Raw genomic sequence first — 72089 nt, 5'->3', positions numbered from 1 at the left:
ATATTAATAGAGTCATAAAATTTCCTTAGAAGACAGGCATTTATTATAAATGGATTAATTTGAGGCACATAATTAAGTTCCTTTCCAAATGGCAATTAGCCAATCAGAGGTAGAGTATTTCTGACCTTCTTTTCTCCTTTGTCTTTGACTTTCCAACTGGTTATGAGTCTCACAATTTCCTATTTTATTAGCACTATGTCTGGGAACAACTAAATCACAGAGATTATAGATTCCAGTTACAGTTTTCCTGTATTTTAAACCCAATTTATTTAATTAAAAAAAGATAATGATGTTTGCATGTTGAAATCCTGTCTTTAAAAACATAGTGTTCATTAGTAAGAATCAAAAGATTTCAGTTTGCATCAGTTGGGTAAAAGTAAATTTTTAAGTTTCCATAATTTTCATGACTTGAAAAATACTTATTCTGCTAATTGTGCAATAATTTGTCTTGATCTACATAATCTCAGTACTTATGTTTCTCACATTACTTGCCCTAATCTTTACTTTTGTTGCAAAGATTCTGAGTCCTAAAGAATCAAATGTTTGCATATTCAAAGATCATTGACTGTCTGAAGACAAAGGCATCCTCACTCACCTCATTTTTGTGACTCACCTTTACCACACTTAGAAATATGGACCACTTAAAAAAAAAGCCTTTAGTAAATCTGGAAAATTCCAAATTTATAGGTGAAACTGAACTCTTTATATACATAACTTATTTTGCTCATAAGTGCAGAGTATAAAATCCAAAAGGTAATTATGATATCATCAGTCATAAGTATATATGCTGTTTCCCAAGGACCATTTGTGGCCTAAAATTAAACAAGATGCTGATTTCATAACATGTAGGAATACTTTTTAATGATACTTGTCTATTTTTAAACTTTTGTTAGAAAATATATAAATGCATTATTAATAACTCAAATGTGTATGTTAAAATAATTGTCTAACTGTGGACTAGACCTGAATAGGAGAAATCTTGAAAAGGTTTTAGACTTTGGAGCTCTAACTAGTGAGGCCTTATATAAGCCTAATGAAACTCCTGCACATGGCAATACATAGCAGGCAAACTGCCTTTCTCTAGGGAATGTTACAAAGGACATTCATTATCTATTAATGGTGTCAGATTCATGGTGAGGACTGTAGATATTTCCCTGAAACAAGGAAACTGTTTCAAAATTACATAATTTGGATTTAGAATAAAATGTCCTATTCTGTTCCCTGAGTACCTATTTTAAATATCTCTTTCAAAAACAAAACATTTATGAAATAACTGAAGATAATTTTAAAATAGATATGACTGCATGTCAAAACAATTTGGTAACTTTGTTTAAACCAGAATAAGTTTTCCCCTTATTTCCAAACAACGGCCAAAAGTTTGAATAGCACTTTTATTGCTACCAAATTATTTCAAGGATGAATGCAGGTGTTTCTCAGTTGGTATTCCAGGGAACATTGGTTCTGGTGAATGCTGCTAGTTTATTGGTTTGTTTGTATCGTGTATCCTGTAATAAGTATCCTGTAATAAGTTTGAAGAATGTCAAACGGAAAAGGGTTTGGATTCAGAATGTACCAGTATTGTGATTATGTATCCTCTTCAGAAAGTCATTAATAGTTTTTTGTGTTTTTTTGTTTGTTTGTTTTTTTGAACTAGATAGAGAGGAGAGAGTGTTGTAGGGGAAACAGAGCGAGGTGAGAAGTAAAAGCAAAGAGAATCTGTGTCCTAGCTCCTTGAAAGTTCAGCAGAAAAATGCTTCTCACGTGACTACAACCAGCACAGACCCAGCAGTGAGAGCCATTAACAGGACATAATGAACCAGTGATGGGGGCGGGGGGGGGGGGGGGGCGGGGGGTCCTGCATGGCCTCATCATTGAACATCAGAAACAAAAAAGAACACCTCAGAAGATGCCACCTTTGGTAGACAGTGACAACTTAGACAGGATTCCTCCTGTCCCCTAGGGGCCTTGAGTAATTGAAATTGTATTTTTACAATCAGATGGAATGGAGACTCAAATTAGAAATTATGCTTAGTAAAAGAAAAGTATAGAAAATTGTATTCCTTGCACATCTAAGTCTGTGGCTTGAAATTTATTTTCACTGTAGGAACATTTTTTTTTTTTGGACTAAGATTCCTAGGAATATACTTTAGAAAACAGTAATCAAGCTAATTAATTCCTGGCAGTACATATATTTCATACTTACTGAGTTGAACAAATTTATCTTCAAAACACAAATTATTTAATAGGTCTGATCTACTTAAGTATCATACTAGATGTATGAGGTATGGAATATTGATAATTATCTTAATCAATGAGGAAAAAGAAACAAGGCATGTCTAAATGATATGTGACATTTTCAGTCTTGACCTTGGCTTATCTTAGCCCTCGTTCATACTGTTTCAGCCTGTGGATCTTTGGTGTGGCTATAATTTATGAAGAATAATTATTTTTCATCTAAGAATGTATTTTTTCAATCTAAGTTGTCCTTTAAAAACAATTCTTTTTGGGGGCACCTGGGTGGCTCAGTCGGTTAAGCATCCGACTTTGGCTCAGGTCATGATCTTATGGTTCGTGGGTTCGAGCCCTGCATCGGGGGCTCGGTGCTGACAGCTCAGAGCCTGGAGCCTGCTTGTGTCTCCCTCTCTCCCTGTCTCTGCCCCTCCCCCACTCACACTCTGTCTCTGTCTCTGTCTCTCTCTCTCAAAAATAAATAAAACGTTAGAAGGCACACATTGAAAGAAAAAAGAAAAAGCAATTCTCTTTTTCTTCTAAAAATTACTGCAACCAACAAAGACAAAATAGCACCTTAAAAAATTTCTTTAGATTTCTTTTATAAGCTACAATCAAAACTCTGTTGTATTACTTTAAATTTACATGTACTTTTAGATCAAACATAGTATTACCTAAACTCATCACTATGTAGAATTTAGTGATTTTGGAAAGTTTAACGAACCATATCTAGTCTTAAAAGTTGAAAATTTGTTACTATTAAAAACATCTCTTGTTCATAGTAGGTGTGAACTTGTTGAATAAATGTACTTGGTGAATAAGTGAAAAAATTATCCTGAAGAATATACTCCAGGTTCTTTATGCCTTTTCAAAGCCTAGTGTATCCAGTTTAATTGTTGCCTACTTATAAGGCATTGCTCATCAACTTTCTTCTTTGCTTTCTTCTATTATCTTATATTAAAGCTAGCTACAAATTAAAATCAATATAGAACATTTATTTATACTTTTATTTATTTTATTCTAGTTATTATTGAGGTTAAGTTATATAGGTAAGGTTAAGATATTATTATTAAATTTTAATCCTACACAGTATTTAGTTAGGTGTGTCAATAATAGTTAATGTATTTGGCAAAACTTTTTATCATTACCATTGTACTTGAATTGTCTTTTTTGATTTTCCCTCAAACTTAATCAAGAGAGAGATTTCCAGTTACACAAAAAAAGCGTGGGCTAAAAGATAATTACATTGAAAGATACTATAGAGGATCATGTCAGTTATATGCCAAATGGCTGAAAATATCAATAGGTTTTTGTATGATTATTTGCCAAGTAAGTAATAAAAGAATTCCCAGCAGGAAATGTGTTCTACGTATAGCAGTGCTATATATCTATTTATATTGTTTCCTAAGGCAATTATTGGTCTTATTTGATGTCCGCAAAATTGTAGAGCATTTATATTTTTATTCATTTGTGTAGCCATGGATCTTAAGTGGGGATTGCAAGGTTATGTTAAAGGTTCTGCGAATGCTGCCGAAGTATATGCTCATTAAGGGTGTAAATGTATCTGTGCAGTTAGTTGCGTAGAAAGCTGGCTTTTACATATGTTTATTGATTACTAACAAAGTTAGATCGAGATTATTGTCAATTTCTGTATCATCTAAAGTCTCCATAATTACAATTCAGGTTTTATATATCCTGTGATTAATATTTTGGCTTAAAAACAACCATCTTGATTCCAACTTTTACATTCATATCAATCAACAAACATCTTGGGTGATTATAATGGGTTGTTCACTAGGTAGTGCCATGCTTTAAGAAATCAGTTTAAAGAAGGAGGATAAGAAGATAAACATTGAGCCAATAAATAATAAAACAATAGAAAATCACCACAATCAAGTGCTAACTTGTGTGGCAAATGTTACAGATATTATGAGAGTTCAGAAAAAATGATTTCTCCATAAATGTGCATAAGCTGAGAAGGGCTTCAGTTTCTCAAAATAAGGAAACTGAAATAAGGAGAGAAGATTAGAATGAATTATATGTTTCCCAGCCTTGGAAAGCTACCTTTTATTTAAAGATTTTCGTTTCAGATTTTAAAGCCCAGCATTGAATTTCATATTGGAATATACAATATTTTTAGGAATCTCAGTCAATATACGATGAGTTGAAAATGCCAAGAAAATAAGTATTCTATTATTATTTAAACTGTTCATACAATGTTTTTTTGGAGGGTTTTTATTGCCTTGCTTTCCTATAAGCATCAGAACAATTGGGTCATCTCTGTTAAAGTATTAAGTACTGTTTGGCACAATGGCCAAGAATGTTTACCAGGGCCTAAACCTTTGACTTCATTTGTAAGAAGATGTCTTAATGTTTTACTAACTGTTTTTCTTATTTTTTTATGAAATTTATTGTCAATTTGCTTTCCATAAAACACCCAGTGCTCATCCCAACAGGTACCCTCCTCAATGCCCATCACCCACTTTCCCCTCCCTCCCACCCCCCATCAACCCTCAGTTTATTCTTAGTTTTTAAGAGTCTTTTATGGTTTGGCTCACTCCCTAACTTTTTTTTCCTTCCCCTCCCCCATGGTCTTCTGTTAAGTTTCTCAGGATCCACATAAGAGTGAAAATATATGGTATCTGTCTTTCTCTGTATGACTTATTTCTCTTAGCATAACACTCTCCAGTACCATCCAAGTTGCTACAAAAGGCCATATTTCATTCTTTCTCATTGCCAAGTAGTATTCCATGGTGTATATAAACCACAATTTCTTTATCCATTCATCAGTTGATGGACATTTAGGCTCCTTCCATAATTTGGCTATTGTTGAAAGTGCTGCTATAAACATTGGGATACAAGTGCCCCTATGCATCAAAATCTTTAAACATTGGTGTACAAGTGCCCCTATGTATCCCTTGGGTAAATTCCTAGCAGCGCTATTGCTGGGTCATAGGGTAGATCTATTTTTAACTTTCTGAGGAATCTCCACACTGTTTTCCAGAAAGGCTGTACCAGTTTGCATTCCCACCAACAGTGCAAGAGGATTCCCATTTCTCCACATCCTTTCCAGCATCTATAGTCTCCTGTTTTGTTTATTTTAGCCACTCTGACTGGCATGAGGTGATGTCTCAGTGTGGTTTTGATTTGTACTTCCCTGATGAGGAGTGACGTTGAGCATTTTTCATGTGCCTCTTGGCCATCCAATGTCTTCTTTAGAGAAATGCCTATTCATGTTTTCTGCCCATTTCTTCACTGGATTATTTGTTTTTCGGATGTGGAGTTTGGTGACTTCTTTATAGATTTTGGATACTAGCCCTTTGTCTGATATGTCATTTGCAAATATCTTTTCCCATTCCGTTGGTTGCTTTTTAGTTTTGTTGATTGTTTCCTTTGCTGTGCAGAAGCTTTTTATCTTCATGAGGTCCCAATAGTTCATTTTTGCTTTTAATTCCCTTGCCTTTGGGGATGTGTCAAGTAAGAAATTGCTGTGGCTGAGGTCAGAGAGGTCTTTTCCTGCTTTCTCCTCTAGGGTTTTGATGGCTTCCTGTTTCACATTTAAGTCCTTTATCCATTTTGAGTTAATTTTTGTGAATGGGGTAAGAAAGTGGTCTAGTTTCAATCTTCTGCATGTTGCTGTCCAGTTCTCCCAGCACCATTTGTTAAAGAGACTGTCTTTTTTCCATTGGGTATTCTTTCCTTCTTGGTCAAAGATTAGTTGGCCATACTTTTGTGGGTCCAATTCTGGAGTCTCTATTCTATTCCATTGGTCTATGTGTCTGTTTTTGTGCCAATAGCATGCTGTCTTGATGATTAAAGCTTTGTAGTAGAGGCTAAAGTCTGGGATTGTGATGCCTCCCACTTTGGTCTTCTTCTTTAATATTACTTTGGCTATTCGGGGTCTTTTGTGGTCCATGCAAATTTTAGGATTGCTTGTTCTAGCTTCAAGAAGAATGCTGGTGCAATTTTGATTGGGATTGCATTGAATGTGTAGATAGTTTTGGGTAGTATTGACATTTTGACAATATTTATTCTTCCAATCCATGAGCATGGAATGTTTTTCCATTTCTTTGTATCTTCTTCAATTTCCTTCATAAGCTTTCTATAGTTTTCCGCATACAGATCTTGTACATCTTTGCTTAGGTTTATTCCTAGGTATTTTATGCTTCTTGATGCAATTGTGAATGGGATCAGTTTCTTTATTTGTCTTTCTGCTGCTTCATTATGAGTGTATAAGAATGCAACTGATTTCTGTACATTGATTTTGTATCCTGCAACTTTGCTGAATTCATGTATCAGTTCTAACAGACTTTTAGTGGAGTCTGTTGGGTTTTCCATGTATAATATCATGTCATCTGCAAAAAGTGAAAGCTTGACTTCATCTTTGCCAATTTTGATGCCTTTGATTTCCTTTTATTGTCTGCTGATGCTAGAACTTCCAACACTATGTTAAGTAACAGCGGTGAGAGTGGACATCCCTGTCGTGTTCCTGATCTCAGGGGGAAAGCTCTCAGTTTTTCCCCGTTGAGGATGATATTAGCTGTGGGCTTTTCATAAATGGCTTTTATGATCTTTAAGTATGTTCCTTCTAGTCCGACTTTCTCAAGGGTTTTTATTAAGAAAGAATGCCGAATTTTGTCAAATGCTTTTTCTGCATCAATTGACAGGATATGGTTCTTATCTTTTCTTTTATTAATGTGATGTATGACATTGATTTGTGAATGTTGAACCAGCCCTGCATCCCAGGAATGAATCCCATTTGATCAAGGTGAATAATTCTTTTTATATGCTGTTGAATTCGATTTGCTAGTATCTTATTGAGAATTTTTGCATCCATATTCATTAGAGATATTGGCCTGTAGTTCTATTTTTTTGCTGGGTCTCGGTCTGGTTTGGGTATCAAAGTAATGCTGGCTTCATAGAATGAGTCTGGAAGTTTTCCTTCCCTTTCTACTTTTTGGAATAGCTTGAGAAGGATAGGTATTATTTCTGCTTTAAATGTCTGGTAGAATTCCCCAAGGAAGCCATCTGGTCCTGGACTCTTATTTGTTGGGAGATATTTGATGACTGATTCAATTTCTTCGCTGGTTGTGGGTCTGTTCAAGTTTTCTATTTCTTCCTGTTTGAGTTTTGGAAGTATGTGGGTGCTTAGGAATATGTCTGTTTCTTCCAGGTTGTCCAGTTTGTTGGCATATAATTTTTCATAGTACTCCCTGATAATTGCTTGTATTTCTGAGGGATTGGTTGTAATAATTCCATTTTCATTCATGATTTTATTTGGGTCATCTCCCTTTTCTGTTTGAGAAGCCTGGCTAGAGGTTTATCAATTTTGTTCATTTTTTTCAAAAAACCATCTCTTGGTTTAATTGATCTACTCTACAGTTTTTTTAGATTCTATATTGTTTATTTATGCTCTGATCTTTATTATTTCTCTTCTTCTGCTGGGTTTGGGGTGTCTTTGTTGTTCTGCTTCTATTTCCTTTAGGTGTGCTGTTAGATTTTATATTTGGGATTTTTCTTGTTTCTTGAGATAGGCCTGGATTGCAATGTATTTTCCTCTCAGGACTGCCTTTGCTGCATCCCAAAGCGTTTGGGTTGTTGTATTTTCATTTTCATTTGTTTCCATATATTTTTGAATGTCTTCTCTAACTGCCTTGTTGACCCGTTCATTCTTTAGTAGGTTGTTCTTTAACCTCCATGCTTTTGGAGGTTTTCCAGACTTTTTCCTGTGGTTGATTTCAAGCTTCATAGCATTGTGGTCTGAAAGTATGCATGGTATGATCTCAATTCTTGTATACTTATGAAGGGCTGTTTTGTGACCCAGTATGTGATCTGTCTTGGAGAATGTTCCATGTGCACTCGAGAAGAAAGTATATTCTGTTGCTTTGGGATGCATAGTTCTAAATATATCTGTCAAGTCCTTCTGATTCAATGTATCATTCAGGGCCCTTGTTTCTTTATTTATCCTGTGTCTAGATGATCTATCCATTGTTGTAAGTGGGGTATTAAAGCCCCCTGCAATTACCACATTTTTATCAATAAGGTTGCTTATGTTTGTGAGTAATTGTTTTATACATTTGGGGGCTCTCGTATTCGGCGCACAATTTATAATTGTTAGCTCTTCCTGATGGATAGACCCTATAATTATTATATAATGCCCTTCTTCGTCTCTTGTTACAGCCTTTAATTTAAAGTCTAGTTTGTCTCGTATAAGTATGACTGCTCCAGCTTTCTTTTGACTTCCAGTAGCATGATAGGTAGTTCTCCATCCCCTCACTTTCAGTGTGAAGGTGTCCTCATGTCTAAAATAAGTCTCTTGTAGACGGCAAATAGATGGGTCTTTTTTTTTTTTTTTTATCCATTCTGATACCCTGTCTTTTGATTGGAGCATTTAGTCCATTTACATTCAGAGTTATTATTGAAAGATATGGGTTTAGAGTCATTGCGATGTCTGTAGGTTTCATGCTTGTAGTGATGTCTCTGGTACTTTGTGGTCCTTGCAACATTTCAGTCACAGAATCCCCTTTAGGATCTCTTGTAAGGCTGGTTTAGTGGTGATGAATTCCTTCAGTTTTTGTTTGTTTGGGAAAACCTTTATCTCTCCTATTCTGAATGATAGACTTGTTGGATAAAGGATTCTCGGCTGCGTATTTTTTTCTGTTCATCACATTGAAGATTTCCTGCCATTCCTTTCTGGCCTGCCAAGTTTCAGTAGATAGGTCTGCCACTACTCTTATATGTCTTTCTTTGTAAGTTAGAGCCTATTTATCCCTAGCTGCTTTCAGAATTTTCTCTTTATCCTTGTATTTTGCCAGTTTCACTATGATATGTCATGCAGAAGATTGATTCAAGTTATGTCTGAAGGGACTTCTCTGTGCCTCTTGGATTTCAATGCCTTTTTCCTTCCCCAGATCAGGGAAGTTCTCAGCTATGATTTGTTCAAGTATACTTTCAGCCCCTTTCTCTCTCTCTTCTTTTTCTGGAATTCCTATGATATGGATACTGTTCCGTTTGATTGCATCACTTAGTTCTCTAATTCTCCCCTCATACTCCTGGATTTTTTTTATCTTTTTCTCAGTTTCCTCTTTTTCCATAGTTTTATCTTCTAATTCACCTATTCTCTCCTCTGCCTCTTCAATCTGTACTATGGCCACCTCCATTTTATTTTGCATTTTATTTTATTTTATTTATTTTAATTTTATGACTATTATTCTAAATTCTTGTTCTGTTATATTGCTTAAATCGTTGTTGATCAATTCATTAGCTGTCACTACTTCCTGGAGTTTCTTTTGAGGAGAATTTTTCCATTTCATCATTTTGGATAGTCCCTGCAGTGGCTCCCAACTGCAGGGCACTTCTCCTGTGCCCTCTGGAGTAACTCCTGTTGTTGGGCGGGGCCGCAGTCAGACCAGATGTCTGCCCCCAGCCCACTGCGGGGCCAGGGTCAGACTGGTGTGTACCTTATCTTTCCCTCTCCCAGGGGCAGGACTCACTGTGGAGTGGTGAGGCCCCTGCCTGGGCTACTTGCACACTGCCAGGCCTGTGGTGCTGCTTCGATTGGATCTGGCGTATTAGCTGGGGTGGATCCGCAAGGTGCACAGGGGCGGGAGGGGCAGGGTTAGCCCTCTATGCCCTGTGTGGTTCCCTGTGGGAGGGGCCCCGCAGCACTAGGAGGGAGGCATGCCCATCGAAGGGATGGATCCACAGAAGCACAGTGTTGGGCATTTATTGGGGCAAGCAAGTTCAGTGATGGTAACTGGTTCCCTTTGGAATTTTGGCTGGGGGATGGGAGAGGGAGATGGCGCTGGCCAGTGCCTCTGTTCCCTGCTGAACTGACCTCTGTCTTCCAAGGCTCAGCAACTCTCCCTCCTGGTGTCCTCTCACCCTCCTGCTGTCTGAGTGGAGCTGTTGACTTTGAACATTCCAGATGTTAAGTCCCACTAGCTGTCAGAACTCACACAATCTGGCCCCTTCACTTCTGCAAGCCAGACTCAGGGGCTCTGACTTGCCGGGAAGGCCACCCCTCCACCGCCCTGGCTCCCTCCCGCCAGTCCCTGTAGCATACACCGCCTCTCCGCCATTCCTACCCTCTTTCGTGGGCCTCCTGTCTACGCTTGGCTCCAGAGAGTCCATTCTGCTAGTCTTCTGGTGTTTTTCTTGGTTATTTAGGCAGATGTGGGTGTAATCTAAGCGATCAGCAGGACGAGGTGAGCACATTGTCCTCCTACGACGCCATCTTTAGCAGTCCCCTCTGTTGTACTAATGTTAACCGAAAATTAACTTCATTCATGATGGCTTTCCTTTTTATAAAAATACTTCTGTCAATTGATTCTTTTTGCAGGTCTTTTTTTTTTTTTTAAGATTTTATTTATTTATTTATTTATTTATTTATTTATTTATTATTTATTTTTAATAAATAAAACTCGAACTCACAGACCGTGAGATCATGACCTGAGCCGAAGTCAGATGCTCAACCGACTGTGCCACCCAGGTACCCCAAAAATAAAGAGGTTTTAAAGTGTAGCAGTAGCACAGCAGAAGGCATGTAGAAGAAGAATGATGGAGGAGAGGAATTGCAGCCGGAATATGGAGTCTGCTTAGCAAAATCCACATGGGCTCCTGATTCAATGGGTAATGGAAGGTAGCAGTGAGAAGATAGGCGAGAAATAGGAGACTAAGGGAGGATACCAACACAAAATAGTTGACTCTCCAAGCACTACATGTGAAAAGAATAGAAGCTAGATATTTACAGGCAAATAATAATAAAAATTCAAATGTGCATATATTAAAAAGATATTTCTGACAAAAAATATAAGCATTGAACTGAAACTGATATTACACTGTATGTTAATTAGCTGGAATTTAAATTAAAAAAAAACAAGCAATTATGACATGACACTTTGCCCGTGTGGGTATTTGTGCTATAAATTAAAACCTCTGTATTCCATTTGGGATCAGCTGCCTAACACCTGTCCTGATGCACTTCCTGCCAGTCAACAACACCCACTCAGACACTGAAATATACCAGCAGCCTTTCTGTTGCCTCATTCTTAAATTTGAATGAATTTTAAAAATCTACAAAATATTTGAAGAAAAAATAAAAGATCAGCATAATCTGAAAACCAGCCCTAGTGCAGACAGAGATAATTAAGAGAACAGAAATAAACTTAAAAAAAATATCTCATGATCTCAGTGAAATTTGAGATGCTATTTTTTTGGAGAAACACAAATATTAAAAATAATCCATATAAAATGTAGTATAACTAAGTTATTAACTCATTATATGTATGATAATACCAGAAATACAAAATACTAAACAAATTTTTCAAGAAAGGAAATGTAATCATAACACATTGCCTGACAGTACATTAAACAATAATTATAAAGTCACAAGAATTCATATTCTGGCTTACTGAGTTTTCAACTTTTAAAACCAACAAAAGAACAAGGAGACATTCTAATTATGATTATGCAGCAGAGTATAAGTTCTGCCGCTGATGTAAAATGATAACAGAAAAGATATATTTCCTAACACCTTAATTTTATCAAGGGTCTATTACAATGGAACATCCAGACAGGGCTATATCAGCATATTATTTAGATATTCAAAAATAGCTATCAGAAAAATGAAAACATGTAAACAGTTAATAGTAATTCTTCAAGTGAGAGTAACAGAGGGTGAGCAGTGGAGAAGGAGGGAGACCATTGGCTTTTGAGCCCATAGGATTTTAAATTATGAGAATGTATTATTTTAATAAGAATAACAAATCAAACTTAGATTAAAATATGGATCATCTCTCAAAAGACTTTGGAAAGATATATAAGAAGTCTTCATATATTTTCCTTTTAGAGGTTGAAATTATTTAATTCCATCTTTCTAATTTCAAATTTAGAAAGGTTCATACACTGTGAATTTTGAGTACAGATATATTCCCTAACTATTTTTTTGTATCCTCAGCCTCTAGTACATACTTTGTATAGCACAGGTACTCAAATGTTGGTACTTCCCATAGAAACAAGCACTCAAATGTTGGTAATGCATCAGAAAGACATGATTAATTGAGATCACATTAATATTCATTAAAATCTATTTACTAAATTAATAATAAGATAGTTGTAGAAAGATGACTGAAGTGTGTACTATGTTCTTCTGTGTAAAGTTCTCTCCTTGCAAACAGGCATATGCACCACACACATATTTATTCACACTGAAATATGTATTATGTGTGGATATTGATTTAAATCTTTTATATTTTCTTTATGTATTAACGTCAGTCATTGATTTTTTTTAATTCAAAAGATAATTGAGATTTCTATAGAAAATATGTGGAATTTCATGAGCTCTCAATCATGCAAGTTAAAACTGTTATCTGAAGTTTACCTAAATCAATTATTGGCATTGATACCTTACTTTAAGTAGAGACAAATGAATGTATCAGTAATGATTCCAAACAAGAAGTCTTAAACATAGCCTGGGTCTTCTCAGAAAATTTGGTTATTTTTATTTTTTGCATGCTTAATAATGCACACTAATCAGATTTTTTTCATGCTTTGAAAAGAGTAAACATACACTTGTTCTTTTATTTAGCTCTTTTTCAGGGAATGCTTATCTTAGTCACAATTAACCTGGATCACTGGTTTATTTCCTTGTGAATCCTGAAGAGGAATGATCATAGTCTTCCTGGACTATTATCTTTGTATTGTCTATTATTAGAGGTCCAGACTTGCCAAATATTAAGCCATCCTTTATTAGGATGGTAAGCAGATTTCCATATGTGAAATGAATCATAGGTACTTCTGTCTTTTAATGAAAATACTGTATTTTCCCAGGATCCCACCAGTAGAACATGTTTTAACATGTGAGATTAGGAAAGAAGCAAGAACATACTGTCAAGATTTAAGGGAAAAATAATTTTCTCACTGAGCCATCAAACCTAGGAGAGTATTGTTTGATAGAATGTGCATGCAAATAAGGTCACTTGCTCATAACTTTTATTTTTCCTGAGGGCTGCTTGCTTGACTTCTAATTCTGTATCCCTACAAGACTGTGACTTTCTGAGGGGAATTTCTGCCTCTTGTTTCATGGCAAGATTGAGGTAGCAAAATAGTTTGTAATAAGAAAGAATTCAACCTTTGCCCTGAACACAAAATAAACCTTCCGCATACTTTCCAAAGCTCAGCAAAACTTGGATACATTGTTTAAAAGTGTGTGTATAGGTGAAACTCCATAACTTTTAATTCTGTCAGGGTCTGGAGACAATCAATGTGAAAAATGAGCAGAAAACGATTCTAGAAGAAATTTTTAATCTCTCTAGATATAAGAATGAATACATGAACAGTGTCTGAACTCCTGTTTGGATTAAATAATATTCTTCTTATTTGTTCCATATTTAATAAGAGAGGTAAATAACTCAGAACACAATGCCAACTTTTCCTTTGAACCCCAAGATCCTTTGAGGATATGTGCAAAGTGGTTACATTCTTTTAAATTTCTATTTATTAAACAAACTTAAATTGAAGTATTCACGTCTTTTCTTATTAAAAGCTACGAATAGAAAAAAAATGTCCAGGGGTGCCTGAGCGGCTCAGTCAGTTGGGCGTTGGACTTTGGGTCAGATCATGATCCCACGGCTTGTGAGGTTGAGCCCCTTGTCAGGCTCTGTGCTAACAGCTCAGAGCCTGGAGCCTATTATTTCCAATTCTGTGTCTCTCGCTCTCTCTTTGCCCCTCTTCTGCTCATGCTCTCTCTCTCTCTCTCTCTCTCTCTCTCTCTCTCTCTCTCTCTCTCAAAAATAAATAAACATTAAAAATATTTACAGAAGAAATCATATGTCATTTTCCGAAATCTAGTTATCATGTAAGCAAATAAGACATCTGACAATAATTGCAAACGGGCAGAAAAATAATATATATGAGAAAAGCTTTATTTAAATTATTAAAAATAATTTTATCCTTATCACACACTTAGGTAGATGTATACACAGTATAAAGACCTATGGGATTAAAATCTAAGCCATTGCTTAATTAAAGATGAATAATCAAGTTATTTCTTATCATTCAATATACTGTAAAACCTTGGTTTGGGAGCATAAATTGTTCAGAAACATGCTTGTAATCCAAAGCACTTGTATATCAAGGTGAATTTCAAGAACCATTGGCTCAGTTGTGATCATGTGACCTTTGACATCATGTACTACTTGTATTGCAAGACATCACTTGTTTATCAGGTTAGAATTTATTAGAAATGTTTGCTACAGGGCACCTGGGTGGCTCAGTCGGTTAAGCGTCTGACTTTGGCTCAGGTCATGACCTTACAGTTTGTGAGTTCGAGCCCTGCGTCGGCCTCTATGCTGACAGCTCAGGGCCTGGAGCCTGCTTCTGATTCTGTGTCTCCCTCCCCTCAGCTCCTCCCCTCTCACACCCTGTCTCTCTCTCAAAATAAATAAAGATTTAAAAAAAATAAAAAAAAAAAAAAAAGAAAGGTTTGCTCCTGTTGCAGAATACTTACAGAACAAGTACTCACAGTCCAAGGTTTTACTGTATTTGTTTCCATGTATGTGATAATGCTTTAACTTATTAAAAATAGGTCAATTTCTGTGGCTAGAACTTTATAGAAAGAGAAAGAAAAAAAGACAATCACTAGTTGGGAATGGAATGGCATAATAAGAATAGCAGGGATATTTTATAATTTTTTTAAGTTTGTTTATTTATTCTGAGAAAGCCAGAGACAGCAGAAGTGGGGTAGCGGCAGAAAAAGAGGGAGACAGAATACCAAGCAGACTCTGCACAGGCAGTTTGGAGCCTGATGTGGGGCTCAAACTCACAAAATTGTGAGCTGAAACCAAGAGTTGGGTGCTTAACCAACTGAGCCACCCAGGTGCTCCTGATAGCAGGGATATTTTAATGTAAATAAATAGATCTTATTAACAAATAAAAAATGTAAATAGATGGAAAATTAATACAATTTCCATCAATTCACAGATTTTTTAAAATTTTAAGTGAATTGCTAGTTATCAAGTTCTAATTTTCTTTCTGCCTTATTTCTAGTGTTTCATATATAAAATCATAGTATATTCTCCTTTGGGTCTGACTTCTTTCACTCTACAATACTTTTTATTTTACTTTTTTTTTTAAGTTTTATTTATTTATTTTGAAAGAGGAAGAGAGCATGAGCAGGGGAGGGGCAGAGATAGAAAGGAAGAGAGAGAATCTTAAGCAGGCTTCGTGCAGTCAGCATGAAGCCTGATGCGGGGCTTGAACTCACAAACTGTGAGATCATGCCCTGCGCCCAAATCAAGAGTCTGATGCTTAAGTGACTGAGCCACCCAGACTCCCCTCACTCTATAATACTTGTATATGCATCCATCTTTTTGCATGATTAATAGTTTGTTCATTTTTTTTAATGTTTATTTATTTTTGATAGAGACAGGGAGAGAATCCCAAGCAAGCCCCACGCTGTCAGCACAGAGCCAAAACACAGGGCTTGAACCCACAAATGGTGAGATCATGACCTGAGCCAAAACCAACGAAATCTGGAGATGAACACTTAACCCACTGAGCCACCCAGGTGCCCCAGTGGTATGTTCATTTTCCTTGCTGAGTAGTATTCTGGGTTGTTATTGAGCTATGGGATTTATATTATTTATTCTTAACAGTGTTTTACAGAATTCATAAAGGTATGGGATTTTCTTTATATGCAGTTTTTCATTACAAAATCAATTTTGTTGATAAATTCTACAGCCATTTAGATTTCCTATTTTATTTTCGAGTCAGTTTTGGTAATTTGTGTCTTGCAAGTAGTTTGTCAGTTTCCTTTAGATTGCTGGATTTATTGGCATTATTTATTATATTCTTTCATTATCCTGGTAATGTCTGTTGGATCTGTAAATCTCTCCTATTCCTGATATTAGTAAGTTGTGTCTTTTTTTTTTGATGATTTTTAACTACAGACGTATAAATGTTTTTAATCTTTTCAGAGAACTACATTTTGGTTTTATTGTTTTCCCCCTATTTTTCTTTGCATTTTCTGTTTTCTCTTTCATTAGCTTCTCTTATTTATTTATTTTCCTTTTTCTACTTATTTGGATTTAGTTTGCTCAAATTCTTCTAACAAAAACTAGAAAAACAATGGATTCTTAAATCACTGATTTTAATTTTTTTCTTATTTTCTGATAGGAGTATTTAAAACAAAACATAACTCTAATCCTGTTGTAACTGTCTCCCACAGACTTTGATATGTTGTGTTTTTATTTTTTACTCAATTCAACATATTTTTTTAAAAAATGTTTTTAATGTTTATTTTATTTTTGAGAGAGAGAGACAGAGTATGAGTGGGGGAGGGGCAGAGAGCGAGGGAGACAGAATCTGAAGCAGGTTCCAGGCTCTGAGCTGCCAGTACAGAACCTGATGTGGGACTTGAACCTATGAAACATGAGATCATGACCTGAACCAAAGTCAGATGCTTAACCAACTGAGCCACCCAGGCACCCCTAAGATATTTTCTAATTAACCATATGATTTCTTCCTTGATCTATGATTAATTTACTTTTCTGTTTAAATTTTAAAATATATATAATTTTCAAGGTATCTTTCTGTAACCGATTTCCGATTTAATATTATAGTCTGAGCACATTCCTACACAATTGAATAATTTTGGAACTATCCAGACTTTTCAATTTTGTCAAAAAGTCTGTATGCACTTGGAAAAAAAATGTGTATTACCCTGTCATTAGATGGGTATATTAGTTTTTTCAGGCAGTTGTAACAAATTACCACAAACTGGGTGACTTAACAGAAATTTATTTTCTCACCATTCAGGAGACCAGAACTCTAAATCACGTGTGACAGGATTTGCTTCTTCTGAAGGCACTCTGGGAGAAGCCATTCCATGCGTCTCTTCTAGTTTTGGGTGGTTGCCAAAAATTGTTGGTATTCTTTGGTTTATAGAAGTAGCTTTAACCTCATGCCTCTATCTTTACATCATCTTATTCTCTTTATCTTCCTCTTATAGTCTTTATAAGGACAATGTCATTGGACTAAGGCCCTGTCCTGATCCAGGATGATCTCATCTTAAGATCCTTATCTTAATTACATGTGCACAAGCTCTTATTCCAAATAAGTTTACATTTTGAGGTTCTAGGTGGACGTGAATTTTGTGGGGACACTATACCACAGACTATAGTGGTGAGTGCTTCATAAAGAACTCATATAGTGAGTGGGTGCTTCATAAAGGCCAGATAGGTTCAGTTGGTGGATGGTATAGTTCATGTTTTCTCTCTCATTTATGTGTCTACTTATTTTACCAGTATTAGCTAGTGAGAGAAGTGTTAGTATCTCCAACCACAATTGGAGATTTATTTCTTCTGTCAGTTCTTTCAGTTTTTGCTTCATGCATTTTGAGCATTTAGGTTTATAATGTCTATCCCTGTTACTACTCCTTGTCCTAGAGTATACTTTCTGATATTAATCTTACCACTCATATTTCTTTTGATTATTATGTGCATGAAATGTCTCTTTCCATTATTTTACTTTTATCTACTCCTTGTCTTTTTTACTTAAGATGTATCTCTTTCTAGATGACAAAGAGTTCTGTCTTGCCTTCATCCAATCTTACAAGGTCTACCTTTTAAATGATTTATTTAATTATTTTCATCGTACTCGTTGGAATTTGGAGGTTAAAATCTACCATCTTAGTCTTTGTTTTCTATTTGTCTCATTTATCATTTAATTCTTATTTCCTCTTTGCCTTCATTCATTTTTTGTCATTTCTGGATCTGTCTGGTGTTTTCCCCCTTGATGATTATGGGTCATGTTTGTTTTTTTGTTTTTGTTCATCTGGTATTTTTTATTGGCGTATTGCCATTATGTACTTTATATTGTTGAATGTGCACGGTTTTGTTGTTGTTGTTGTTTTGTTTTGTTTTCCTTTAAAGAGTCTTAGACTTTGTTCTTGCATTTAGTTAGGTTATTTGTAGCAAGTCTGATCCTTTTAACATTTTTTTAAGCTATTAAAAGATGGTCTGTTATAACCTTTACGCTAGGTTAATTTAGCCCCAGAACTAAGGCCTGGCCTTTCTGTCATCTTGCAGTCAACAAGGTTTCTAGTTGAAGCCTTGGCTAGTGAGAATTTAAAGACTCATTGGCTTTTAGAGTAGTCCTGTAAATTATTCAACTTATAGCTCTCCTATAATTGTTCTTTCCTTGAAAGTTGTTCAATATTCAGCATAATGGGATTTTACTGGAATGTATAGATTGTTACTCAACGAAAGATTCAAGGAGGCTCCTGTGAATATTATAGAGGGCTCTCCCTGAAAACTCCTCCTTTGCACTCTTACAGTCCTACAAATTCTGCACATTGAATATTATTGTCTTAAGTGACTATTTAAACATTCTCCTTTTTCTCCATGCCTTTTGTCAATTATCTTCTCTTCATTACCAGCTGCTGTCTTTGTTTTCTAGATTATTGAGAAAACTTGAACAATAAGAAGGTAACTTTGGTAAGCTTTTATGACCACAATTGCCTATACTTAGGCACCTGAACACATGTGCATTGTCTTCTGTCTTATTACCTTGAATGAGTGGTCTATGCTATTCACAATGATATATGGCTGCACGTGTGCAGTAAGAGTCATCTACTCTCACTTACTCAAGGACATTGCTCCAGTAACTGTTCCGTCTTTCTCCTGATTCAGCAGTGCCTTTTTTCCCAGCATACAATATCCTACACTTAAAAACAAAGCAACCCATGCCCCTCCCATCAGTCCACAACCATCTCCATCAATTGCTCCCATTTCCCTGCTTCTCTGTATAAGTAAATTCCTCAAAAGGTAATCTGTACTCCTCTTTATTTCCTCCTCTCTCACTTTCCTTTGAATTTAGTCTAATCAAACTTTTGTCTTTACCATTCCATTGAAACAGTTTTTGTCAAGTCACCAGTAACATCAAAATTGCCACAACGAATCTAATGCAGGTGAGGGTAGCCTAAACCCTGAGCCCACAGTATTCATCAGTTATCAGAATTTGCAGTAATTGATCAGCCTCTTTTTTCTTGATACACTTCCTTCACTTGGCCCCCAAGACAGTTTTCTATAGGCCTTTACCCTACCTCGCCACCTGCTCCTACTGGGTCTCCTTTGCTGATCTCTCCCCTACAACTCTTCACCATTAGAATGCTCCACGGCTTATTTCTTGAAGCTCTTCTCTATATTTACTCTCTAAATTGTATCATCCTATTTCATGGCTATGTATTCTATTTACGAGCTGATGGCTCCCAAATTTATATCTCAAAGCCAGACTACTCACTAAGTTCCAGGCTTATATGAAGCTGACTATCCAAAAGATTTATTTGGATATATAATAAATATCTCATAATTAACATGTTTGAAATCAAAGTCCTGATGTTGCTTCCAGACCTCCTTCTTATCTCTCTCTTCTTATCTTCTTATCACCTCAACATTCAACACTCCCAGCTCCTGAGACCAAGAGCCTGGAAGCAGCCTTGACTTTCCTCTTTTCCTCCCTACATATCCAGTTCATCTACAAATTCTGATGCTTCTGCCTTCAGAATATACCTCAAGTCTATCTCTTTTCTGCTGCTTGTGCTGCCACTTCTCTGGAAAGGCTACCACAATTTCTTCTACTCCACTGAAATAGAGCCTAACCAGTTTCCATGCTTCTTTGTCTCACTCCTCCTTTGCTGCTACTTTCCACATTACAACCAGAGATGCACCTTGTAAATGAGGCCATCTTTCTGTTGTATCGGTCCAATATCTTTCCTCCGTATTGAGAGTAAAAACCCAATTTAGTGTACGTGTTACCTCTTGTTCTTTTCTCCTGTCACTTTCCTTTGATTGTTCCTTTCTATCCACAAGCTCACCTCCTTGATGTTTACCAAACATACACTCCTGTCAGCACCGGATATTCTCTCTGCTGGCCTTATTAGGCACACAGTAAATACTGACTAATTGAAAGAACTAAAGTAGGTGGAGTATATAACTTGGCTAATAAAGCACCCCAAGTTTAAGGCAGAATAAGGACTAGTAATCTCTTTCTACAGTATTTTTCTCTAGATACCCCAAATTTAAAATTCAAACAATGAATATATTTTCACAGTAGAAACATGTTATATATTCAGACAGACATGGGTTTTATATTTTGACTTTCTGATTAATTCTGCCTTACAACCTATTTATTCTCAAATCCTATCTGTATAGTTTTAGTATTTTCGAAAAAATGTCTTATGTGATCATGGATGCTACTAAAGATCTTTCCATAGATTCCTCTTGATTGTAGGGAGAAATTTAAATTGTGCTAGTTTCTTATTAAAATAAGAAGCAATAAAACAATCTGGCTATCTAAAGTTTTACTCAGAAAAATACGCTAAAAGGAAGTATATGTAGATGATTTACAACATAGGATTAAATTCTAAAGAAACACATTCAACATGACTAGCATAATTTTGGCACATAAGCAAGGTGATGTTTTATTCTTTAACTTCTATAAAGAGTTAGCAATGAATTTCTGTTCATTTGGATGGTACCACAATTATATCATTGAGCAGTTCTTCCTAATTCCATATCACCAGCTGAAAAGAACAAATTGTATTTCAGTGAGAAAGAAATAGCTACACCCTTCCTCAATTCTGCCATAATTCAATTTCCTCTGCTGGCTGCTCTAGTCCACTCCTGACTGATGGTAGGCAGCAACATATGGCGACATTGAGAGAATTTATAAAATAACTCTGCTAATGGTAACAAACAAATAAACAATCAGGAAGACCCAACAGTCAGGGAGAATTAATAAAGCTGGCAAATGCTTGGTTAGTGGAGCTTCTAACAGGGAACAAAGCCAAGTGTCTGCACATATCTTGGTTGAGCTTTCTCTCATCAGGCAGAGCATATTAATTTCCAGGGCTGCACTCAATTTAATATAGTTGGAAATATAAGCACTTATTACTAAGGCCTCCATATTTCTTTTGCTCTGAGTGATTTCCCAAAATTGAACTCCCAAAAACCAAATACATAAACTATGATACTCTTAGCAGAATGCAAAATCTAATTATTTCATATTGCAATGCAACAAACAACTAACAATAACAAAAAATGGACAATCCTTGCCCGAACATTTTGAGGTTGAATGACTAGAATGTGCTTCTATGTCTTATTAACAGTAAGTCATTTTAGACTTCTAATGGTTCTATTATACAGTAAAAATAAGTGTATGCTTTGAAAATTAATTTGCTTATACCAAACTAGTTTCTACATTCCTCTCTCTGTCTTTTTAGTGACAAGTACTCCTTTAGGTTTTTTTTTTTTTTTCAATTTCTGTTATCATAATACTTAGGAAAAAGATTAAAATTTTCCTAATCAAAAAATACAAGAAAACAAAGGAAAATATTATTTTAGAAGAATAGATTTTCCTTCTTTGGTTATGTGCCTTCACTTTTAACTTTGTCTACTTCTTCTAGACTTTACAGGTTAAGAAAATGTCTTATCTTTTTGTCTCAAACTAGAACTTTCAGCTCAAACACACCATATAGATCTATTTCCTTTTTCAAATTGTGATGCTTATTCTCATGTGGTTCTTTGCAATGTGGAGTTGTTTGTTTTGGGTTTCTAGGTTTTTAATGTAGTTTGAGTCTATTTAAAATTATCAAAGTTTCAGATTTTATACTTCAATGAATATCTTCATGTTTTTTCTTTGTAAGATATGAACTTACTTCCTCCTTCTATGATGAGGGAAAGGATTATCAATTGTTCTCAAACTTAAGTTCAGATGCTAATCACCAAGGGGAATTTATTTTTTTAATTTTTTACCTTTACTTATTTATTTTTTACCAAGGGGAATTTAAAACAACAGCAATAACAACATCAGCAGCAAAACAAACTAAAATTGAACTCTAGATAAATAGTAGTAGACTTCAGACAAGTGAAAATTGTAATCTTTGAGACTGACATCCAGGTAGCAGCATTTATTTTGAAGTTTATAGGTGACTCAAGGGTTAAAGCACAGCGAGGGTTAAAACCACTGAGTGGGAGGTTGTGTGATGTTACAGCCTAAGCTTACCATCCCTTTGTGTGTCACCTATGAGGTGACAGAGTTTGGGGCTTCTCAAACTTCAAGCTTCTCACAGTACAAGTTGTGAGAAACCCAAAGCTTCCTAGCTTCCAGCTTGGATTTCCTCGTTAGTTTTTCCCCATTTCCTTCCAGCTGGGGAGGAGTGTGTTAAGGCAAACCAAATAAATTCACCAACATTCAAAGGGATCGCTGGATGAATGTTCCAAAGTTTTAGTCTTAACACATCTGGAGCTTTGAGCTGAATGATTTGAATCTTGGAAGGAATTTAATCCTGGGTAGCATTCCACCTCAATTATCTCTCGTATGTATTATACTTCAGGCTCCTCTGTTCAACAACAATCTCCTCTAGTCTTATATTGACTTGTCTTTCATTATCAGCAGGATAAACTATAAGGGCAAGAGTTTTGAGGAAAGAAAGACCTGTTTGTGATTTCTTTTTTTCCCCCTGAAATATGCTTTCTAGCTTTGTAGAAGAGGTAGCAGTACCTTTTCCTGGGATTGCTTCAAGGACAACACAAAGCCATGCATTTGAGATGCCTGGCATAGAGTTTGATATATAAAAATGACTATCCTTTCTAATCTGCTGCACACTCATGCATCCCCAAGAATATAGGCCCTTTTGTAAGCTGACTTCCCCATCCTGAACCTTTTTTGTCTCCACCCCCCAACCCCCACCATAGACTCTTCATAATCCTGGCTGCCACTAAAATCAGATTCTTCTCTAAAATAGTAGTTTCCCTGGGGTCTTCCTAAGTGGCGATGCTCAAGTTCCCATATCCCCTCTATTATTTTCATATTACATCTCCTTGAATAAATATGTAAGCATATTACAAAATTTATGATACTTCAAAACAATGCAATTGAAATTACTTAACGTATTTGGATCACTAACTCTTTTTCTAGGCACTTGTTCTGTGCCCAGAGGTGATGCTTGCAATCTAGAAGTTGGCCCAAGGACTAAAGCACTGTAAATGGTCAGCACTCAGATACAGCTGGTGGTTGCAGTGTTACTGATTATATTCTGCCTAAAACCTAAATATGCTTTTGTCCATGCCTAGATTTAAGTGGATTTCCTAACCAGCCAGAAAGACCCTTACTGATGCTATGGATTTATGTACTAATAGGATTTACCACTTTCCCCAAATTAAAAACAAAACAAAACAAAACAAAACAAAACAAAACAAAAAACTGATTCATTCTCAGATCATTAAAGCTGTTATGGGTTGAGATAGCATGTTCTACTTCATGGTATATCCCGTGCAGAAAGGTGGGCCAAAGGACAGCTGAGGGTGCCCAGGGCGAATCTCTCTAGGAAGTAATTCTGCAATGAAGAGAAAAGCTGACTGTACCCTGAGTCGGAAACCTTACAGTTAGGTCTGGTATGTCCATTACCTGGCTATGATGACTCAAATCTGTTTGTTAACTCTGAAGGCCAGACAGTTCTCATCTGTAAGCATTCATGTAATGTGTGCCTTGTACCCTAAATTCCATTAAACACTAGAAAGTATAGCTATAAAGTTTAAGGAGTTTATGATTTAACTGGAGGGAGGCCTTCAGACATGACAAAGGACAAAATAAAATGGTATACTTTCATTCTACTTATTTGCTTATAAACTAAGTATTATTGAAAAAGCACAAAGAGAGCAACATCGTTGTTAGCAGCTATCGTCAGTGACGACCCACATACAACTACAAAAGATTGTTGGGAGAATTAAGTTGAACAAAGGGTTGCTACAGATTTTAAAGTGTAGATGTTCAAAATGAAGTGTAAGATATCTTTGTAAACATAGTTATATGATTAAATGCTGTTTTTCTATGAAACCAGAAATCTATTGCTGAGATTTTTATGTTAGAGCCACAGTTATTTCCTTTGAATTGAAAACATATAAGAGTAAATTCACCAATGAGTCAGTCTGCCTTTTGTTCTCTGAAATAATCACCTAGAAAGCAGGTGGCCTTTATGGGGCTTTATGGTTTCTTCCAGTGTTATGTGATGTGCTTTCATCATTCACTGTCTATTGCCACAAATCCATTCAGATTTAGTTTCTTTGGTATAAAATTTTTTATCTTTTCCATTAAACAGCAAAGGTCATTTGACAACAAAATTTTGGACAATGCCCAAATATAATTCCAGGCAAATTACCAACATTATGGGCGAGGCACTGAGGGTCTGCAGATCCTTCATAAATGGTCAAAGTCAGATCTGTGATGGAATTGATTAATAGTTTGCATTTGCATAGGATCTTCAAGGCTGTAAATGCACAGAGTTTGCAAACTTTGCCTGTCATGAAGGTGAAGAACAGACCCGAAACATAACAACCATATGCTGGCACATAGGGATTTGTTAGACTGAAGTGTTACATTTAATTGAAAATATAAGAGAATGTTAAGTAAGAAGAGTGCAATTATGTGAACTGGAATAGTGCCAGGCCTCTTCTTCTGTCCTGGGGGCATTATGGACTCCCAAGAAGTGGCCAGATTGTCAGTGCTGAGGCTTACGTGTGAAGGACACCACGGGAGCAACTAGTCACAGGGGACAGTTATAAAGCGAGAGTGGGGATTTTATTTCTTACAGTGAGATGGCCCTCATCTAGATGACAATACAATCCATAGGGTGGAGTGACCTAGAGAAAAGATCCCTGTGTGAGCACTCTTTCCATTTTATTCTTTCATTCGAAATCTCAGAACTGACTATGAAATTTGGCTTAAATTTTACAAACTAAAGTATTGCCCAAATAAAAATAATATAATGTAGGATTAAGGAGAGAATTCTGGAGTAATAACCACTTCCAATGAACTATACATATTTCCAACTAGCTGCATATATTTTAGAGGCAAATTACTCAGAAGACAGGACAGATAAGTTCACTTTATATTTTGGAGCTGAAGAAAATACATATGAAAGAGTAAAGGAAAAGGGTACGTCTATAAAGAAATACTTCATGTAGACCATGATCCCAAAGGCAGCTTTACTGTTAATATTTTCATAGCATTTTTCTATTTTAACTTTAACATTTATTTTTACATACTAATGTTTCCTTTCTCAGCTCTTTGATATGGCAGCTTGACATGAGTGTACATGTACTGCTGAAAATGATGGCACTGATATAGTTTTATATTTTATTTCCATTCCAATCATAAAGAAGCAGTGGAAGCAAGAAATGAACTGACTGGCCAGTGGCAGTGCTATGTCGAGAACCTTAGGCTTGGATGAGAACCCTAGGGTCAGACTAGGGTACCTTTTTTCCTGCACATTCCTTTTCAAATGTTGTTGTGTTGAGAGCTCCTGTCTCCTTTCAGAATTCTTTACATTCTCAGGTGTACCTTCAAGACACAGCTTCTCATCTCCCAACTTTTTATCTTTATGCTAGAGCACTGATTGGAGTCCTTCATGAATACTCTTCTTATTTCTTGCTTATGGCTTATTGCTGTTGCAGCCCTAACCCGCATTTTGACTTTATTCTGAGATAAGGTGTTTAGGAAGTAAATAAGGTTAAATAAAATCATAAGGTGGGGTCCCAATTCCATAGGACAGTAGAGTACTCAGAGGAAAAATCATTTGGAGATAAAGAGGCCATCTGCAAGCCAGGAAGAGAGCTCTTACCAGAAGGTGATCCCTTGCCAGAATATTGATCTTGGACTTTCCATCCTCCAGAATTATGAAAAAGTAAATGTCTGTTGTGGAAGCCACAGTCTGTGGTGTTTTGTTATGGTGGTTCGAGCAGACTAGGACACTTGTGTCACACACATTTTCCTTCCCCACCTTATCCTCAACCCCAACTGTGCCTATTTCCAAAATCAGAGATTGCGTTATCCTGGAAAATTGCTAATGAGAAGCAAAAATCCCAATCAAGATGCGAACTCTTAGAGACAGAATTTTCACCACAGTGTTTACTTCTTGGTCGAACTTATATGACCCAAAAAACTTAGCATTTTTCTGCATATTGGGTCATAGGATTTCAGTGTTGGGGAAGAAATAGAATGCAGGTGGGTTCTAGAAACTGCAAGAAATCTAAGAAGGGCGTAGTCCATTCTGTGACAGAAATCGTGTGTGGTGCTTTGCATTATCCACCCCCACCTGTTGCTGGGACTTGCTACGGGAAGTATATCTCCTACCTCCCTGTCCCCTGGTCACATTGACCTTTGTCCTTCACTTGTTTGATCAGTGAAACATGAGCAGAAGTAACAGGGTGCAGTTTTGGCAGAAACTTTAATAGCCACTACTGGTTTTTCCAGTTTTCTTGTTCCTTTCTCTATGACAAGAGAATGTTATGTCCTGAGTAGGGTTGTTTTTCAGACTGGATCCTGAAGTGAGAGGCTGTATATAAAAGAGCCACAACTAACCCATCGCTACTGACGTGTGCTGGAAGCCACTGAGACTTAGGACTTTGTTACCACAGCCTCGCTTACCAAAAGATAACTGATATTAACTGATATTGTGTATTATGAAGTGTCTGGACAGCTAGATCAGATCATGGAGGGTCTTGCAAACTAATATTTAGATTTGATTTGACTGGCAAGAGAAAAAGCACAGAAACGTTTTAAGGAGGGAAGTATGAGTTTTATTTTAGTTTTCTTTAGTTTACTTGCTCATTTTTGTTGAGTTATATTGAAGGTACAAAGGTAGATGACTCAAAAAATTAAACAGTACTAAAAGCCTTGTAATGAAAAAGAGTGGTACCCTTTCCAGAATGTAGGTCCGATTTCCCAGTGGCAAAGAAGTTTAATGATTTATTTTGTACATCACATCATATATCCTCCATATTTCTTAATTGTTTGTTCGTAATGCCTTCTTTACTCATACATTTTAAATGTTATTATTACTTTTACTTAGATAGATGTGGCAGTTATGTTTTTTAAATGGCTGAAAAATCTTTGACATTCTTCCCATTGAAAATTGGGGTCTATGTTTCCTCAGGAAATCTGGATAAACTCACACCTTGCTTGTAAAGAACGCCATGTAACAGAAGGTGCATGACTTCGGAGGCTAGGTATGGCTACATGAAGGTGAGTCTCAGAGCTCTTGCTGTGGGGAGCAGAACTGAAAGCCGGGCTCAGCCTCTGCTGGATGCACCTCAGTGTTCTCCCTGAGATGATGCTTCCCATTTGCTGCTCTCAGCCAGTGACTGAATGCAGTAGGGATAGTATTGACGGGCTGCTTCCTGTCAGAGGTGGGGCTCCTTTGATAGGCAATTTTGGCTGAAAGACTTCCCATCAGCTTGCTCTAAAGCTTCTTCAAATTGTCCTGCAGTCAGAGATTCTGCCTATCTGCCTTCTTTCTTTCCCTCCTTCATAGAAGTCAGACCTGCATTGCCATCTGAAACTCACTGTGCCATTGGCTTCCTCCACGCCCCACCCCCACCACAGGTATTATCATCCAATAAATAAATGTCTTGCACATCTAATCCTCATCTTGATGTCTTGATGTAAAAGCTGCAAACTAACCACTGGGTCAGAAAAGGCAGTGTGGCTTTCTCCTTGTGTACAGGGCCCCTCTTTTGGAGCTCTGATCCACCATGTGTGAAGTGTGGCTATTCTCACACTGCTATGCTGGGTAGCAGAAAATGTAAAACATGGAGAGACAATGTGAAGGTTCTTCATTGACTGCCCCAAGTGAAGGCTTAGCTGACATCTGGGCTCAGTCACTAGACGTGTGTGAGAAGATGCGGCTACATGATTCCAACTCCTGGCCGTTGAGTTACCCCCAGCTGCTCAGTCTCTCTGAGACTCTAGTCATTGTATATTAAAGGGGAGCCATTTCTTTCCTTTCTTTCTTTCTTTTTTTAAAATTTTTAATGTTTATTTACTTTGAGAGAGAGAATGACCAGGGGAGGGGCAGAGAGAGAGGGAGACAGAGAATCCCAAGCAGGCTCTGCATTGTCAGCGCAGAGTCCCATGCAGGGCTTAAACTCACGAACCATGAGATCATGAGCTGAGCTTAAATCGAGAGTCAGACGCTTAACTGACTGAGCCACCCAGGTGCCCAAGAGGAGCCATTTCTGCTACGCCATGCTGAAATTCTTGACACGTAGAATCAGATTCAGAATAAAATTATTTTTTAAGCCACTAATTTGTGATTGGTATTTGTGCGTTGTAAATTTAGCGAAGTTTACCTAGGGAGAGGATGTGTCCTTGTGCCAAATTTTGCACTTGTATCTTCGAGGTACTCCAGGGGCATGTATATGGGGATATTTCTTTTTTTCTTCTTTTTTTTCTTTAATTGATTTTATTTTCTACATAAAAAGTTCAGTAAAAATTGGGTAATGTAAAATGATTTTAAGCAGTAAATCAATCTTATCAACATTGCACAAGGCTGGCAGAAACCACAAAGCGGCCTGCTTTGGAATATTTACATGATAACAAATTAAAGTAGGAGAACTTAAACCTTCATTACAAAGTTGTCCTGTGATCTAGCACATAGAGGCTAAAAGCAAAATGAAAAACAAACAGAACCAGGAAAAAATAAACCAATTATTTTCAATATATTCATACGCACATTAAAATATAATACAGATCATCTGGGTGAGGAGTTGTGAGTGGGGATGCACATGGTCTGTGTGCTGACAGCACCTCCAAGGAGGAGACCCAGGTTTGGGAGTGGGGCTGGGCCTGGCCAGGATCTTAGCAGGGTCATTCCCTAAGGCCTTGCCTGCGATGGCCTCCAACACCCCAACAGCTCATGACTGGAGATGGCTCATTTTTGTGGCTTTCAATTGAAATCTGCAGGTCTCAGTTTCCCAGGGCAATGTGTCACAGTAGCACAGCCCTGACCAGAGGGGTGGGACAGCAGGCCTGCAGGGTTTCTTCTCCAGAGACTCTCCTAGCTGCTCGCCTGTCCTCCCACCCTGGTCCCACAAGTCACTAATTCAGTGTCTTCTTTGGGTTTGTAAACAGCCCCAGTCTTACGACGTACTTCTTAAGTACTCCTTGGTTTTACGTTTCACGTTCTCATTGTACTCCAAGTCCCTAGGGTTCTTATGGTACTTAGCACTTTATTCATAATGCTGTGGGTCAGCTTGTGAGCTAGGTGTTTGAAGTCTTCAGTTGTGGTAATTCTTCCCACTTTGCATTCAGGTTTCCAGTAAGGGTTCAAGTACTGGACCATGAACTGGGGCATCTCTTTTCTGAATACTTCTTGGCTTTTCTTAGCCAGCTCACTGGAGGAGTCTGCTTCTGCTGTCTTAGGCTTTTCTGAGGTCTTCATGGGATTTTCATCATATGTTGAGGTTCCTAGGTCCATCTCAGCTTCATGCTCAAGCCTGGCATCATCTCTTGGGCTTTCCCAAGTAGGAGGATCCCACTGAGTTTGCCTTGTGATCACATGGTAGTATAAATCTTCCCTTCTGGATCTTGGGATGTCTTCCAGTTGGGAGGCCTTACAGTTTGTTTGGGAGGAAAGGGAGTTGGCAGATCCAGGAGATAATTTGTCATTACCATTTCAGGTGGCTGTAAAGGCCGAGCCTGCCTTGTTGAAACTATTGTAGTCTTGCTGTGGGTGGCTATCCCACTACCCTTTGTGGGTGAGCTGTGAAAATTTGTTGTCCCTGGATGCACTGAAGAGTTGGCTGGGCATAACTCTGTAAGACCAGTGGATTTATCTATGAATAGGGTGATGTCATGCCATAGACAGTTGGACAAGTCTGTCCTTGGTAATATATGGTTGCTTGAGACCGTAGGAGAGTACTATTGCTGGACACTGACAGACTGTTGGTTTGAATCTCAAACACCATAATTCTGTGCCTGCACTGGGCCTGGGGCTGGCACTGGCAAGACGGTGATGCCGGAATCTTGGGGAACCACCATCACTTTGCATCACACACTGTGAACCAGAAACTTCCCATGGGCTGCCACGTGTGGCACACTGGCACAGGTGGAGGGGCAGTGAGGGCTTCTATACAATGTTCCACCAAGGGCTGAGAATGATCGTAAGGAGCAGGAGAACACACAGGGTCCATACTAGGGGTGGGGAGGAGGACCCTTCCAGCATTAGGGTTGCTGGGATCCACATAGGTCTGCATGGATAACCTGATGGGTAGCCAGCAAAGGGGTGATGAGGAGCTTTGTAGCCAAAAGATTCATAAGGCAGTGGAGATGTCATTCCCAGGTTCTACACCTGCTGCTGTTGTTTCTGAGCTTCCCACTGAGCCACCTCTTGCTCAAACAACTTCCAGTGCTCCTCTGTAGAAAGTTCATTGTGGTCTTTAAATTGTACTTTCTTTTTAGAAGTTGATGTTTCATATCGGCCGTCTGGTCTTTTTGTTCCCACTTGTAGGCAGAAGAAGGTGGATAGAGGGAGCCCCTTCATCTCCTTTTCTCTTCTTTGAGTTTCCTTGTCTAGATCTATATCTCTTGACTTGTTAGAAGTCTTGGGGTGGCTGTTTGATCTCTGAAATCAACAACATCCCTTCGTTTTACAGTTATTGTGTTCCCCTTTTCAGTTTAACTTTTCTTTGGAATTCGATATACCTCCATTAGGTCTTCCAACTGTCCAGGAACTTGGCCAGATCACTTATATCTACTGTTTTACCAGTCCGTTCTTGGCCCTTCTCACTCTCCGCATCAGATATACCCTCCTCTTCATCTAGGGTATATCTCCTTAGCAACGGTGTCTTCCAGTTTTATACTATTGCCCTCTTAGGCTTATTGGCTTCCATGGCGATTCACTTTCAACTTTAGATTCAGGCAGCTGTTGTGGCTATTGTGACTGTACCTCTTCCTCTTTGTCTGCAGGGATGCTTTCTAACTAGATATGGGCTATTTCTGATCTTAGTCTTCAACATGCTGCTTCTCAGAAAATGTATGTGTATGTATATATATATACACACATATATATACGTTTCACATATATATGTGTATATATGAATATGCACATATATATGAGTTAAGTTGGTGGTTATATATATATTTTTTCCACACCAGAGACCATTACAGACAGAAACCTCTACTGAAGCAGTTCCAATGTTAGCCGATATGCTTACCGCAGGATTTTTTGTTTGTTTTAAATTGTTTTCATGTTACCTATTGGTAGAAATGGAAGTGGTCCCTAAAGTCGATGATTGATTCATTAATGAACCTTTGGTTGAAAATCATTTTCTCTCAGAAATCATTATTCTATTGTCTTTTAGCACTAAGTATTACTTTTGAGAAGTCTGGCTATTCTGAACATGGACCTTTTTCTAAAGTGTTGCCCTAGCCTGGCTTCCTGTCCTTCACCATTCTACTCCCACTTTACCCTTTACAATTCTTCCTGGGAACCCACCCTTAATCAATCACTTATATACGCCTCCACTTCTCAGGGTTTGCTTCCTGAAATCACAGGTAACACAGGTGGTAGGGTCAAATGTTTTATCCTCCAAGAAATAGGCATTTCAAAGAAGAATACAAAGCCATTGAGGTGCAGAGAGGTCACTAAGTAGACCCTTGATTCTTGAAGTAATTCGAGAAGGAAAGGATAAGAGAGCATAAGAAGTTTCATTTGAGAAGGCCAAAGAAGTGCATTTTTAAATCAAAAACATTGTAGAGTCTCTATACTGTTCTTTCAGACATCTGCTTTTGGGGCGAAATTTTAGCTTCTACCATCTCATATATACTAGCTTGACACCTTTGTTCTTGTCTCAAGTTCTGGAATAGCCTTTGCATTCTGATAGGTTATTGTTAATAACGTAAATATATTGCAAAGTCTAATCAAATTATTCAGTGTCTTGCTTTTTGTTTATCAAATAAAAGATCACAAGCTTCAGATACAAGAAATTTATTGAAAAGCTTTCATGTGCATCTAAACACCTACTACTTCATTTTCCTCAGGACATTAATCTTTCTATTTATCATCTTTGCTTTTTCATACATTCAGACCCTGGCACCTTATCACAAATTCATAAGAACACAATAAGAACAATGCTTGCTTATGCCTGTGCTGTGACAATTTGTTACCACCTCCCCAAAGAGGAAGACATTCAAAGGTTCCACTTTAAACCATGTTTTCAGTAATATTCTTCACTTGCTATTATCTTTCTTTTATTTTCAGTATTCATAGTTGCGTATGGAGATATTATTCCCACTGTTCATTACAGTTCCTGCTGTGCTTGAAAGCTAGTTCCTGACAGTTCACAGTCACTACTGTGAGAAGAAACTAGGGCTCCCAAACTCTAAAAGGCCTGCTCAAGAAGAAAAATGCTTATATGTTTTATTTCTACCATCTTCCAACGTTCCCACTGCTGATAAAAGATAGAAAGAGGACAAACGAAGGATGAATTTCATGATTACATTTTGGTGCCGGTGCAGATCTCCCACTGGGATGTATCTCCCACCTGACAGGTGGTCTATTCTGCTCAAATACCACTGAGCTGGTGAACTTAAGCAAAAACATATGACCCATCTCTCAGACCTCAGAACAGCAGGATTCACATAGCCATCTGAAAATCTCAAGTTGAAAATCTCTTCTGTAATATCTTTATTAACTGGTGCATCTGATCTGTCCACTCACAACCTTCTGTGGATGATGAAGGCTCAGATAACAGAATGAGCCCCCTGTTCCTCATGTTTTCTCGGAAAATCTCTCACCAGTGTCTGAAAGACTTCCAATGGGCTCTGATTTTAAACTTAAGAAAACCATACTTATATCAAGAAATCGCATGTGTAATCTTTCTTTAGATTAGAACCATTTTTAGTGTTAGTTTCCTTTGAGAGTTGATAATAAATACATGTTAAAGCTTCTCATTACAGGAGAAACAGAGAGTTATTGGCAAATTTCCAAAGTATTAGGAAAAGTGAGAATCTCTTCTTTGTAATAATTACATATAACAGTAATTAATGGTCTGGGACTTGTGTGATTAAATAGATCTCATACCTAGATTTTTCTGTAAGTCAATACACCTGAGTGTTTTCAGTTTCTAAACAGATCTACTTTCTTAATTCATATCGACCCCATTTCTTTTAAATTGTACCTCCAAGTATTTGAAGTTCTCCAAAGCGTATCTATTTTATCCTCTTTCCAACTCACAACAGAAGACATGTCAAGGTAATTAACTTTGATAACCTATTTAGCATAAAGTTATTACAGGTGAACAAAGAGCACAAAAACTTTCCAGAAAATCACCCAAAATCTTAAGATTCTTATTTAGAGCACACTTATTTAGATTCTTATTTATGAAGTTGCCATCTTCAAGCCTTGAATAATATCTATTGTGACAAAATAAATAAAGTTTTAGGTAAGTTCTTGAAAAAGTTTTATTTTTTAATTATTTGAATGAAGACATATTTTGAATAAATTGTAATGAAGAAAAAAATTCCATAGATGGGCTTGATCATCAGGTTTTCATTGCATAATTATAAGTGAATATTTTTCAGCCAGAGATCATCTATAATTTCAACTGTGCTAATACTTTCTGAAGTTATACTGGGTTTGATGATATTGGGTCTAACAGAAGAAGCACTCATTTTTGAGAAAGCCCTCAAGCTTTTGGTTACATGGCAACTTTACCTATCTATATCTCTATCTTCTCTCTCTCTCTCTCTCTCTCTCTCTCTCTTTTTAAATTTTAATTCCAGTATAGTTAACATATAGTGTTATAATAAGAGTTTCCTGTGTACAATATAGTGATTTAACAATTCTATACATTACTCAGTGCTCATCATGAAAAGTATACTCTTTTAAGTTTTTATTTAAATTCTAGTTTGTTAACATACAGTGTAACATTAGTTTCAGATGTATGATATAGTGATTCAGCCCCTACATACAGCACTTGGTGCTCATCACAAGTGCACTCCTTAATCCCCATCACCTATTTAACCCATTCCCCCACCCACCTCCATTTTAGTAACCATCAGTTTATTCTCTATAGTTAAGAGTCTGTTTCTTGGTTTGCCCCCCCCCTCTTTGTTCCTCTTTGTTCCTTTGTTTTATTTCTTAAATTCTACATATGAATGAAATCATATGGTGTTTGTCTTTCTCTGACTTATTTCACTTAGCATTATGCCCTCTAGATCCATTCATATTATTGCAAATGACAGGGTTTAATTTTTATGGCTGAGTAATATTCCACATCTATATATACCACATCTGTTTCCATTCATCTATTGATGGACCCTTGGGCTGCTTTCACAATTTGGCTTTTGTAAATAATGCTGCAGTAAACATAGGAATGTGTATATCTGTTTGAATTAGTGTTTTTGTATGCTTTAAGTAAGTACCCAGTAGTGGATTAATTACTGGGTTACATGGTTATTCTATTTTTAAGTTTTTGAGGAACTTCCATATTGTTTTCCACGTGGCTGCACCAGTTTGAATTCCCACCTGCAGTGCATGAGTGTTCCTTTTTTTTCCCCACGTTCTCACCAGCACTTGTTTCTTGTGTTTTTGATTTTAGCCTCTTTGACAGGTATGAGGTGATACCTCATTGTAGTTTTTATTTGCATTTCCCTGATGATTAGTAATGTTGAGTATCTTTTCATGTGTCTGTTGGCCATTTATATGTCTTCCTTGGAGATATGACTGTTCATGCCTACTGATCATTTTTTAATTGGGTTATTTGTGGGGGGCTGGTGTTAAATTGTATAAGTTCTTTATATATTTTGGATACTAACCATTTATCAGATATGTCATTTGCAAGTATCTTTTCCCATTCAGTAGGTTGTCTTTTAGTTTTCTTGATTATTTCCTTTGCTATGTGAAAGCTTTTATTTTTTTGTAGTTCTAATAGTTTATTTTGATTTTGTTCCCTTTGCTTCAGGAGACATATCTATGTTGCTGTGGCTTATGTCAGAGAAATTACTGCCATGCACTTTTCTAGGATTTTTGTGGTTTCAGGTCTCATATGTAAGTCCATAATCCATTTTGAGTTTATTTTTGAGTGTGGTGTGAGAAAGCAGTCCAGTTTCATTCTTTTGCATATTGCTGTCCAGTTTTCCCAACATCATTTGTTGAAGAGACTGTCTTTTCCCCCATTGTATATTCTTGCCTCCTTTGTCAAATATTAATTGACCATATAATGGTAGTTTATTTCTGGGCTTTCTATTCTGTTCTGTTGATCTGTGCATTTACTTTTGTTCCAGTACTATTCTGTTCTGATTGCTACATCTTTGTAGTATATCTTGAAATCTGGGATTGTGATACTTCCAGTTTTGTTCTTCGTTTTCAAGATTTCTTTGGCTACTTGAAGTCTCTTGTGGTTCCATACAAATTTTAGGATTATTTTTACCAGTTCTGTGGAAAATGCTATTGGTATTTTGATAGGTATTGCATTAAATCTGCAGATTGCTTTAGATATTACAAACTTGTAGCAATATTTAGTCTTCCAGTCCATAAGCATGGAATATCTTTCCGTTTGTGTCATCCTCAATTTCTTTCATCAATATTTTATAGTTGTCAGAGTATTGGTCTTTCACTTCCTTGGTTAAGTGTATTCCTAGATATTTTATTGTTTTTGGTGCAATTGTAAATGAGATTGTTTCTAATTTCTTTTTCTGCTATTTCATTATTACTGTATACAAATGCAAAGGATTGCTGTATATTGATTTTGTATCCTGCAACCTTAATGAATTCATTTATCTGTTCTAGTAGTTTTTTTTTTTGGTAGAGCCTTTCAGGTTTCCTATATATAGTATCATGTCATCTGCAAATAGTGCTTTTCCTGTGTCTATTAAAGTGATCATATGGTTTTTATCCTTTTCCTTCATGTGATGTATCAAGTTGATTGATTTGCAAATGTTGAACCACTCTCACATCACAGAAATAAATATCACTTGATTGTGGTAAATGATTTTTTTAGTGTATTGTTGCATTCAGTTTGCTAATGTTTTGTTGAGGATTTTTGCATTATGTTCATCAGAGATATTGGCCTGTAGTTCTCTCTATTTTTTTTTTTTTTTTTTTTTTTTTTTTGTGGTTTTGGTATCAGAGTAATACAGGCCTCATAGAATGAGTTTGGGAATTTTCTTTCTTCTATTCTTTAGAATAGTTTGAGAATAGGTATTAACTCTTCTTTAAATGTTTTGTAAATTCACCTGGGAATCCATCTGGTCCTGGACTTTTATTCATTGGGAGATTTTTGATTACTGATTCAATTTCATTGCAGGTAATTGGTCTGTTCAAATTTTCTGTTTCTTCCTGATTCAGTTTTGAGACATAGTGTTTCTAGTAATTTATCTATTTTTTTCTAGGTTGTCCAATTTGCTAGTATATAATTTTTTAGAGTATTATTTTATCATCCTTCATATTTCTGTGGTATCGGTTATTATTTATCCTCTTTCATTTCTGATTTGGGTATGTTTAGCTCTAACAGTGTCTCTGTCCTTCTCACCCTCTTTGATGTGGCCTCTTCTCTACATTTAGCTGTGGAGAGTCTGTTCTGCCAGTCTTCAGGTCGTTTTTTGGGTTATTTGCCCTAATGTGTGTGTTACCTAGTTGTATCTGTGGGATGAGGTGAGCTTAGGGTTCTCCTACTCCACCATCTTCCCTGGTAATCCTACTACATGACAATATGGTTTAGATTTCTATTTCTTAAGTTTGCTTCTTTTAAAAATATTTTTTTAATGTTTATTTATTTTTGAGAGAGAGAAAGCACACTAGCAAGTGTGGGAGCTGGGGATGGGGCAGAGAGAGAGGGAGACAGAATCTGAAGCAGGTTCCAGGCTCAGCACTGTCAGCACAGAGCCTGATGCAGGCCTTGAACTCACAAATGGTGAGATCATGACCCGAGAGGAAGTCTGATGCTTAACTGACTGAGTCACCCAGGAACCCCAGGTTTGCTTCTTAATATATGGATTTTTAAAAAATGTTTATTTATTTTTGAGAGAGAGAGAGAGAGTGCAAGTGTAGGAGGAGCAGAGATGGGGAGGTGAGAGAGGATCTGAAGTGGGACTTGGGCTGACAACAGAGAGCCTGATGTGGGCTCAAACTCACAAATTGTGAGATCATGACCTGAGCCAAAGGCAGAGACTTAACTGACTGAGTCACACAGGTGCCCCAATGTATTGATTTTGTATTGGTTTGTCCCTCCAGTGATATATTAATTTGCTTTGAAAATCCTAGCTGACTGACTTCCAGATATTAGAAGGAAAAAATAAAGGTTTCATCTTTAAGCACGTTTTATACATAGGTCAGTATTTAGAAATTCTCACAAAATTATTGAAAAGAAAGCAGCTGAGAAGACTGTCAGATAATGACTAGCTATATGTGTTTATGCTGTGATTTATGTCATCTGCACAGGATAACTTCAAATATCGGCACATTCTTCTTGGATTGGGAAAACTAAACTTTCTTGCAGCTACTAGATAGCTAACCAATTCTCTATGAAGCATAAGCCACATAAAATTAAAACTTCTGTTTGCTTGTTTATTTATTTTTTAATTTTCTGTGTTTAGAACATTGCTAAGGGTTTTAGGTAAGATAGGGAAGTTTCCAAGTGGGAACAGAGAGATTGATTAGAAAATTCAGTCCAAATTTTTTTATCTCAGAGCTTAAAAGAGGCAAGGGAAATTGATATTTTGTAATGAAAACTTTGAGGGTTCCTTCCATTCCATCTCAAAACTAGAACTGTTTTCTAGAGAAGAAAAGAAATATCTGGTGATATCTTTATACATTTACCAAAACTAAAATATGTACAATTTTGAAATTTTGGATGAATATCATTGTTGGCTCTTCTGTTAGATTTATTTTCTGTACCTTTGATGTATTAAAACCTAATGTGATAGTAGAAAATTGCCTTCTAAGAAAAGTTTTGATTTAGCAAAAATAAACTGTAAACATAATCCAAATATGAGGTATTTGGGTTATTCAGATCACATTAAAATGATAATTAAAATAATTAAAATTACCAAACGTTGACTTTAAAATCTAAGGGTGCATATTCACATTCTACCAATTTGAATGTATCTGAAGTTATTGAGAAAGCCAATTGTTTGAGATACAGTGTTTGAAGATCTAACTTTGAATGGTAAATCTGATGTCTTATGTTAGCATGAAATGCTGCCATTCAACAGAGGAAAGAAGGAAATACATAGAATTCGTTGCTAGCATGTACCAAAATTGAGACCTAATTCCCTAGCATTTTTGTTTAATGCTGTTCCAGTTGGAGGCATGAAATGAGCTGGATGCATCATCTGAGAATGGCGGCTCCACAGGCATCCACTAACCTGCTAAAAGGATTTGCATGTGTTTGTTTATTTTGGGGATTGTATTTCTCAGTTTATGGATGCTTATCCAGAACCAGCTTTGTACACTGGCAAGCAAAAATGAATGTACTTCGAGGGGGTGTTCTAGTCCTATTGACATACTTTATTGGGAAACTAAATACTATTTGCTGATGAAAGTGGGGTGGGGGAATCTGGGGATTTTAAAAGAATAAATATTAATCAGATATGCTTACATAAAACCTAGCAACTGCCTAACAGATAACCGAATGAAATAACTTTGAATGATGGAAACTTATTGTGTAATACATAAGCAATTTGTTATGGGAAAGATAATGTTCACATGTTAAAAATGTCAATATGCAAGTGAAAATGAGCATGGTTTTCCTCTCCTGAAATCTGGCAGGCATGCACAGCATAGTGAATTTTCTCCCTTGATTCTTTTTGGTTCTTTTATGTCATTGTACAGACATGGTCATAAATAAGACCAAGCAACTGTAAGACATAGATAGGCAGACATCAGCAGCAAATCTGTGTCTGGAAAAGTTAAGAGGCTTGTTGTCTGGAATGAAGATCTCTATAGTTGTAAGGAAACTGCAGAGACCACAGGGCAAACTGGATGGACCAACCTCTAGGCAGAAACACCTTAATAAAATTTGGGTAGTATTTTATTTATAGAAATAGATTCAGATATTTCACATTTCTCAGTTGTGATTTTTGTTATATAAATATTTTTTTCCCCTGAAACTTATTGGGCTCTTATTTTAGCCTTTTCACACTCAGGTCTCAGTTCTTCCTCCCAACTTTGTCCTTCAACATCTTCTCTACATTCCTTTCTCCATAAAAATGGATCCAATTCACAGTCTCTTGAATCACATCTAACTTACCCAGGCCATTTTTCTCACCTGTCAAATTTCCTCCTTTCTCTACCCCTCTGTACTTACTTAAACTTCACATGGACACTCTTCTACCTCCCAAAGGAATTTTCTTTGAGAACTCTGGGCAGAATTGACTTATCTGTTCTTTGAATTCTTTCCTTCACCTTTTTTTTTTTGGAGTGTGTGTGTGTGTGTGTGTGTGTGTGTGTGTGTGTAACGTGTTGATGGCATGTTGTTATGTTAGTTATCTATTGCTGACCTAACAAATTATCATGCATTTAGCAGCTTAAAATTAATAATTTATCATTTCGTTATTTGGTGGTCAGAATTTCAGGTACATGGTGGTGGTAATGGTTGGGTGGTACATACTGATTCCTAAATCATTGAGTCTTAAACATTAAATATGTACAGCTTCCTACATGTCATTGGACTTCAATTAAGTGTTGCTGTTGTTGTTGTTGTTGTTGTTGTTGTTGTTTTTAAATAAGTTTAGGCACAGAATGATGTGGCTTGTTCTCTAGAGTCTCCCAAGGCCAATATCAAAGTGTCAGCAGCATTGCTTTTCTTTCTGGAAGCTCTGGGGGTGATGCTTCCAAGTTTATACAAGTTGTTCACAGAATTCATGTCCATATGGTCATTATAGGATGAGGTGTTTATTTCCTTGATGGGTGATGGCCTAAGGTCCTTTGCAGCTTCTAGAGGCTCCTTTGGTTCCTGGTAGGTGGCCTCATTCCTCCACCTTCACAGCTACATGAGTAGGTTGAGTATGCTTTGAATCTTTTTGACCTCCCTTCTGCAGCATCTCTTCTGACTCTAGCCAGAGAATTTTCTCTGCTTTTAAAGGTTCATATGATTAGATTGGGCTCATCTGAATAATTCAGGGTAATATATTTTAAAGATCATAATCATGCTTCCATACCTTGGCTATTGTGAATAATGCTGTAATAAATGCAAGAGTGCCTATATCTCTTTGAAATCCTATTTTTATTGTTTGGGGGTGGGTATATATCCAGAAGTGGAATTGCTGGATCATATGGTAGGTCTGTTTTTAAGTTTTTTTAGGAACCTCCATTCTGTTTTCTATAGTGATTGGATCCATATCAGTGGATGAATGGATAAAGAAGATGTGCTACATATGTATTATCTATATCTATATATCTATATTCCTATGTCTATGTCTATGTCTATATATCTATCTATATCTATATATATATCTGCATTGGCTTCTTGATTTGACTCCATATTCCCTGAATCATGGCTTCAGTTGGCCAGTCGTTAGCTTCATCTTGGTCAGGTTGCTATGGCAGTGCTGGTCCCAGAGGAAGTAGCTACCCTGCTGAGCTGTTTCTCTATACGTGAAGTCTTTTTAAGAGGCTCAGGCTAGAAAAAAAAAAAAGAAAAGAAAAGAAAAGAAAAAAAGAGGCTCACATTAGAGCATACTTCTTTATTTTAGGCTTTTGTAACAGCCTATTCTCTTGTATTCTTCTTTGTGTTTTGAAACGCAGTAGTTTATGGTTTATCTACTGAACCCTGCCTCACACAGTATTTGATGCTAGGAATAAGTGCAACATAAGAGATCCTTAAAATAAGTGGCTTTGGATTAGTGGTCAGGTATAGAGAATCTGATGCTACAGGTTAGGACCTTGTGGGTCCTTGGCCAAACGTTTGTTAAAATTGTCATATATAGTAATGTGGGAGGAAAATGTTCCACAGAGGGAGTGCCTATAGCTTTGAGGGAAGTAGCTCTATAAAAAAATAACTTTGGTATATTATATCTGCTTCTGACTGTTTTTAACAAAGTATTATATAAACAGATGATCTGTCACAGGCAAGAATTTTTGAGTGTGTGGGCAGAGATAGAAAGATATGGAAAGATCTACAAATTTGGGGCTTCACAAGACAGAAAAAACCTTCAGCTACCTCTTTGCCCCAAGAGTGAGATGTTAAGGCCAAGCAAGGAAGCCAGTAAATAAGATAAAATTAATGTAATCACTAAGTTCAGACAAAAAGTTGGAGTATGATTATTGGCACATGAAATCAACTGCAAGCAAATAAACCAAATGGCTAATATATTCTGAGGTAATTATGTTAGTGAAGAAATCACAATTCTGGGCTGAAAGACCCATGTTTGTTTTCAACCCAAAAGTAACCCTCAAATTTCCATTCATGAACAAGCAGAAAATGGACAGGCAATGAGATGGGTAGCCTCTAGGGGGAAGTTACTCTCTAACATGCAGTTCATTTTTGGCCACAAGAGATGAAAGAGAAGAGGTGAAATGACCTCTAAGAGAGCAAAAGCCTGAGAGGGCAGCAGAAGATCCTGGAAATGTGACATTCCCAGAATGCTAAGGCAAGGTCTGTATGATGAATCCACTTCATTTCCAAGAAATAAGTTTTGTAATTCTAGTCACCGGAACCATTCTTCACCAGTGACCAGTTGTTGCTGAGGGTCTTTAACACCCCTGCTTTTTTGAAAGTTAATATTAACTATGTTTATTTTGTTCCTAATTCATTCAGGTATCTCACAGTTGAAGAACTTATTCTGAAATCATATAGGTGAAATGAATTATTATAAATCTATCTTAGCCTAAGCATCTTTTTTAATGCAGAGGAAACAATGAGAGTGATCAGTTTTATGTCTTAGTTATGTTTCTAGTTTAGAAACATTGCAATTTTATACTCAATTGCATAATTTATACAAGAGTTAAATTATCCATTTCCTAATGTAACCAACTTAGTGTTATGAATAAATTTTAATAAATTCCTTGAATTATTCTGTGCTTTTCATATTCTGCCAAATTTCTGTAGTTTGTGTAAATCATGACAAATGTTTCCTCCTTATTTCCTAAATAATTGAGAAATAGTGATAAAGAGATCTAACCTTTAGGTGAATCCAAACATCATTATAATAAAACAGAATTTTTAGCTATTTGCATATTAAATACAACTATCTTAACTATTTGGTAGCTTCTACAGTTAATTTTTGTCACAAGCTATGGGAATCAGGATGCAATCTTTGATACAGTAGGGGTAAATAAGTGTAAGGTTTTATGCCATGACTCCCATTACTTTTGGAAACTTGAAAAAACTGTGTTTTATTATAGTGATGTCTTATTCATATCTTCTCTAAAAATCCTTTAAAATTATTGTTGAAGTCATAATAAAAATAATATATATCAATTTTATCAACTACAAAGTTCTAGGCATTTTGCTAGGTATATTTGTTATTATTTATAATATACTAGTACTCTAATATTATTTCAAATAACATAGTTGAACACAACTTAATAATTTCTAGAGGTACAATATGAATCTTTAAAATAAAACAAACTTTAAGAATGATAGTAAATAGGAATGCAAAATTTTTAGTAAAGATGAGAAAGACATTCACCTGTAGAGAAAATATATATTGAGTTTATATTTTCTTTTTTTTTAAATTTTTTAAATGTTTATTTATATTTGAGAGAGACAGAGACAGAGCATGAGCGGGGGAGGGGCAGACAGAGAGGGAGACAGAATCCAAAGCAGGCTCCAGATTCTGAGCCATCAGCACAGAGCCTGAGGTGGGGCTCAGCCCACGAGCTGTGAGATCATGACCTGAGTTGAAGTCAGATGCTTAACTGACTGAGCCACCCAGGAGCCCCCTGAGTTTATATTTTCTTATAAAACTACTCCATATCCACAGAAAATTATACAATAGACCTCCCATCAGTTAGAAAAAAATTATCAATATTTTGTCAACTGTGATTTATTTATCACCTCCAGCTTTCCCTACACCCCTTTAAATGACAAAGAAATCTAGATATCTTGATCACATCACTAAACCAAATTTCGTATAGTGATATAGAGGGGCTTAGTTACCTATGATTTCATATACACATCTTGCAAAAATTTTGAAAAGACATTTATTTTTTTTGACAGAGAGACAGAGAGTGCAAGTGCGGTGGGGGCAGAGAAGGAGGGAGAGAGAGAATCTTAATCAGGCTCCATGCCCAGCACAGAGCCCAACTTGGGGCTTGATCTTACCACTGAGAGATTATGACCTGAGCTCAAACCATGAGTTGGTCACTTAACTGACTGAGCCACTCAAGCACCCTGAGAAGACATTTTTAAAAAGTTATTCGCCCTTGAAATTTATTCATTATTTCTTGCCTAGTAATTTTAATTATAGTCAATATCTATCTTTCTTTATTCACATTTGAATACTTATTTCTGTGGAATGTGTCATTTTAGCAAAGAAGAGAAGTTTCATTCCATCTCAAATCATATGCCTCTAGAATCCCAGGAAGAGGAAAGGTGCACTTATGTTGAAGGCTATTTTCTCATTTCTTAGGAACTGGGGAGGTCTTCTCACTTGAGTAGGACCAATAGGTCCAAATAAAAGGACTAACAACAAACCAAATATATGTATTAATTTTCAGTTTGTATTCTGGGGTGCCCGGGTGGCTCAGTCAGTTAAGCCTCCGACTTTGGCTCAGATTATGATTTTGCGGTTCATAAGTTTGAGCCCCCATTGGGCTCTGTGCTGACAGCTCAGAGCCTGGAGACTGCTTCGGATTCTGTGTCTCCCCCTCTCTCTGCCCCTCCCCCACTCATGCTCGCTCTCTCTCTCTCTCTCAAAAATAAATAAACATTAAAAAAAATTAAACAAGTTTTCAGTTTGTATTCTAATAATTATGGAATTTAAAAAAAGATGTTACTTCAACTTGCAAAGTACATGGTTAGTAAATATCAATGATTCATTCATTCATTACAAAAATATTAGGCCCCTGTTATGTTTCATGTATTATGTAATTTAATAGATATAAAATCTTAAAAGGCATATTTACTCATTATTTCCCTTGGCAAACAGTGGGTTACAGGAGTGAATAAGGCCCTGGTACTGTCCTAGAACAAATGGAACCAAGAGTAATAGAATCAGATGCTGTGTTAAAGACAGGGGCGCAGTGCGGCTGGGACCATAAAAAAAGGCTAAGAGAAGCACTAATTTTGAAATGAAGACGGAGTGATAATGGCCATTGTGACAGGTGTGAGGTGAATCTCATTGTGGTTTTGGTTTGCATTTCCCTGATGATTAGTGATGTTGAGCATCTTTTCATGTGTCTCTTGGCCATCTGGATGTCTTCTTTGGAAACATGTCTTTTCAGAGTCTCTGTCCATTTTTTAATCAGAATTTGTTGTTGTTATTGTTTTTATTGTTGTGTTATAGGAGTTCTTTTCATATTTTAGATATTAATCCCTCATCATATATATGATTTACAAATATATTTTCCCATTCAGTAGCTTGCCGTTTTATTTTCTTGATGCTTTTCTTTACCGTGAAGAAGCTTTTTAGTTTGATATATCCTTATTTGTTTATTTTTGATTTGTTGCCATTGCCTTTAGAGTCAGATTTAAAAAAATCATTGTCAAGACTGATGTATGGGAGCTTATCACCTATGTTTTCTTCTAGGAGTTATTTGTTATTGACCTTACATTCAAGTCTTTCATCCATTTTGAGTTAATTTTTGTGTATGGTGTAAGGTTGTTGTCCAGTTTTCATTCTTTTGAATGTAGCTATCCAGTTTTCCCAGCACCGTTTATTAGAGGGACTATTCTTTACCCCATTGTGTATTCTTGCCACCTTTATGTAAATTCATAACAAGTGTTGGAGACGATGTGGAGAAAAGGGAATCCTTGTGCACCTTTGGTGGAAATGTAAACTGGTGCAGCCTGTGTGGAAAACAGTATGGAGGTTGCTCAAAAAATTAAAAGTAGAACTACCGTAAGATTCAGCATTACACTATTGGGTATTTACTCAAAGAAAATGCAAACACTACTGCCAGAAGATATATGTACCCCAGTGTTCATTGCAGCATTATTTACAATAGCCAAGATATAGAAACAACCTAAGTGTTCATCAATGGACGAGTGGAAAAAGAAAATGTAGTGTGTGTGTGTGTGTGTGTGTGTGTGTGTGTGTGTGTGTGTGTGTAATGGAATACTATTCAGCCATAAAAAGGAATGAAATTTTGACATTTGTGATAACATCGATAAAGCTTGAAGGTAGTATGATATAACTGAAATAAGTCAGAGAGAGAATGACAAATAATGTATGATTTCACTTATGTGTTGAATTTTAAATCTGAAGCAAATGAGCAAATGTAATAAAACCGATAGATATAGAGAACACATTGATGTTTGCCAGAAAGGAGTAGGGTTGGCGGCTAGGCAAAATTGATGGAAAGGATCAAGAGGTACAAACCTCCAGTTATGAAATAAATAAGTCATGGGATGTAATGTACAGCCTGGTGATTATAGTCCATAATATTGTATAGCAAACTTGAAAGAGTCAAGCAAGTAAATCTTAAAAGTTCCCATCACAAGAAAAATATTTTTTTGTAATTTGTATGGTGACAGATGGTAACTAGACTTATTGTGGTGATCATTTCACCATGTGACAAATGTTTAATCATTATGTTGAACATCTGAAACTAATATAATGTTGTATGTCACTTATACTTCAATAAGAAATAAATGGAGAGGATGTGGAGCAGGTGGTGATGTGTAAGAAAAGTTTTAAAGAGGAAATAAAAACTGATCTATGTGGTTTAAGGGGCAGAGGATAGTTTGGCAGAAGAATCTTCAATGCAGACAAACTGGAAAAAACACAGTGTTAGTATGATGAAAATATTTTAGGTTAGAAAGGATTTGGAATTACATGCTGAGGAAGCTGGACTTCAATGTATTAGAACATAAAGAAAGGAATTACATGATCGTATACAGTTAATTTAACCATAGTTCATGTGCCATGTAGTGCCAGATACCCACATTGTCAGATGTGTATCACTTGCTGAGCCAGATGATGAAATTAAGCTCAGGGTGAAAACTACATATATTCCACTATAATTTAGCTGGCTTGATTTTCCCATGTTTTTGCTATTGAAGCCTATGACCACAGCTAAAACCCTGACAGAGTAGGGACATTTTCCTCTTTCCCTCCTTGAGTCTCTGCTCAATTCAGGTTTATTCTTTAGTGGAGGAAAGAATTGCTGATCAGCATCCTGCAGCCTTGGGCACAGCTGGCATCTGCAATACTTTGGTGTGTGTCCAAGAGCCATGCAGAGAAGTGACATACCAGGGGGAGGGGGAGCTTAGAAGTGATTTCTCCACTCCCTGGAGAAGTCTGTACTCAACACAGTGGGGGGTGGGGGAGTGAGGTGGGTACTGGAAAGGGAGCTACGGAAAGTGATTTCTGCAATGACACATAAACCTGCACCAAGGTTTCCATACCAAGATTTAGGCTAGTCTAGTGTCTGATTTCTTGGGTCAAAATATCAGCTCGATTTTTTTCCTGTAATTACTATTGTGACCATAGCATTAGCTGCAAAGATTGCATTTACATCATTCCCCTTAGGCAAGTCTATGGGTTTGTTTATCGATAGTTTCTTAGATAGGGGAAAAAAAAATTCCTCCTGCATTCAGGACTCTGGTTTGTAAATGCTGTACCCATGTGACCCATTGTTCTGGAGTTTCCCTGGTGAGGAAAAAATTTCATTTGGGTGTAATTTTGTCAGAGCTCTGGGAAGTGCTTACCACTTTTGACATGTGAGACATCACAGCTCTGGGAAAGAGCTGATTACCAAGTCATATTTGTTATGGCTTTCCAGGTGGCTGGGTATTTCTAAAGCATCTTGCCTCTCATACAGCTGTACTCACACTGTTTCTTTAGAACACAGAGTCTACACTACACAGCAGCATGCGAAGAAGTACTGCCAGTTGTGCAGATCATTTATGCTTTATAATTAGGAGAATCAGAAAGGCAGTAGAGTGCAGTGGTTCCACTCAGTGGTTATATCGGATTATCCTTGGACTAGTCATTCTTCGATAGTATTGTTGTGGGCAATTTACTAAGCATTTAAAAGCTAATTTCCATAATATGTAAAAGGGGTTAGCAAGAGCTCCCTCACAGACATTCTTTTATGCTATTTAAAGTTGTTTTTTTTTTAAAATGTATGTAAAGCATCTATCATCATCTATCAGGTAATTACTTCTCATTAATTAACGGCTCTTATTGATATATTACATAAGTCTAAGTTTCAATCTGGAATAAAATGTGAAGAATAAGAAATTTATGAGCTACTGGAACACGTATTCACTTCCTTTGTAAAGCCAACTTCCATTTATTTGCATTCTTTGTTTTTCAGAAAAGAGGCATATCAGATCTATAGTCTATATAGAAAGTCAGTCAATGCATCCCATTCTTTGGTCTTTTTCAAATAAAAACCTTTCATACAAGTGGAAAATTTTTGTTTACTTCCTTTGCTCAAAATGCAGTCCACAATTAGTTTTAAATTACTTATTTTGATAAATGAAAGAGTGAATTGCTAAAATTTTAGCAAAGCAATGCACCGATTGTGATCCATTAAAAGAAGTTTGAGCGTTATTGAAACAATCCTTTAACGACCACAGTAAAACATTTGTTAAATTGCTATCATTACTATTAATTTTGATATCATTTTGACATATAGCATAGGGTGTCTGGAACTTGACTTTATTGATGGGGTTAGAGGTAATTTACTTTCCTCAGTGCCTTCCTTGATCAATGAATTTAGAACTAGAGAGCTTACATTTAATTCTGTAAGCCTGTAAATCTGTGTGAGTGTTTAAGCGTTGAGCATTTAAATACAATTAACTGGTTGGCAAGAATTTGGCAGGCTTTGATTTCAACAACCATTTATTTGTTTGTGTGTTTCCAGCTGGAATTATATTGTATCATACTGAATGGTATCGATCAAGTCAGTTGTGTGACTAGTAGCCGTCTGAAAATAACTCATCTCATACCCAGCACTGCTTAGCGCTGGATCATTCATCATTGTGCACAGAGCATGAATGTCTGGGATTATTTTGCTTCCTTTTTGAGTGATAGTACTCTACTTAAATGAATAGGACAGTTAGAAGAAATTATCAGATTTTCGTCTGTGAAAATCGAAGTAGTCATTATCAAAATTACTGATCAGTCCTGAATCAGGAATAAGTAAATGTTTTAGAAATCATGATCAAGATGATATAGACAATTGCTATTTCAGATATGAAATATAATGTAAATGTAATATCTAAAGCCCCAAGAATTACACAAGAAAAATAACCAAATGGGCTATCTCCAAATAACTAATTATTTTATTAGTATCTGTTACTTAATATCTAAATATTATATTTCACCAAACTATCATGTAGCCTATAGATATTTTGGGGAAATTTAGAGAGCATAATTGTTCATTTTCTTTTTTGAAGAAAGAAAATACCCCTGAGATTAAATTCTCATCTTCAACATGGAGATCATAATACCTACTCATAGGACTGTTGAGTGTTAAATGAGAAAACATGTATCTGGTTCCTGAGAGACAGGCACAGGAACTATTTTTTTTCCTAAGCATTTTTACTATTTCACTCTAACCTTAAAATCCTGGAGTTCATATCTTTTTTAATACTTCCCTCATCACTCAAAATCCACACTACACCAAGAAATGAAAACAAAAAAGGAACAAAAATGATGTGTTAAGTGATTAAAGCCAACAAAAGTACTTCTTGCTCATAGGCAGGCAGAGAAATGCAGATGAGATATCATTGGACTTTCTCCTGCTTGAAATACTTCTGTGAATGTACTTAAGTTTTACATGAAAACAAATGGCGAAAGGGAAGTTAAATTCAAGTTAAGGTGTCTCTTGATGCTTGATGCTTGATGCTTGATGCTTGATGCTTGATGCTCTTCAGCATCAGTCAGACTGAACCTGATGTCAATGCTGGAATGCCTCTGTGCTCCAAGTGAGTTCTCAGATTTTAAGAATCTCCTATCCCCTCAACTGGCGATGATTTCATAATAGGACTTAATGAAATTTTAAGAAGCCCTGTAATTTTTCAGCAGAGAAGGATTGAGTAAGGAATAGACTAAGAGTCATTTTAAAGGCTGGAGGACATCAGTGATGACTTATTCTAGTAATTAAATGATTTTTATACTTTTTTAAAGAGAAACATTAAATAGAGTTTGGAGTCCATAGACTATGAAGGTCGATGAAAAAAATCTGGGCAACTCAGGACCACTTAAGATGTTCAAGATAGACAAGACCAAAGCTGGGTTTGGAACACAGGAATTCCCAAGCAATAAGTGAGGTGAGACCGGCGGGCAGAACAAAGTCAGATGAACTTAAAAAGCTGACTCAGGTTGGGGCACCTGGGTGGCTCAGTCGGTTGAGTGTCCAACTTTAGCTCAGGTCATGATCTCACAGTTTGTGGGTTGGAGCCCTGCGACCGGGCTCTGTGCTGACAACTCAGAGCCTGGAGGCTGTTTCAGATTCTGTGTCTCCCTCTCTCTCTACCTCTCCCACACTCGTGCTTTGTCTCTCAAAAATAAATAAACGTTAAAAAAAAAAAACTGACTTCGGTCATTTTTCTTGTTGGTTTATTTCACGTAAGGACTTCTTAAAGCTTTGTTTTTTTAAATGTTTACTTATTAAATTTGAGAAAGTGAGAGAAAGAGAGAGATTGCAAGCAGGGAAGGGGTAGAGAGAGAAGGAGAGAGAGAATCCCAAGTAGCGTCTGGACTGTCAGTCTCGACTAAGGACTCTATCTCAGAAATCTGCAACGTCATGACCTGAGCCTAAATCAAGAGTAGGATGCTTAACCAACTGAGCCACCCGGGCACCCCAGGACTTTTAGAGCTTTACAATGAAGACAGGTATCGTGAATTTCTAGGAAGGGAATCTAGGATTCTGTACTAGCTAAGTTTGACCACAAAATGATTTTATTTTCTGAATGCCTATTAATGTCTTATAGAATTAGTTATTCTTCTATGGGACACGACTGATAAAATATGGACCTATAAAGTTAACAGCCCCTTGATTCCTGTTGAATCATGAGCCATATTTTAATGAAAACAAACATCAATTTGTTAATAAAGTAGTGCAAATATCAAAGTAGTTCTTTTATAAAGTTTATTTATTTTGAGAGAGAGAGGGAGAGAGAGACAGAGAGGGTACACTCACGAGCAGGGGTGGGGCAGAGAGAGGGAGAGAGAGAGGATCCCAAGCAGGCTCCACACTGTCAGCACAGAGCCCACTGGGCTCCAACCCATAAACCTTGAGATCACGACCTGAGGGAAAATCAAGAGTCGGACACTTAACCAACTGAGCCACCCAGGCATCCCTCGAAGTAGTTTTACATTTATCTTTTCCCATTCCTATGAACAAATTCAAGTGGAATTACATTATGAATCAATCAAATCAGTTTTACAAAGTTGACTAAGTACCAAAAATAGATTTGAATGTTGGTTGAATTATGTTCTAATGAAAATGAGAACTAAGTGGAAATACACCTTAATTGTCCAATTACATCTTTTTAAAGTTATATATTCTTCCTGAATATATAAGTGAAGGTAAGAATCACAAAAATGTTTTGAAATAAGTACATATTTTCTCTAAGAAAATTATGTATCTATACATATCTGCAGCGTTAGCTGTCTTTATAACATTTTCAGCAAAAATTAAGGACATGACAAGTTTTATTAAAAGGCTTTTAAACTAAAATGTGTGGAGCTGTTTCAAAGATTAGAACAAAAAATGATTCAGAGTTTCACTTCAAAATGTGGGCAATTGTTTTGGTTGTAAAAGGACGCTCTGGAAGGCTGAGTGGCCCTGCCAGAACTGAGCACATCTGAGAAATCTCAGGGGAAGCTGCATCCTCCAGAGATTTTCCGTTTGCTTTTCACTTCAAAGCAGTCAGGCTCAGCATCTTGATAATAAGCCAATGTGAACATCCAAACATCTGTAGTTTCTCCCTTCACACGCTCGGTCCTTTTGTTGGTATGTCAGAATATGGCAATGTAAATCATAGAGAAAATGTTGCCCTTTTACTTATGTTTTGACTTCAGCACATCTCTCACTGAGTCCAATAATCGTACTTGTGTTACTTATTCCTGGAATTAAAGAAGTAGCTATTTAAAGCTGGATGGGGTCATAGGTTCTGATTTCTGCTGGTTTATGGAGAGTAAATGGGGGCTCAGAAATGTTCATTGACTTGCCTAATGGCACACAGTGGGGAAGCCGACCAGCTCTGGTTGTCTCCCACAAATCCCTTTGCCCCTTGAACTCTTCTCTACACACAGTTCAGGAGCTGCTTGTTGGCCGCATGCCTTCACAGCAGCACTGTGCCAGGCTCTTTAGGGATGCTAAATCCGAGTATGACATGACTCTGTTTGGGCCGAGAGTAGCTAATGGTGTAGTTTTTATAACCAAATGTTTTTGAGGGACATTGTAAGATCGTTTATTTCTAATGATTAATTTTCAAAGAGCTTCGGATGTATGTTTGCTTATACAAGAAGACAAAGGACATAGAGTTGAATTACTTTTGTTAGTATATAATGTCAAACGAAGTGACTTCAGGGTGATTTTTTTACTTCATTTTTTTAATTGAGGCATAATTTACATACAATAGAATGTTCAATGGGATGGGTTTATACCTACATTTATAACCATATCCATAGCTACACCTACGCCTACACATAAACTTATATCTATATCCATATCTGCATCCACCTATTATCATACGTCTCTCAACCATTTGAAAGCAAGCTGTACACATAATGCTTCTTTACTCTAAATACTCCTGTGAATTTCCCCTAAACTAAGGATATTTTTTCATTATTTCCATGTAACCCTTTGAATAGGATAGCCAACTTTTTAGAAGGCCAACCCTTCTAAAAAGGCCAACGAGGCCCACCAGGAAAGAGACATACAGCACCAATATAATATAATTAATATAATATAATGTAATATATAGTAAATATAATATATAATAATCTACAATATTATAATAGATATATATGTGTTATTTTAACATAAATATATGGGAATAATTGTTTATTTGAAAATAGATTATTCTGTCTTTACTTTTATATCAATGCTATTATTTATATAGGACTAGCTAACAGTGTCAACTAGTAGTAATTAATATTATTAATTAAAATAATATATGTGAAAATGTCACAATATTTTATGTTTCTGTCTTCTGATATGGAAATTTACTTAACCTTCCTTAAAAATTATTTAATATTTATGTTTTCTAGACTATTATTGTATATTCTTAAAATACATGAATTTAAGTATTTTTAAAAGGAGAATGTTAAAACAATAAAGCTAATTACATAGGTATTAGATATACTTAATAAAAGTAACAATGACATGTTTCTTTCCTTCACATGATACAGTAGGATTTTTTTATTGTTTCTTTTTTCAATATTAGACTTATGAACTTCCCACAGCCTTTAAGACATCTTCCTTCCTTCTTCTCTTCCTCCCTCTCTCTCTTATTTCTTTCTTCCTCTTTCCTTCCTTCCTTCCTTCCTTCCTTCCTTCCTTCCTTCCTCCCTCCATCCCTCCCTCCCTCCCTCCTTCCCTCTTTCTTTCTTCCTTTCTTTCTTTCTTTCGATGTCATGGTAAAACTGAATACCATCAAACATTACATTCACTTTGACTTGCAACTCTGCTTTTGTTAAGCCCATATTACATGTCAGTCAAATGTGATGACATCAGGCTAAATATGCTCTCAACAAAAGATTTTTAGCATGAAATACTTAGATTTTTTAATAAGATGTTATTTAAAAAAACAAACAACTTTTATTGAGGTATAATTCTTGTAACATAAAACTAACCATTTTAAAGTGTATATTTAGGGGTGCCTGGGTGGCTCAGTTGGTTAAACGTCTGACTTTGGCTTGGGTCATGATCATGCAGTTTCCGAGTTCAAGCCCTGCATGGGGCTCTGTGCTGACAGTTCAGAGCCTGGAGCCTGCTTCAGATTCTGTGTCTTCCTCTCTCTCTGCCCCTCCCCGACTCACGCTCTGTCTCTGTCTCTCTCTCAAAAATAAATAAACATTAAAAAGATTTAAAAAAATAAAGTGTATATTCACAATGGTGTATAACCAAACTGTCTGTTTGGTTCCAAAATATTTTCAACACCTCAAAAGGAAACCCTGTCCCAGTAACAGCCCTTCACCATTTCTTCTTCCTCCAGGCCATTGCAATCACCAATCTGCTTTTTGTCCCTATATATTTACCTCTTCAGGGATATATTACGTAAATGAAGTTATGTAATATGTGACCTATGGACCTGATTCCTTTTACTTAACAATGTTTCAGGGCTCATCTATATTGTAGTAGGTATCGGTATTTCATTCGTTTTTTATGACTGAATAGCGTTCCTTTGTATGTATGCACCAAATTGTGTTTACCTATTTACCTGTTGATAGATATATGGATTATGTCCACTTTTTGTCTATTGAGAATAGTGCTGCTATATAAATTTGTGTATATCTTTTTGTTTGAAGACCTATTTTTTTTTTTCGATGTGTATCTAGGAGTAGAATGGTTTTAAAGCACAGAGGTAATTTGCACTTGTGAAATTGAAGGTGGATTTCAGATAAGTTACATTTTTAGTAAAGAAATTGAGAAAAAAGTCTTTCTTTAAGTTGGCTACAGTGTTTTATGGTGACTTTTTGGGGGTTTGGAAGCAATCTTATTTCCAAAAATTGAATCTTTTTTGCCATATAGTTTTGTCATAACCTATACATAACTTTGAAAAGCTAATGTGCAGTCAGTTCATCATTTTCTAGACTCTTTATGATCTTTTTAAATAATACCAATATTTGCGGGGAACTAAACATATTTTTTCCTGTAATCCTCTTAATAATTCTCATTCACAATGTATTTCCAAGTTAGAGAAGGGCAGTTGTATTGCAGATTTGAATGTTGCTGGAAGTAAATTTTAAAAATTCTCATCACAAGAAAAAAAATGTATCTGTGTGTGGTGATGGATAGTAATGATACTGTCAGGGTGATCATTTTGCCGTGTATACAAATATTGAATCATGCTGTTCACCTGAAACTAATGAAATGTTGTCTATCACTTATAGCTTAATGAAAAAGAATGGATTAGAGAAGGGCATTCTTATTGTTCAACATTTTGAAAATATGATGTTTAGTCAGGTCAGCATTTTAACTTTAAAAAATATTTCTGGCAACAGTGATAGCCATCTTATAAGCACATGTCTGAGCAGACTATCTTCTTCAATTTCTATAAAGTCAAAAGTCTCATTAAGTGTATTCACATGTTTTGACGAAACTGAAAATGACCCCCAATTGTTAAATCTTCAATAACACAGGCAGGCGAATAATATCCATTTTAGTAGTATTATGTACAAGGTATGTAATACATTTAGAAGGAAATACCATTTTCTTGGATAAGGTTATAGGCTGAATGGAATTTGCCAAATATTACATTTGTACTGTCTGCTAAATTTACAAGTATGTGAACAAAACCCAATTTTTATTTGGGCATGATACAATTATTTGTTTTATGTTTTCTGATGTTTTCTTGAAATCATTATAGAATTCAAGACTATAATTTGAAACTCCATATTTAAAATCAAAGTACTCAAGGGGCGCCAGGGTGGCTCAGTCAGTTAAGCATCTCCCTCCTGATTTCAGCTCAGGTCATGATTTCATGAGATTAAGCCCTGTGTCAGGCTCTGTGCTGCCAGCACGGAGCCTGCTTGGGATTCTCTCCCTCTCCCACTATCTCCAGTGGTGACTCGATCATATGGTCAATTTCATGTTTGCCAAAAATTTCACTAGAATTTTCCAAATTGTAGTTGATAAGTATTTTATAGGAAGATACAGTAAAACCTTGGATTGTGAGTAACTTGTTCTGCGAGTGTTCTGTAAGACGAACAAACATTTCTAATAAATTTTAACTTGATAAATGAGCGATGTCTTGCAATACAAGTAGTACATGATGCCAAAGGTCACATGATCACAACTGAACCAATGGTTCTTCTTTCTCTCTCTCTCTCTCTCTCACTGAGGGATTGTGGGTGATCATCTCCCATGCTTGACGCTTGCTCTCAGGCTGCGGTGTTTGGCAGAAATCAATGATTTTTCAGAATGTTGGAAGGTGCCCACAACTGGCACTAGTATATTTTTTGTCACTTCAAAGCACCTTACAGACAGTCCTTTGCTTTCAAGAGTAAGCTTAGAATTAAAAAAAAAAAAAAAAAAAAAAAAAAAAAAGTAAGCTTAGGAATGCTTTGCTTCATTCTAGATCAGGCTGCTTGCAGATATAGACCCTTTCCTCTGTTGCCTTATTGCCAGTTACATTACAGTATATGACAAGAGTTTATTAATAATGTACTACAGTCAGCATCCGCACAAGTTTATACAATGGCCCCAATGCAGACAAAGGTTGAACAGAAAGGTGGTAAGAAGGAGATGATTACGGTGGAAGTTAAGAAGGAAATCATCGAGAAGTACTAATGAGGTATGTGAATAGCCAAAATTGCAGTATTTTATTAGAAGTCTACATCTACATCTCGTCTGCAGAGGAGAAGGAGAAAAAGGAGGAGGAATCCCTCACTTTAAATGAGATTAGGGAGATGTGTAAAATGTGGGGAACAGTGCAAAATTTTGTAGAAAAGCACCACCCTATTAAGGCTGTAGCAGTGCTAGTGATGAATCTGTTTAACAACAATGCAATGTCACATTTCCACAAAATCCTCAAAAGGAGGCAAAAGCAAGTGTCAGTGGATGGGTTCCTTCTTAAAGTTGCATGAAAAGAAAAAGATTTCATTGAGCCAATAGACATTACTGATAGTCAAAGCCATCCTACACAATAACCCTCCTCTCTCTTATCTCCCTCACACCAGCCACGAAAGTTTTCAAAGTTAAGCACAGGTTAGTTTGTTTATTTTTCTTTATATTTTGTATTTTCTTTATTATTTTGTGTTATATTACAGTATTTTAATAATTTTTATATGAATATTTTTGGGTTGTGGAACAAATCATCTGAGTTTCCATGATTTCTTATGGGGAAATTTGCTTTGATATACAAGTGCTTTGGATTACAAGCATGTTTCCAGAACAAATTATGTTCACAAACCAAGGTTTTACTGTACTCAGAATCTAGGGCAATATTCTGCTGTTCATAAAACCTTCACCCATCAGCCTAAACATCCATTGAAGATTTATGTGAATCAGCCACCACTGTGCTCCTTGTCTAATTGTGTGAATTTGTATTTCTGTCATTTCCTTTGTAGCTACTAGTTGTCCCTCTTCTTTAAGGAGATACTTTCCCTTTTCTTGAAACTTTAAGAAAAATTTATATCAGTATGTACTCATAGATTCTTGTTTTAATCAATGAGTTGTATTTTGTTACTATCACTAATTTTGATGCTGAAATTGTTTTATTTTAGCACATGAGCCCTTCCTGCATCCTTTTGACATACTGCCATCATTTTTTGGCACTCATCTTGTATTTTTCCTAACTCAGCCATGGAATCAGCCATTTCTCTCGCAAGCTGTAGATTCTTTCAATTAAGAAAATGGCATTTAGAAACATTTGTGCTTCTCTCAGCAAGGAGTGATTTATGAAATAAATGTATACATATATGCATATACATATCTATTTCCCTATCTACATATTTATTTATGATTAATAACCTTAACTGCAGTCCAAACTGATACTTTAAATTACAATGCAGTATCTCAGATTTTTTTTCCAGTATGCGAAAATGCCATATTTGTAAATGCTTCTCTGACATGGAAGAAGAACCTGGCTTCCATTACCCTCAATTTATTCACTTATTTGTTCAATCCCTCCCCAGAACTTTGGCTATTGGACACTCCATCACTTCTTCTCACTTGCCCCCCACCCCCACTGTCACCTTCTTAGATGTTAGGTCTGCCTCACCTCTGCTTGTCCACCCCATCATCACCCTTTCCTCAGCTGCCAAGAAGACGGCTGCCTCCACACAATACTGGCAACTCTTTGGTACTTGTTCCTACTCATCCCTCAGCTTTCTGCCCTCTTGTCTCAACTTTCTCAGACCTGAGTAGGATACCACCTCTGCAAAGTTGCTCTGCTCTGTCATGGAGATATTTTGAAAAATTGCACACACATTTTGTATATCATCACTTATTTAATTCATCTATACTGTTTCTTTTGCTTGGGGAGTGGGATTTGCCCTGCAAATAATCAAGCGACAGTTATTCAGAATTATTCAAATTGTGTCAGATTCAGTGAATAATCAATGGGAGTGTTTTGGTGATTATCCATTTTTATTGCCTGTGATGTATGTACATATAGATGGATGGATTTGTTCATTCATGTATTTTCACTTAAGGAGATGTTCTTTCCTTTCAATTGAGAGGTGACAGAAACGTGATAGTACTAATATTTTCGGGTCCTACTTTACACGTTCCCTTGGGCCTCTTATAGAAGAAAAATACTTTTCTCTTAGACATGGGCCACATAACATCAAAACTAATAAAACTATTTTCTGAAAAGTCTTCTAGCCTTCTCAACACTTGGCCCACTCATAAACACCATAAGAAAACCAGACTTGTAAATAATACTCAGGTTGGAATACTGGATTCAGAGAATAAAGAAATTTATTTTATATGTTTAAAAATATTTCTATGTGAAAAGTTTGACAGAATTTCAATTGCTTCTTCCAGAAGTTGTGGTAAGTTATTTTGGACAGGACTTTTCATCATTATTGAAATTATACTTAAAATTATTCATATTACTCATTTTATTTTCAATTTGTGAAAAATGTATTTTTTCTTCATCAGGATTCTAAAGTGTCTATTAATTTCATTAGTTTAGTCAAAGAAAATGCTTTTGTCCTTGCTGAGTTTTTTATGTACTTTGTAATATCTCTGAGTCATTATAACATGAACTATCTATTTATGAGCTACAGTTCAGAAAAATGAATTGTTTTCTACATTACCTATAATATGTTTATTAATCAGTTGAAATTAAGCTTTGTGCAAGGTATTCTAAAATTATATATAAATTTATAATGTGAATTCTTATATATATAAATGTGTCTATCATGTTTGAAGTAAGCTTTGAGAAATTAAAAATATTATAATGATCATAAAAATAATAAGAATGCATTCTCTAAACAAAAAAAGGAAAAGAAGGATGTGCAACTTCCTAAAAATTATGATTTTTAAAATATTAATGACCTCAAAATGTATCTTGTTATATAAGTAGCAAAGAATGTGAATTATATCTATATGGAAATAGGTGAGTGTGAACATATTGTTTGTAAATTCTGTTTATTAGTGTATTTGTAATTGATTTATAAATTTGTCATTAACAGTAAACTAATTCCTAACCAAGGAATATTTTTAAAGAAATCCAGATTAATAAAATTAGATACAATGAAAAAGAAAACTGTCAACTTGGATTATTTCTATAACACTTAAGAATAAGTTATTTATAGTATATGCGACAAGGAAAATGTAAGTAGTTTTGATTGTGAATAAACTAAATATGAAAAGGATTACTTTGTAGATTTTTTAATAAGTTATTTCACAGTGCTTAAAAATAATTATATCCCAAATTTAGTAAATACATTGCTAGTGCTCACTATTGATTTAAAATGACTGAACCAACATATTTTCATTTATTTATTATTATTTTAAATGTTCATTTATCTTCGAGAGGGGGAGAGGGAGAGAGAAAAAGTGCAAGCAGGGGGAGGGGCAGAGAGAGAGAGGGAGACACAGAACCTGAATCAGGCTCCAGGCTCCCATCTGGCAGCACAGGGCCCCATGCTGGGCTTGAACTCATGAACCGGGAGATCATGACCTGAGCTGAAGTCAGATGCTTAACCGACTGAGCCACCCAGGTGCCCAAGTGACATATCTTTAAATGTGGTTGAGGGTTAGCATCACCAAATTGCTTAGGCAAATTATGATGTATTCGAAATTTAAGAAAATTTGAATATTATGAATTTATAATATTGAGTGTAATCTTCAATTCTATCTCAATCTAAAGGAAATATTAATTAAATGATGTTGCATGTCATTGTGTGTTCAGTCATACCAGAGAGTTTAGAGGCCCTTTTTCTTGTCTTCATCAGAGCAATTACCTGTTTTGCTTCATTAGCTTCTTCCTGTACATTTCATGGAAATTGTCTTCTTAGCCTGGAGCTTTTTAATCAGTTTATAAAGTGGGAATTCATTAAATCATCTGGCCTAAACTTTATCAATATTGAGAACATTTGCATAACCTAAATGTCTTCGGAATCTTTGGGATCAGATTGGTATAGAGTCTAATCAGCTTAAAGCACATACTTTTGTATTATTAAAACCAAATATGAGAGGGGGCAAAGTTGAACATAAATAAATCATTTATTAAAGTAGATAGTTTAACTGAAATTCTGAATTCCTTGGTACCTTATTTGTTACCTATGGAGCAATTCTGCCTCATTTTCTATGTAAAGAAATGGGCAGTTGTGGTATATGCTCTGTAGTATGTATGCATGCATGTGAGGGTGTGTGTGTGTGTGTGTGTGTGTGTGTGCATATTCACATGTATAATGTATCATGTATCATTTTTCTAATTTTGTAGCAGATGCTGTTGGTAGCTGCCCAAACCCTTTGGTCTTTTACACCCTCACTTGATTTCCGATTGCCAGCACCCACTTTTCTTTACCTGAGGATTTTCTCTGATAGTCAAACCTTCTTGGCTTCCATGTGGCAGGCTGAGAATACAGGAGAAATAATGACCCCCAGGAAGAGCTGTCAACCAGTGACTAACAGGAAAGCTGTTGATACTTCAGCTTTCTCACCTGTGAGGTGGCATAATTGTGAAGCACATGTCTATATCTCCCCCCAAGATGAAACTCCTGTTTCAGTGGTAACTTGCTCAATAACACACCCTTTGATTCCCGTCCTTTCTCTGCTCCCTGACTGTCTCCATTACCCCGTTTCCTGGTATCATCTCTCAAATAAACTACTTGTATGTGAATCTGTGTCTCTGGTTCTGTGCTGGGGGTAAACAATACTAAAGCAAATAATTGTTCAGTCAACAGATATTTATGAATAGCTCACTCTGTGCATAAAGTAGACAAAAATTCCTTTCTCATGGGGTTTACATTCTAGTAGAGAGGGCAAATAAATAAATATATGATTATATCAAATATAGGATTATGTAAAAAACAAACAAACATATGCATATGTACATTTGATTATATCAGACACTGATAAGTACTATAGAAAATATCAAGGCAGGGAAAGAGGAGAGGGCGAACAACTGTGGAGGGCATTGTAACTTGCCGTAGGGCGGGCAGGGATTTTACAAAAATCATTGGAACAAAGCCCAGAAGGAGATGAGGTGCATGCCATAGGGGAGAACATGATCCCAATTCTGACAAACTTAAAAGTATACCTTTATGTGTTTAGTTTCTTACAAATATGATTTTCTTTAAAAATATAATGGCAATATAGTATCTTATCAAATGGAAAGTAAACCCTTATGTATAAAGGAAGGAAGAATCACGGGAGTCAAATATATTGTACTTTGACAGAGACATTTCAAGGTCTGCCTGTATCGAAATGGCTCTATCCATGTGACTCCCGCTGTAAATACAGTTGTATCAAAAGGTCCTGCTCTGAATAAGATAATGTTCCTTCCTTCAATAGACTGGATTTTAGATGCACAAACTAATACAAAAATGTATCGTATTTAAAGAAAAGGAAGAATTCAGAATAATAAGGAATTAATCTATGAGAGTGCAGATCAAAGAAACTTTTAGTCAGATGCTGGTACATGGATAGCATATTGAAGATCAATCAGACAAACAAGGCAGGACATTCTGGATTCGAAAAATAGGTCCAGTGCTGTGAAATCATGTGGTGAATGCCTTACCCTTTGTTAAGAATTGTAAGTGCACACATTTCCAAGATTATGAGATGGCAGACAGGTAAAGTTGAAAGAAGAGGCAGGGGTCAGATCATGAAAGGACTTGGGCGCCTGGCTGAGGGGCCTGTGAATAATTTTGGGCAGGACAAATGGCATCATTAGGTATGTGTTACAAAGATCTTTTGGCTGCAGTGTGGAATGCCAGTTGGAAGGAGCAGAGAACAGAGGCAAAGTGATGTCAGGAATTCGGATATTTAGTCATGGTGAGTGCAATGAAGACCCCAAAACAGATTCAGAAGGACATGCCTGAGAAACCGACAGGGTTGGCTGAGTGACAATGCAGGTGTCTGGATGGTGTTCCTGGTTGAATGGGGTTACATATCTCAAAGTGGGATATGACATCAGAAAAACTTTTCATTGCTTCACAGTATGGCTCCAATCTGCCTCTACTTATGTATCATGTTACTACAGTATTTTATTCCTGGATGGATGGAAATCAAAAGATTGAAGTCAGTTGGGTAATAAATACTTGTTGGTACCTTTTAATTAGTTTTCCAAATGAAATTTTTCTACCTTCTTACATTTTATTCTATAAATGACCAGACGTTTGGCTAGCCAACTGTTGATGAAATAAAATAAAATTTCCATCTAAAAGAGGAACAAAATTAATTTTGAATGTGTAATAATTGTCCTTTGCTCACGTTCCCTTCCTCATGAGAACTCTTTACACTAAGACAATCCTATTTTAAAGGCGAGAAACTGAGGATCATTTTTTCGTTGTTCCATGATTCGCAAGTGTTGAGACTGGGGGATTTACTGTCTCTTGTCCTTGATGACAACATCCTAGACCTCTTCCCAAGAGTAATACAAAAGTTCAAAAGTAAATGAATAGTCTGCTGTTGATATATATGATTCTAATTAGGAAAGGCATCTGCACTTTTGGTGGGATAGTAAATCATATGCCCTGTTGAAACTCTTCATTTTGAGCAAATTATGATTACTTCAAACAGGAATAGTTGATTGACACTAAGCTCAGGAATTCTGATGATGCCATTGTGGAAAGGCGAATTATGATTTAAAGGTAAATAAGGGGTGCCTGGGTGGCTTAGTCGGTTAAATGTCTGCCTCCTGATTTCAGCTCAGGGCATGATCTTACAGTTCATGGGTTCAAGCCCCCCACCCTCCCCATCAGACTTTGTGCTAACAGTGCAAGACCTGCTTGGGGTTTTCTTTCTCTCTCTGCCCCTTCCCTGCTTGTGTGCTCACTCTCCCTCTCTCTCCCTCCCTCCCTCTCTCAAAATAAATAAATAAATAAACTTTAAAATAAGGTGAATGAGATTTCAAGTTGAGTGACTTTTACCAGTAATGTTTGCAGTAATACTCATTTGGTTTTATATTCTGAATCAAAAAGTTAGAAATTTTTGCTCAACTAGAACTTGCAGGCACATAACTTTATCTGAAAAAGGTTTTAGTGAAGTCACTTTTATATAGAAATACAATATAAAAATATATAATACATGATTTCATATGAGGTATGTAAAAATTACAGCATGTATAGAAACATGCACATATGTATATATGCACACACATAAAATTATATATAAATTCATATGTGAATGTGATTTAATTCAATTCATAGTAGCAAGAAGAAATAGAAGGACATTTACTAATATTGCTGAAGGTTTACTTATTTGCTCTCAAATTTGTATTGACAAAAGCATAATCAGACACAATTATATACAGATAAAATTCCACGGACTTACAACCAAAGTCCCTTTGATATGTGCATAAGAATAACTTAAGCAAAGAAAAGTGTTTTTAAGCAATGATGTCAGATGTCCTTTTAGAACAGAATGACCAATTTCAACACCATTAAAATAGGTCAGGGTTGGCTTTACAACTTCTTACAAGGTTATTAATTATTATATAGGAAAAAAGAACATTTTTTTTAAATTTTTTTTTCAACGTTTATTTATTTTTGGGACAGAGAGAGACAGAGCATGAATGGGGGAGGGGCAGAGAGGGAGGGAGACACAGAATCGGAAACAGGCTCCAGGCTCTGAGGCATCAGCCCAGAGCCCGATGCGGGGCTCGAACTCACGAACCGCGAGATGGTGACCTGGCTGAAGTTGGACGCTTAACCGACTGCGCCACCCAGGCGCCCCAAGAAAAAAGAACATTTTAATATCAGACCATTTTTGTTGAGATCACAAAGACTTCTTAAAACATAGACCATTTTCAAACCATTTTCACATCATCAAGTGTGCTGCCTATGGGAATTTTGGCCCCAGTATAGGGATCACTCTAGCAAGTACAGGATTACAGAAGATGGGATTGAGGGGGGCTGGAGAACCCATAGTTCTTAGTTACCTTCCAGGGCTTTAGGAAACACAGCTGTCGGAGTCATTGTTTGAAGAAAATATGATCATATCTCTTCTCTCCTGTTAAAACCCTTTAATGGTTTTTAATTGTTTTTTAATACGAAATCCCAACATGCCCTCAAAACTTCCAGCATGATCTGCAGTCCTCTTGCCCTGTTTCTTGGCCTCCCTCACTGTGTTTGAACCACTTGGGTTTTTCTGAGATCCTTCTTGGACTATCATGCATGTGGTTTCCTCTGTCTGGAATGCGTGTCTCTACTCCATGATATCAAACTTAATTATTCTTTTCTTTTCTTTCTTTTTTTGTTTTTAAGTGTATTTGTTTATTTTGAGACAGATAGAGTACGAGCAGGAAAGGGCCAGAGAGAGGGAGAGAGAGTATCCAAGCAGGCTGACGCTGTCAGTGCAGAGCCCAGCACAGGGCTCCATCTCACAAACTGTGACATCATGACCTGAGTTGAAATTAAGAGTCAGATGCTTAACCAACTGAGCCACCCGGGGGGCCCCAAACTTAACTATTCTTTCAAGTCTTAACTTGAATACTATTTTCTCTCTAGAAATCATCTCCTAAATCCACAGTTTAGGCTGAAGTCTTCTGTTATATATTTTCCTAGTACAGGATTCTTCTCATAAAGAACACTTTGGCACAAAGTTGATCAGATATATGCTTAGAAGTGATTGTTTAATGACTGTTTTCTCCGAGTCTAAAGCCCTTGAGGCACAGAGGCTCCTGTGTCCAGCCAGTTACTTAGTAGGAACACAGAAGGTGATTGTGGATTAACTACCATGTGGTAGTAGTTTCACGTAAAAAGTGTTTGAAGATTCTGGGATGTGATCTCATGGTTCATGAGTTCAAGCCCCACCCTGGGCTTCTCACTGACAGTGCAAAGCCCGCTTGGGATTCTCTCTCTCCCTCTTTCTCTGCCCCTCCTCCTCTCACTCTCTGTCTCTCTCTCTCAAAATAAATAATAATTTTTTTAACTTAAAAAAAGTGTTTTAAGATTTTAAGCAGCTTGGGAAGCTTTTCTTTTGTAGACAAGCCCATTAAGAGAACGATAATGAAGAAATATTCGTTTGACATGTGTATGAGGTCCTTTGCCATTTTAGTTCTTACCTAATTTGTCAAAGTGTGTTTTTAAGAGTAGTATCAAAGTAGGCTGTTGTATTTATATACCATTGGTTCTCAACCAGGGTCACTTAACTCTTCAGGGGACATCTGGCAATGTCTGGAAAGGTTTTGGGTTGACACATTGAGGGGTGGTACTGGTATCTAGAGGATAGAGATGCGGCTAAAATCCTACAACATATAGTGAAGGCACTCAAAGAATGATCCAGTCCAGTGTCAATAGTGCCAAGGTTGAGAAATCCTGATATAGAGAATGAGACTCTGAATCATTCTGTCCTGGGTAAATATAGTTTGTATAGTTCAACCTGAAAGAATGTTAGTTTAAGCTAAGTAATTTATGTTTGGTACTCCCATAGACATGAATGGTATTCTTGTTTCATAATGTGTAACTGGATTGTTTAGAGTTCAGTACAAATAGCTTTCCATACCAAACACAATATCTTGCACATTCCTGACATTCAATAAATCTTTGTTGAATTGAATTTTATTTGGCACATCATTCCAGCTTGTCAAGATCATCTTGTGTCCAAAACCTAATGTCTAAATTAGATCTAACTTCCTAGTTTCATGTCAAGCACAAAATCAGTATGGCATCTATGCCATTGATGAACATAGTGAATAAAATAAGACCATACATTAAAATGAAATTCTGGGGGCACCTGGGTTGCTTAGTCAGTTAGCATCCGACTTCGGCTCAGGTCATGATCTTGTGGTTTGTGAGTTCAAGCCCCACATCAGGCTTTGTGCTGACAGCTCAGAGCCTGGAGCCTGCTTTGGATTCTGTCTCCCTCTCTCTCTGCCCCTCCCCCACTTATGCTGTCTTTCTCTCTCTCTCAAAAATAAATAAACATTAAAAAAATAATAAAATAAATAAATGAAATTCTGGAGATTCTGTTATGGAATATAAGCATTTTTAAAATTATAATTTCATCATAGTTGTGTGTACTTTGCCCTGTGACACCTGCTTTGTATAAGCTTGGCATTCATTGATGAAAATAAAGTAATTATACTTTCCAGAAGATTTTATATATAGAAATGAATGTGAAAGAATGGATAATATTTTAGAGTAATTTTGAAAAAAATGAGTTAATACCTTAAATGTACTGAAATATTCCTACAGATTGAGAAAAGAACATTATGCCTTCTATAAACAAATGGGTAAAGACCAAGGAAAAATACACAAGAGAAAGTTGTTTTAAAATGTTATTAACTTAAATGTAATAGTCAACATTTATTGAACACTATTTTTCAAGCACTGGGCTAAGTGCTGTACATGTACTTTCTGACTTGCTCTGAAGTATGTATTCTTTTTATCTATATTTGATGGGCTTATCAAGGTTAAGTAATTTGCCAAAGTCCCTTAGCTATAAAGAGATAGAAGAAAAAATATTCAAGTATACTAATGGTTAGACACTTGCAAATTAGGCAACCACATGATAGATTTTGCATTGCATGTTAGAGAAAATTAAAACTATAATAATGTTCAATGCTGTAAATTTTGGAGTAGAGTTTATATGCACACATTGGTGGAGGTGAGGTCTTTAACTCAATGAAAGTCAAATTGACAGTGTTTTTCAAGCATCATAAAAATATTTTTATGCTTTAACTTACAGTCTGACATATAACTTAAGCAAAAATACATTTTAAAATAACTATATATAGAAAGTTGTTTATGTATAAATTTATTATTTAGAATGTCAAAGTTAAATTTCTAGAATTAATTGGAATAAATTTGACAAGAGCAGATTAATAAAATATTATGAGTATTATTAAGGCCTATTTTAATTTCAAAGATTATGTGCAACCTAGAAACCATTTTTATTATAATTTTGAGAAAAGGAAGACAGATGCAAAGTAAATTTATTATCAATAAATCAAAATATGTCTACCTGTAAGAAAATCTGGAAAGGAACATGTAAGAAATGAAAATAAGTCTGTAATGTAGCAGCAGAACAATTAAATCAATGAAAACAGAGTTAATGCAATATATATGTGTTATTCAAATCTATGAGTATCAAAAATGAATAATTAAATTTTTGCATTCTTAGGTTGTCTTACAGAATCTATTATTTATCCAGAATAGAATAATTTGGATTCACACTCCCTATATCAGGGTTTCTCACCCTCTGCACTATTGATATTTTGGGTTGGAAAATTATTTGCTGTAAAGGACTGTCCTGTGTATCGTAAGGTGTTTAGAAGCGTCCTGGCCTTTATCTACTAGACGACATTATACCCCCATCTCACCATTCTTTATTATGACAGTCAAAAAATGTGAACTCTGGTTTTGTAGAAGATTGTTTGGAAAACTGGCCACAAACATTCCTCTATCTTTATCAGTGAGTTTTGTAATGTGCCTGCAACTTTTCTCAGATGGACCCTATTTTTCTACCCCCTTTATCCAGACTCGTTTTGTGACTTCCTGTGGACAATACATTGAGCTAGTAATTATGGGTCTCAGTTCCAAGCCCAGGTTTTGTAAGACCATGCACAGTTCCCCTGCTTTTGTTTGTTTGTTTGTTTGTTTGTTTGTTTGTTTTGTTTTGCTCCCCTGCCTTTCATCTGAATAAACCTACCCTAGGGGATGAGAGGAAGAAAGACAACATGGACCAGAGTTGAGTTAGCCAGAAGTTCCAGATGAGGTTCCATATATATTTGAGAGAGTTGTCTAAAAGACAACTCAGAGGTGAGCCATAGCTAACCACAAATTATAAGAGATCCCACTCCTTAGCAGAAGAACATCCCTGTTGCGTTTAGCGTAAATTCCCAAACACAGAATTTCAATCCGAATAGGTAGCTGTTTTAAATAAGTAAACGTTTGAGTGCTTTGTTACGTGGTAATAGGTAGCCAGCTTATTTACGTGACACTTAACTTCACAGTTTCTGGAAAATGTGTGTTAATGCCAAATGTCTGCGAGGTCAAGTTCTATATCCTGTTTGCTGTTTACTTTTCTCTCCAGGATCACTCACTAATACTACTAGTTGAAATATACCTGGGTTTTCTACAGAATGTGTAATTTCCAATCAAGTAGTAGAGACCATCACATCTTGTGGAGTTTGACTACATAAATAGCTAGATTTACTCTAAGATATGATTTGTTTTTACGTGATTAGAACCAATTATGCTTTATTCAATTTATTTTACACTTTTTTGTCACTTAATGTATGCTTTATGGGAGTAATGAAGTTGCAAGGGAAAACAAACTATTACTTCAAGATATAAATATTTACAAGAAGTAGGTTGAAACTGCTGGGATATTTTGTGAGAATAATTAGGTGTGCAGATTAATGAAGTAAAAATTATTATAATTGTATTCTAGCAGTAGGACACTGCTGATGCTGGGATTGTTTGTATTGAAGTCCTTGTATTGTGTAAACTTTCTACTCTTTTAGCAACCTATATGATACTTATTCTGATGGAGTTTTTTTTTAATCTCATCTCATACTGTGGTGCTAATAATAATTTAATATAGAATCATATTTTATTATATTTTGGCAATGATACTGGGTTTTATTTAAAGCATTTGAGAGGACATATTGAAAATCCTTACAGATATAGAGGTGTTAATATTTTTAGACTTAAAATCAGAACATTCAGGTTGTAGTTGAAAACTTTTACTGCTGACATTTTTCAAATTTCTACATTTCTTGCAGTTTCCTTATTTGAAATTTAGAATTGTTATCAACTGATTGTAAAAGTGGCCCCAATAATTCCCCTTACACCTGTGTATACTCCTTGCAATGTGACTTTACAGCTCCTTCTGTCAAGAAGTGGAGTTTTGGGACACATGGGTGGCTCAGTGGGTTGTGTCTGACTCTTAATTTTGGCTCAGGTCATGATCTCACGGTTCGCAGGATCAAACCCCATGTTGGGCTCCATGCAGAGCCCAGTTGGGATTCTCTCTCCTTCACTCTCTGCCCCTCCCCTACTCATGCATGTGCTCTCTCTCTCTCTCTTTCTCTCACAAAATAAATAAATGAACTTAAAACAAAAGAAGTGGAGTTTCTTCTCCCACTCTTGAATCTGAAGTGACCTGTAACTTACTTTGACCACTAGAACATGGCAGAAGAGATGGTGCACCAGGTCTGGGACTAGGCTTTGAAACATAGCGCTTTGGCTCACTGTCCTGGACTTCTGCCTCTCCATGAAAACTAGCCTGGCCAGTCCCACTGGTAGAAGGGAGACCACATGAAATAGAGCCATTGAATCATCCATGTGAGGCCATTCTAGACCAGCCAATCCCATCTGACCCACCAGCTGCTTGCAGATAGAAACATGAGCAAACCCAGCTGAGATCAGCATTACCCAGAGCTGATGAGCAGAACCACTGAGCTGACCTGTGGTCTCATGGGCTCTGAGGAATCTTCCTGTTTCAAGCTACTTTATTTTGGAATGGTTAGCTAGGCAACTATGACAAACTATATTACATAAAATAATTACCACAATTTTTATATCTCATGTACTATTTATTGTGAGGCTTCAGTGGCATTATTTATATGAAAAAACAAGCACATATGTTTGGCCAATATTGTTTTATATAATGATGCCATAAATCATTTTATAAATTAAATTGTATTGCATTATAAATTATTTTATACAGATAATACATTTTTTGTTTACCTAAATCTTAATTTTACTGATTATTTCAAAATAACCATACTAAAGGAACACACATTTAAAAAAATCTATTTCATGATGCCCCTGGGTGGTTTACTCAGTTAAGCATCTGACTCTTGACTTCTGCTCAGGTTATGATCTCATGGTTCATGAGTTCAAGCCCCGTGACGATCCCACCTTGGGCTCTGCACTGATAGCATGGAGCCTGCTTGGGATTCTCTCTTTCCCTTACTGTCTTCCCCTCCCCTGCTCTCTCTCTCTCTCAAATGCATAAACTTAAAAAAAATCTATTTTACATGTGCCTAAAAACTTTGTTTCCCAAATTATGTTTTTAATTTGAGAAAACATCTTTGCTATAAAATTATTTTAAAATAGAATAAAATCCACGGATGCCTGGGTGGCTCCGTCAGCTAAGTGTCTGATTCTTGATTTCGGCTCAGCCCACAATTTTATGGTTGTGAGAGCCCTGCGTCAGGCTCTATGTTGACAGCAAGGAGCCTGCTTGGGATTCTCGTTCTCCCTCCCTCTCTCTGTCCCTCCCCCACTCACACTCTATCCCCCCCCAAAATAAATATACAAACATTTAAAAAAATAGAAAAAATCCAACGAAATGTGCTTTTTTAGAACCTTTAAAAAATGTAATTTGATATGTGTTCAGTATATAGACATTTCTTATTTAAGTACGAAGCAGAGACAAAAACAAACCAATTGTCTGGATTACAGAGTGTTTCAAGAATTTTTTTTTAACTTAGCTGTATAAATATTTAGTTATTTAAAACATTAAATGAAAATTAAAATAGGGGAAAATCATAGATCCTCAACAATGAACTAGAAAATCATGCTTGTTACTTGAATGGAATACCCACCAACAGTTTAAGCCACTGTGAAATATCATATTCTCTGATGGGACATGTTTACACTGTTCTGATAAAAATAGCTGTTACTGTAATTTTCTTCCCTGAAAGGGCACATATGGGAAAATAACATTTTCTGTGAGTTTATTGACTTGGCTCGGGAATTGTCTTATTAGTACTGACTGCTGCTAGAAAAAACAGCCAATAATTATTTCAAAATTCTATTGGAATCCTGTGCTAGATTGGTGTTTATGTTAACTTTTGCAGGTGCTGTGCTGTTCAGAGGCTTCCATGAACTACTGGTTTTCATTCATTTGTCCTTGTTTCCACTGACATTATCATTCATGACTGCACAGGACTATAAATGATGATCTAATGTCACTTATCTAATTGCTTGGCATCCTGCACTAAAGTTTAACCCTCTTGGGTCAATAACAGCTCTCAGCTTGGCATTCAACAAACAAGCATAGATATATATGGATATATTTATAGGGGACAAATGTGTAGCTTGTATCTTTTTTTTTGAGGTATGATTGACATACAAAAAAGTTGTACATGTTTAATGTATACGTATTGATAAGTTTAAAGATAAGTATACACCAGTGAAACAATCACCATTAACAATGCTGTAAACTTAGCCATCCCTGCTAAAAGTTTCCTCTCTGTGTGTGTGTCTGTGTGTGTGTGTGTCTGTGATAAGACTATATAGCAAATATATAGCTACCCTCTTAACAAATTTTCAAGTGTAGATTATTATGTATATGTACTGTGCTGTACTGTAGAGCTCTGGGACTTATTTATTTTGTATAATGAAAACTAGGTCCCCAACATCTCCCCAATCCTTTCTCTTCTGAGCCCTGATAAACACCACTGGACTCTCTGCTTCTATGAGCTTGACTATGTTAGATTCCTGCTATAAGTGGAATCATGCAGTATTTGTTCTTTTGTGTCTGTCTTACTTCAGTTAACATAACATCCTCTACATTCATCCATGTTATAGTAAATGGTAGTATTTCCTTTTTTAAAAAGCTGAATAATATTATATTGTATATATATGTATGGGTATGTATATACCACATGTATGGGTATGTATATACCACATTTTCTTTTTTTTTTTTTTAATTTTTAAAGTTTATTTATTTTTAAAATTTTTTTTAACGTTTATTTATTTTTTTGGGACAGAGAGAGACAGAGCATGAATGGGCGAGGGGCAGAGAGAGAGGGAGACACAGAATCGGAAACAGGCTCCAGGCTCTGAGCCATCAGCCCAGAGCCTGACGCGGGCTCAAACTCACGGAGCGCGAGATCGTGACCTGGCTGAAGTCGGACGCTTAACCGACTGCGCCACCCAGGCGCCCGAAGTTTATTTATTTTTAACAGGGACAGAGAGCGAGCATGAGCTGGGAAGGGGCAGAGAGAGAGGGAGACACAGGATCCTAAACAGGCTCCAAGCTGCCAGCACAGAGCCCGACACGGGGCTCGAACTCACAAACCGTGAGATCATGACCTGGGCTGAAGTCGGATGCTTAACTGACTGAGCCACCCAGATGCCCCTATACCACATTTTCTTAATACATTCATCTATTGATCGATATTTAAGTGTTTTTTTTTTTTTCCCAACTCTTGACTATTGTGAATAGGGCTGCAATGAACGTATGAGTGTTAATATCACTTTGAGATCCCAATTTCAATTTTTTGGGATAAATATGTAGAAGTGGGTTACTGGATCATATGGTAGTTCTATTTCTAATATTTTGAGGAATCTTAATCCTATAATCTGTTAGTTTTCCATAGTGAGTGTACAAATTTATACTCTCAACAACAGTGCACACATGGGTTCTTTTTTCTCTATATCATTGAGAACATTTGTTATATCTTGTGTTTTTGATAATAGCCATCCTAAGAGGCATGAAGCGATATATCAGTGTGGTTTTGATTTGCATTTCCCTGATGTCTAGTGATATTGAGCATCTTTTCATATACTTGTTGCCCAATTGTATGTCTTATTTTGAGAAATGTCTATTCAGGTACTTTGCCCATTCTTTAATTAGGTTA

General features: G+C 36.3%; 1 long non-coding RNA gene and 1 pseudogene across 1 annotated transcript; one reads left to right on the top strand and one right to left on the bottom strand.

Moving 5' to 3' along the window:
* Nucleotides 1-29125: 29125 nt before the first annotated feature.
* LOC121041652 (histone-lysine N-methyltransferase SETD2-like) lies at nt 29126-29736 on the bottom strand (annotated as a pseudogene).
* Nucleotides 29737-29872: 136 nt separating this feature from the next.
* Nucleotides 29873-54395, top strand: LOC121040919 (uncharacterized). The gene is made up of 3 exons (XR_005795495.1): nt 29873-29977; nt 41576-41582; nt 54385-54395. It is a non-coding gene; the product is annotated as an uncharacterized LOC121040919 (long non-coding RNA).
* Nucleotides 54396-72089: the final 17694 nt, after the last annotated feature.

Source organism: Herpailurus yagouaroundi, unplaced genomic scaffold, assembly GCF_014898765.1.
Source record: "Herpailurus yagouaroundi ecotype Mexico unplaced genomic scaffold, PumYag 29, whole genome shotgun sequence".
NCBI lineage: Eukaryota > Metazoa > Chordata > Mammalia > Carnivora > Felidae > Herpailurus > Herpailurus yagouaroundi.
The sequence above is the reverse complement of the archived record's forward strand: the minus strand, read 5'-3'. Positions and strand labels throughout refer to the sequence as shown.